Here is a 72,089-nt window from a genome sequence, read left to right as displayed (position 1 = left end):
TCGACACAATTTGAGCGGTCCATCGTCATTAGGAGGCCCTGAACGTTACTATTAACCATCAGTTTTGCGTCGGATTCGAAAATGTAGACTCACAGGAGAACGACCATAAGGTGCTCGAGGCAGCAATAGAAACTTGGAGACAAATCGGCTGGAGGACGATGTATTGAATCTCGACGCAATTTGAGAGTTCCATGGTCATTAGGAGGCCCTGAACGTTACAATTAACTATCAGGTTTGCGTCCGATTCGATAATCTAGACTCACAGGAGAACGACCATACAGTGCCCGTGGCAGCAATTTCCTCTTGGAGACAAGTCGTCTGGTGGACGATGTATTGAATCTTGACGCAAATTGAGTGTTCGTTCGACATTAGGAGGCCCTGAACGTTACAATTACCTATCAGTTTTGCGTCCGATTCGATAATCTAGGCTCACAGAAGACGTATCATAAGGTGCCCGAGGCAGCAATACACCATTGGAGACAAGTCGGCTGGAGGAGGATGTATTGAATCTCGACGCAATATAAGTGTTCACTCTTCATTAGGAGGCCCTGAACGATACAATTAACTATCAGTTTTGCATCCGATTCGATAATCTACACTCACAGGAGTACGCCCATTAGGTGCCCGAGGCAGCTATAGACCCTTGGAGACAAGTCGGCTGGAGGACGATGTAATGAATCTCGACGCAATTTGAGTGTTCCATCGTCATTAATAGGCCCTGAACGCCACAATTAACTATCTGATTTGCGTCGGATTCGATAATGTAAACCCACAGGAGAACGACCACAAGGTGACCGAGGCAGCAATAGACCCGTGGAGACAAGTCGGCTGGAGGACGATGTATTGAATCTCGATGCAACTTGAGTGTTCCATCGCCATTAGGAGGCCCTGAACGTTACAATTAACTATTAGTCTTGCGTCGGATTCGATAATCTCGACTCACAGGAGAACGACCATAAGGTGCCCAAGACAGCAATAGAACCATGGAGACAAGTCTGCTGGAGGACGATGTATTGAATCTCGACACAATCTGAGTGTTCCGTCGTCATTAGGTGGCCCTGAACATTATAATTAACTATCGGTCTTGCGTCCCATTCGATAACCTAGACTCACACGATACGGACCACAATGTGCACGAGGCTGCAATTTCCTCTTGGAGACAAGTCGGCAGGAGGACGATGTAATGTATCTCGACACAATTTGAACGGTCCATCGTCATTTGGAGGCCCTCAACGTTACAATTAACTATCAGTTTCGCGTCCGATTCGATAATCTAGACTCACAGGAGAACGACCATATGGTGCCCGAGGCTGGAATAGGCCCTTCTTGGAGACAAGTCGACTGGAGGACGATGTATTGAATCGCGACGAGATTTGTGTGTTCCGTCGTCATTAGCAGCGTCGGAAAATTGGAATTAAATGTCAGTTTTGCGTCGCATTCGAAAATCTAGTCTCACAGGAGAACGGCCATTATGTGCTCAAAAAGCAATAGACCCTTGGCGACAAGTCGGCTGGAGGACGATGTATTGAATCTCGACGCAATTTGAATGTCCATCGTCATTAGGACGCCCTGAACGATACAATTGACTATCAGTTTTGCGTCCGATTCGATAAACTAGACTCACAGGAGAACGACCATAAGGTGCCGGAGGCAGCAGTAGACCCTTGGAGACAAGTCGTTTGGAGGACGATGTAATGAATCTCGACTCCATTGGAGTGTTCCATCGTCATTAGGAGGCCCTGAACGTTACAATTAACTATCAGTTTTGCGTCGGATTCGATAATCTAGACTCACAGGAGAACGACCATAAGGTGCCCGAGGCAACAATAGACCATTCTAGGAGACAAGTCGACTGGAGGACGATGTATTGAATCGCGACGCAATTTTTGTGTTTCATCGTCATTAGCGGGTCGGAAAATTGGAACTAAATGTCAGTTTTGCGTCGCATTCGAAAATCTAGTCTCACAGGAGAACGAACATAAGGTGCCTGAGGCAGCAATAGACCATTGGAGTCAAGTCGGCTGGAGGACGATGTAATGAATCTCGACGCAATTTGAGTGCTCCATCGTCATTAGGAGGCCCGGAATATTGCAATTAACAATAAGTTTTGCGTCCGATTCGACAATCTAGACTCACAGGAGAACGACCATAACGTGCCGGAGGCAGCAATAGACCATTGGAGGCAAGTCGGCTGGAGGACGATGAATTGAATCTCGACGCAATTTGAGTGTTTCATTGTCATTAGGAGGCCCTGAACGTTGCAATTAACTATCAGTTTTGCGTCCGATTCGATAATCTAGACTCACAGGAGAACGACCATACGGTGCCCGAGGCAGCAATAGACCCTAGGTTACAAGTCGACTGGAGGACGATGTATCGAATCTCGACGCAATTTGAGTGTTCTATCGTCATTAGGAGGCCCTGAACGTTACAATAACTATCAGTTTTGCGTTGGATTCGATAATCTAGTCTCACAGCAGAACGACCTTAAGGTGCCCGAGGCAGCAATAGACACTTGCAGACAAGTCGACTAAAGGACGATGTATCGAATCGCGAAGCAATTTCTGTGTTCCTTCGTCATTAGGAGGCACTGAACGTTACAATTAACTACCAGTTTTGCGTCGGATTCGAAAATCTAGACTCACAAGAGAACGACCATACGGTGCCCGAGGAAGCAATAGATCCTTGGAGACAAGTCGGCTGGAGGACGATGTATTGAATCTCGACGCAATTTGAGTGTTCCAATGTCATTAGGATGCCCTGAACGTTACAATTAACTATCATTTCGCGGCCGATTCGATAATCTAGACTCACAGTTGAACGACCATATGGTGCCCGAGGCAGGAATAGGCCCTTGGAGACAAGTCGACTAAAGGACGATGTATTGAATCGCGACGCAATTTGTGTGTTCCATCGCCATTGGGAGGCCCTGAACGTAACAATTAATTATCAGTTTTGCGTCGGATTCGAAAATCTAGACACACAGGAGAACCACAAAATGTGCCCGAGGCTGCAATAGACCCTTGGAGACAAGTCGGCTGGAGGATGTATTGAATCTCGACGCATTTAGAGTGTTCCATCGTCATTAGGAGTCCTTGAACGTTAGAATTAACTGCCAGTTTTGCGTCGGATTCGATAATCTAGACTCACAGGAGAACGAGCATAAGGTGCCCGAGGCACAATAGACACTTGGTGACAAGTCGACAAAAGGACGATGTATTGAATCGCGACGCAATTTGTGTGTTCCATCGTCATTAGGGGGCCTTGAACGTAACAATTAACTATCACTTTTGCGTTCGATTCGATAATTTAAACTCACAGGAGACGGTCCATATTGTGCCTGAGGCAGCAGTTTCCTCTTCAAGACAAGTCGGCCGGAGGACGATGTATTGAATCTCGACGCAATTTGAGTGTTCCATCGTCATTAGGAGGCCCTGAACGTTACAATTAACTATCAGTTTTGGGTCAGATTCGAAAATCTAGACTCACAGGAAAACGACCATAGGCTGCCCGAGGCAGCAATAGACCCTTGGAGTCAAGTCGGCTGGAGGACGATGTATTGAATCGGGACGTAATTTGGGTGATTCACCGTCATTAGGAGGCTCTGAAAGTTACAATTAACAGTCAGTTTTTCGTCGGATTCGAAAATCTAGACTCACAGGAGGACGACCAAAGGGTGCCCGAGGCAGCAATTTCCTCTTGGAGACAAGTCGGCCGGATGACGATGTATTGAATCTCGACGCAATTTTAGTGTCCCATCGTCATGAGGAGGCCCTGAACGTTACAATTAACTATCAGTTTTGCGTCCGATTCGATAATCCAGACTCACAGGAGAAGGACCATAATGTGCCCGTGGCAGCAATAGACCCTTGGAGACAAGTCGGCTGGAGGACGATGTATTGAATCTTGACGCAATTTTAGTGGTCTACCATCATTAGGAGGCTCTGAGCGTTACAATTAACTATCAGTTAGGCGTCGGATTCGAAAATCTAGACTCACACGAGAACGACCATAGGGTGCCCGAGGCATCAATAGACCCTTGGAGACAAGTCGGCTGAAGGACGATGTATTGAATCGGGACTTAATTTGAGTGTTCCACCGACATTAGAAGGCTCTGAACGTTGGAACTGACAGTCAGTTTGCGTCGGATTCGAAAATCTGGAATCACAGGAGAACGAACATAAGGTGACCGACGCTGCAATAGACCCACGGAGACAAGTCGGCTGGAGGACGATATATTGTGACGGGACGCTATTTGTGTGTTCCATCGTCGTTAGCAGGGTCGGAACGTTAGAATTAAATGTCAGTTTTGCGTCGGATTCGAAAATCTAGACTCACAGGAGGACGACCAAAAGGTGCCCGAGGCAGCAATAGACCCTTGAAGACAAGTCGACTAAAGGACGATATATTGAATCGCGACGCAATTTGTGTGTTCCATCGCCTATAGGAGGCCCTGAACGTTACAATTAACTATCAGTTTTGCGTCGGATTCGAAAATCTAGACTCACAGGAGGACGACCAAAAGGTGCCCGAGGCAGCAATAGACCATTGGAAACAAGTCGGCTGGAGGACGATGAATTGAATCTCGACGCAATTTGAGTGTTCCATCGTCATTAGGAGGCCTAGAACGTTAGAATTAACTATCAGTTTTGCGTCCGATTCGATAATCTAGACTCACAGGAGACGGACCATAATGAGCCCGAGGCAGCAATTTCCGCTTGGAGACAAGTCGGCTGGAGGACGATGTATTGAATCTCGACGCAAATTGAGTGTTCCATCGTCATTAGGAGGCCCTGAACGTTACAATTAATTATGAACTTTGCGTCGGATTCGAAAATCTAGACTCACAGGAGAACGACCATAAGGTGCTCAAGGAGCAATAGACCCTTGGCGACAAGTCGGCTGGAGGACGATGTATTGAATTTCGACGCAATTCGAGTGTTCCATCGTCATTAGGAGGCCCTGAACAATACAATTGACTATCAGTTTTGCGTCCGATTCGATAATCTAGACTCACAGGAGACGGACCATAATGTGCCCGAGGCAGCAATTTCCGCTTGGAGACAAGTCGGCTGGAGGACGATGTATTGAATCTCGACGCAAATTGAGTGTTCCATTGTCATTAGGAGGCCCTGAACGTTACAATTAATTATGAACTTTGCGTCGGATTCGAAAAACTAGACTCACAGGAGAACGACCATAAGATGCCCGAGTGTGCTATAGACCATTGGAGACAAGTCGGCTGGAGAACAATGTATTGAATCTCGACGCAATTTGAGTGTTCCATCGTCATTAGGAGGAACTGAACGATACAATTAACTATTAGTTTTGCGTCCAATTCAATAAACTAGACTCATAGGAGAGCGACCATAAGGTGCTCGAGGCAGCATCAGACACTTGGAGACAAGTCGGCTGGAGGACGATGTAATGAATCTCGACTCCATTTGAGTGTTCCATCGTCATTAGGAGGCCTTGAACGTTACAATTAACTATCATTTTTGCGTCCGATTCGATAATCTAGACTCACAGGAGAACGACCATAAGGTGCCCGAGGCAGCAATAGACACTTCTTGGAGACAAGTCGACTGGAGGACGATGTATGATGCAATTTGTTTGTTCCATCGTCATTAGCAGGGTCGGAAAATTGGAATTAAATGTCAGTTTTGCGTCGCATTCGAAAATCTTGACTCACAGGACAACGAACATAAGATGCCTGAGGCAGCAATAGGCCATTGGAGACCAGTCGGCTGGAGGACGATGTATTGAATCTCGACGCCATTTGAACGTTCCATCATCATTATGATGCCCTGAACGTTTTAATTAACTATCAGTTTTGCGTCCGATTCGAAAATCTAGACTCACACGAGAACGACCATAGGGTGCCTGAGGCAGCAATAGACCCTTGGAGACAAGTTGGCTGAAGGACGATTTATTGAATCGGGACGCAATTTGAGTGTTCCACCGTCATTAGAAGGCGCTGAACGTTACAATTAACAGTCAGTTTTGCGTCGGATTCGAAAATCAGGACTCACAGGAGAACCAACATAAGGTGACCGAGGCAGCAATAGACCCATGGAGACAATTCGGCTGGAGGAAGATATATTGAATCGGGACGCAATTTGTGTGTTCCATCGCCATTAGGAGGCCCTGAACGTTACAATTAACTATCAGTTTTGCGTCAGATACGAAAATCTAGACTCACAGGAGACGGATCATAACGTGCCCGAGGCAGCAATTTCCTCTTGGAGACAACTCGGTCGGAGGACGATGTAATGAATCTCGACGGAATTTGAGTGTTCCATCATCATTAGGAGGCCCTGAACGTTACAATTAACTATCAGTTTTGCGTCGGATTCGAAAATTATACTCACAGGAGAACGCACATAAGGTGACCGAGGTAGCACTAGACCCATGGAGACAAGTCGGCTGGAGGACGATGTATTGAATCAGGACGCAATTTCTGTGTTCCATCGCCGTTAGCAGGGTCGGATCGTTAGAATTAAATGTCAGTTTTGCGTCGCATTCGAAAATCTAGTCTCACAGGAGAACGAACATAGGGTGCCTCAGGCTGCAATAGACCATTGGAGACAAGTCGGCTGGAGGACGATGTATTGAATCTCGACGCAATTTGAGTGTTCCATCGTCATTAGGAGGACCTGATCGTTACAATTAACTATCAGTTTTCCGTCGGGTCGGAAAATTAGAATTAAACGTCAGTTTTGCGTCGGATTCGAAAATCTAGACTCACAGGAGAACGACCATAAGGTGACGGATGCAGCAATAGACACTTGGAGACAAGTCGGCTGGAGGGCGATGTATTGAATCTCAACGCAAATTGAGTGTTCCATCATCATTAGGAGGCCCTGAACGTTACAATTAACTATCCGTTTTCCATCGGATTCGATAATCTAGACTCACATTAGTAAAGCCATAAGGTGCCCGAAGCAGAAATAGACCATTGGAGACAAGTCGGCTGGAGTACGATTTATTGAATCTCGACGCAGTTTGTGTGTTCCATCGTCGTTAGCAGCGTTGGAAAATTAGAATTAAATGTCAGTTTTGCGTCGGATTCGAAAATCTAGACTCACAGGACAACGACCGTAAGGTGCCCGAGGCAGCAATATACCTTTTGAGACATGTCGGCTGGAGGACGATGTATTGACTCTCGACGCAATTTTAGTGTTCCACCGTCATTAGGAGGCTCTGAACGTTACAGTTAACAGTCAGTTTTGCGTTGGATTCGAAAATCTGGACTCACAGGAAAACTAACATAAGGTGACCGAGGCAGCAATAGCCCCATAGAGACAAGTCGGCTGCAAGACGATGTATTGAATCGGGACGCAATTTGAGTGTTCCATCGTCATTAGGAGGCCCTGAACGTTACAATTAAATATCAGATTTGCGTCCGATTCGATAATCCAGACTCACAGGAGAACGACCATAAGGTGCTCGAGGTAGCAATAGAACCTTGGAGACAAGTCGGCTGGAGGACGATGTATTGAATCTCGACGCAATTTTAGTGTTCCATCGTCATTAGCAGGGTCGGAAAATTGGAATTAAATGTCAGTTTTGCGTCGCATTCGAAAATCTAGTCTCACAGGAGAACGAACATAAGGTGCCTGAGGCAGCAATAGACCATTGGAGACAAGGCCCTGAACGTTACAATTAACTATCAGTTTTGCGTCGGATTCGAAAATTTAGACTCACAGGAAAACTACCATGAGGTGCTCGAGGCAGCAGTACATGCTTGGAGAGAAGTCGGCTGGAGGACGAAGAATTGAATCTCGACGCAATTTGAGTGTTCCATCGTCATTAGGAAGCCCTGAACGTTACAATTAACTATCAGTTTTGCGTCCGATTCGATAATCCAGACTCACAGGAGAACGACCTTAAGGTGCTCGAGGCAGCAATAGACCCTTGGAGACAAGTCGGCCGGAGCACGATGTAATGAATCTTGACGCTATTTGAGTGTCCCTTCGTCATTAGGAGGCCCTGAACGTTACAATTAACTATCCGTTTTGCGTCGGATTCGATAAACTTGACTCACATTAGAAAAGCCATAAGGTGCCCGAAGCAGAAATAGACCATTGGAGACAAGCCTTCTGGAGGACGATGTATTGAATCCCGACGAAATTTCTGTGTTCCACCGTCATTAGGAGGCTCTGAACGTTACAATTAACAGTCAGTTTTGCGTCGGATTCGAAAATCTGGACTCACAGGAGAACGAACATAAGGTGACCGAGGCAGCAATAGACACATGTAGACAAGTCGGCTGGAGGATGATGTATTGAATCGGGACGCAATTTGTGTGTTCCATCGTCGTTAGCAGGGTCGCAAAGTTAGAATTAAATGTCAGGTTTGCGTCGCATTCGAAAATCTAGTCTCACAGGAGAACGAACATAAGGTGACTGAGGCAGCAATAGACCCTTGGAGACAAGTCGGCTGGACGACGATGTATTGAATCAGGACGCAATTTCTGTGTTCCATCGCCGTTAGCAGGGTCGGATCGTTAGAATTAAATGTCAGTTTTGCGTCGCATTCGAAAATCTAGTCTCACAGGAGAACGAACATAGGGTGCCTGAGGCTGCAATAGACCATTGGAGACAAGTCGGCTGGAGGACGATGTATTGAATCTCGACGCAATTTGAGTGTTCCATCGTCATTAGGAGGACCTGATCGTTACAATTAACTATCAGTTTTCCGTCGGGTCGGAAAATTAGAATTAAACGTCAGTTTTGCGTCGGATTCGAAAATCTAGACTCACAGGAGAACGACCATAAGGTGCCGGATGCAGCAATAGACACTTGGAGACAAGTCGGCTGGAGTGCGATGTATTGAATCTCAACGCAAATTGAGTGTTCCATCATCATTAGGAGGCCCTGAACGTTACAATTAACTATCCGTTTTCCGTCGGATTCGAAAATCTAGTCTCACAGGAGAACGACCACATGTTGCTCGATGCAGCAATAGACCATTGGAGACATGTCGGCTCGAGGACGATGTATTGAATCTCGACACAATTTGAGTGATCCATCGTCTTTAGCAGAGTCGGAACGTTAGAATTAATTGTCAGATATGCGTCACATATGAAAATCTAGTCTCACAGGAGAACGAACATAAGGTGCCCGAGGCAGCAATAGACCCTTGGAGACAAGTCGGCTGGAGGACGAAGTATGAATCTCGACGCAATTTGAGTGTTCCATCGTCATTAGGAGGCCCTGAACGTTATAATTAACTATCAGTTTTGCGTCGGATTCGGTAATCTAGACTCACAGGAGAACGACCATAAGTTGCCCGAGGCTGCAATAGACCCTTGGAGACAAGTCGGCTGGAGTACGATTTATTGAATCTCGACGCAATTTGTGTGTTCCTTCGTCAATAGGAAGCCCTGAACGTTACAATTAACTATCAGTTTTGCGTCCGATTCGAGAATCTAGACTCACGGGAGAACGACCATAAGGTGCCCGAGGCAGCAATAGACCCTTGTGGACAAGTCGACTGGAGGACGTTGTATTGAATCGCGACGCAGTTTGTGTGTTCCATCGTCGTTAGCAGCGTTGGAAAATTAGAATTAAATGTCAGTTTTGCGTCGGATTCGAAAATCTAGACTCACAGGACAACGACCGTAAGGTGCCCGAGGCAGCAATATACCTTTTGAGACAAGTCGGCTGGAGGACGATGTATTGACTCTCGAAGCAATTTTAGTGTTCCACCGTCATTAGGAGACTCTGAACGTTACAGTTAACAGTCAGTTTTGCGTTGGATTCGAAAATCTGGACTCACAGGAGAACTAACATAAGGTGACCGAGGCCGCAATAGCCCCATAGAGACAAGTCGGCTGCAAGACGATGTATTGAATCGGGACGCAATTTGAGTGTTCCATCGTCATTAGGAGGCCCTGAACGTTACAATTAACTATCAGTTTTGCGTCCGATTCGATAATCCAGACTCACAGGAGAACGACCATAAGGTGCTCGAGGCAGCAATAGACCCTTGGAGACATGTCGGCCGGAGCACGATGTAATGAATCTTGACGCTATTTGAGTGTCCCTTCGTCATTAGGAGGCCCTGAACGTTACAATTAACTATCCGTTTTGCGTCGGATTCGATAAACTAGACTCACATTAGAAAAGCCATAAGGTGCCCGAAGCAGAAATAGACCATTGGAGACAAGCCTTCTGGAGGACGATGTATTGAATCGCGACGAAATTTCTGTGTTCCACCGTCATTAGGAGGCTCTGCACGTTACAATTAACAGTCAGTTTTGCGTCGGATTCGAAAATCTGGACTCACAGGAGAACGAACATAAGGTGACCGAGGCAGCAATACACACATGTAGACATGTCGGCTGGAGGATGATGTATTGAATCGGGACGCAATTTGTGTGTTCCATCGTCTTTAGCAGGGTCGCAAAGTTAGAATTGATTGTCAGGTTTGCGTCGCATTCGAAAATCTAGTCTCACAGGAGAACGAACATAAGGTGACTGAGGCAGCAATAGACCCTTGGAGACAAGTCGGCTGGAGGACGATGTATTGAATCAGGACGCAATTTCTGTGTTCCATCGCCGTTAGCAGGGTCGGATCGTTAGAATTAAATGTCAATTTTGCGTCGCATTCGAAAATCTAGCCTCACAGGAGAACGAACATAGGGTGCCTGAGGCTGCAATAGACCATTGGAGACAAGTCGGCCGGAGGACGATGTAATGAATCTCGACGCAATTTGAATGTTCCACCGTCATTAGGAGGCTCTGAACGTTACTATTAACTGTCAGTTTTGCGACGGATTCGATAATCTAGACTCACAAGAGAACGACCATAAGGTGCCTGAGGCAGCAATAGACCTTTGGAAACAAGTCGGCTGGAGGACGATGTATTGAATCTCGACACAAGCTGAGTGTTCCATCGTCATTAGGAGGCCCTGAACATTACAATTAACTATCACTTTTTCGTCTGATTCGAAAAGCTAGATCACAGGGGAAAGACCATAAGGTGCTCGAGGCAGCAATAGACCCTTGGAGACAAGTCGGCTGGAGGACGATGTATTGAGTCTCGACGCAATTTAAGTGTTCCATCGTCATTAGGAGGCCCTTAACGTTACAATTAACTATCAGTTTTGCGTCGGATTCGAAAATCTAGACTCACAGGAGAACGACCATAAGGTGCCGGATGCAGCAATAGACACTTGGAGACAAGTCGGCTGGAGGGCGATGTATTGAATCTCAACGCAAATTGAGTGTTCCATCATCATTAGGAGGCCCTGAACGTTACAATTAACTATCCGTTTTCCGTCGGATTCGAAAATCTAGTCTCACAGGAGAACGACCACATGTTGCTCGAGGCAGCAATAGACCATTGGAGACATGTCGGCTGGAGGACGATGTATTGAATCTCGACGCAATTTGAGTGATCCATCGTCTTTAGCAGAGTCGGAAAGTTAGAATTAATTGTCAGATATGCGTCACATATGAAAATCTAGTCTCACAGGAGAACGAACATAAGGTGCCCGAGGCAGCAATAGACCCTTGGAGACAAGTCGGCTGGAGGACGAAGTATGAATCTCGACGCAATTTGAATGTTCCATCGTCATTAGGAGGCCCTGAACGTTATAATTAACTATCAGTTTTGCGTCGGATTCGATAATCTAGACTCACAGGAGAACGACCATAAGTTGCCCGAGGCTGCAATAGACCCTTGGAGACAAGTCGGCTGGAGTACGATTTATTGAATCTCGACGCAATTTGTGTGTTCCTTCGTCATTAGGAAGCCCTGAACCTTACAATTAACTATCAGTTTTGCGTCCGATTCGAGAATCTAGACTCACGGGAGAACGACCATAAGGTGCCCGAGGCAGCAATAGACCCTTGGGGACAAGTCGACTGGAGGACGTTGTATTGAATCGCGACGCAGTTTGTGTGTTCCATCGTCGTTAGTAGCGTTGGAAAATTAGAATTAAATGTCAGTTTTGCGTCGGATTCGAAAATCTAGACTCACAGGACAACGACCGTAAGGTGCCCGAGGCAGCAATATACCTTTTGAGACAAGTCGGCTGGAGGACGATGTATTGACTCTCGACGCAATTTTAGTGTTCCACCGTCATTAGGAGGCTCTGAACGTTACAGTTAACAGTCAGTTTCGCGTTGGATTCGAAAATCTGGACTCACAGGAGAACTAACATAAGGTGACCGAGGCAGCAATAGCCCCATAGTGACAAGTCGGCCGCAAGACGATGTATTGAATCGGGACGCAATTTGAGTGTTCCATCGTCATTAGGAGGCCCTGAACGTTACAATTAACTATCAGTTTTGCGTCCGATTCGATAATCCAGACTCACAGGAGAACGACCATAAGGTGCTCGAGGTAGCAATAGAACCTTGGAGACAAGTCGGCTGGAGGACGATGTATTGAATCTCGACGCAATTTTAGTGTTCCATCGTCATTAGCAGGGTCGGAAAATTGGATTAAATGTCAGTTTTGCGTCGTATTCGAAAATCTAGTCTCACAGGAGAACGAACATAAGGTGCCTGAGGCAGCAATAGACCATTGAAGACAAGGCCCTGAACGTTACAATTAACTATCAGTTTTGCGTCGGATTCGAAAATCTAGACTCACAGGAAAACTACCATGAGGTGCTCGAGGCAGCAGTACATCCTTGGAGAGAAGTCGGCTGGAGGACGAAGAATTGAATCTCGACGCAATTTGAGTGTTCCATCGTCATTAGGAAGCCCTGAACGTTACAATTAACTATCAGTTTTGCGTCCGATTCGATAATCCAGACTCACAGGAGAACGACCATAAGGTGCTCGAGGCAGCAATAGACCCTTGGAGACAAGTCGGCCGGAGCACGATGTAATGAATCTTGACGCTATTTGAGTGTCCCTTCGTCATTAGGAGGCCCTGAACGTTACAATTAACTATCCGTTTTGCGTCGGATTCGATAAACTTGACTCACATTAGAAAAGCCATAAGGTGCCCGAAGCAGAAATAGACCATTGGAGACAAGCCTTCTGGAGGACGATGTATTGAATCCCGACGAAATTTCTGTGTTCCACCGTCATTAGGAGGCTCTGAACGTTACAATTAACAGTCAGTTTTGCGTCGGATTCGAAAATCTGGACTCACAGGAGAACGAACATAAGGTGACCGAGGCAGCAATAGACACATGTAGACAAGTCGGCTGGAGGATGATGTATTGAATCGGGACGCAATTTGTGTGTTCCATCGTCGTTAGCAGGGTCGCAAAGTTAGAATTAAATGTCAGGTTTGCGTCGCAATCGAAAATCTAGTCTCACAGGAGAACGAACATAAGGTGACTGAGGCAGCAATAGACCCTTGGAGACAAGTCAACTGGAGGACGATGTATTGAAGCTCGACACTATTTGAGTGTTCCATTGTCATTAGGAGGCCCTGAACGTTACAATTAGGTATCGGTTTTTCGTCGGATTCGATAATCTAGACTCACAGGAGAACGACCATAAGGTGCCCGAGGCAGCATTAGACCCTTGGAGTCAAGTCGGCAGGTGGACGATGTAATGAATCTCGACGCAAATTGATTGTTCCATTGTCATTAGGACTCCCTGAACGTCACAATTAACTATCCGTTTTGCGTCGGATTCGAAAATGTAGACTCACACGAGAACGAGCATAAGGTGCCCGAGGCAGCAATAGACCATAGGAGGCAAGTCGGCTGGAGGACGATGTATTGAATCGGGACGCAATTTGTGAGTTCCATCGTCGTTAGCAGGGTCGAAAAGTTAGAATTAAATGTCAGGTTTGCGTCGCATTCGAAAATCTAGTCTCAGAGGAGAACGAACATACGGTGCCTGAGGCAGCAATAGACACTTGGAGACAAGTCGGCTGGAGGACGATGTATTGAATCTGGACGCAATTAGAGTGTTACATCGTCATCAGGAGTCCCTGAACGATACAATTAACTATCCGTTTTGCGTCGTATTCGATAATCTAGACTCACAGGAGAACGACCATAAGGTGCCCGAGGCAGCAATAGACCATTGGAGACAAACCGGCTGGAGGACGATGTATTGAATCTCGACGCAAATTGAGTGTTCCATCATTAGGAGGCCCTGAACGTTACAATTAACTATCAGTTTTGCGTCAGATTCGAAAATCTAGACTTACATGAGAACGACCATAAGGTGCTCGAGGCAGCAATAGACCCTTGGCGACAAGTCATCTGGAGGACGGTGTATTGAATGTCGACGCAATTTGAGTGTTCCATCCTGATTATGAGGCCCTGAACGTTACAATTAACTTTCAGTTTTGCGTCGGATTCGAATATCTAGACTCACAGGAGACGGACAATAATGTGCCCGAGGCAGCAATTTCCTCTTTGAGGCAAGTCGGCCGGAGGACGATGTAATGAATCTCGACGCAATTTGAATGTTCCACCGTCATTAGGAGGCTCTGAACGTTACAATTAACAGTCAATTTTGCGGCGGATTCGAAAATCTGGACTCACAGGAGTACGAACATAAGGTGACCGAGGCAGCAATAGACCCATGGAGACAAGTCGGCTGGAGGACGATGTATTGAATCGGGACGCAATTTGTGTGTTCCCTCGTCGTTAGCAGGGTCGGAACGTTACAATTAAATATCAGTTTTGCGTCGCATTCGAAAATCTGGTCTCACAGGAGAACGATCATAAGGTGCCTGAGGCAGCAATAGACCCTTGGAGACAAGTCGGCTGGAGGACGATGTATTGAATGTCGACGCAATTTTATGTTCCATCGTCATTAGGACGCCCTGAACGTTACAATTAACTGTCAGTTTTGCGACGGATTCGATAATCTAGACTCACAAGAGAACGACCATAAGGTGCCTGAGGCAGCAATAGACCTTTGGAAACAAGTCGGCTGGAGGACGATGTATTGAATCTCGACACAAGCTGAGTGTTCCATCGTCATTAGGAGGCCCTGAACATTACAATTAACTATCAGTTTTTCGTCAGATTCGAAAAGCTAGATCACAGGGGAACGACCATAAGGTGCTCGAGGCAGCAATAGACCCTTGGAGACAAGTCGGCTGGAGGACGATGTATTGAGTCTCGACGCAATTTAAGTGTTCCATCGTCATTAGGAGGCCCTTAACGTTACAATTAACTATCAGTTTTGCGTCGGATTCGAAAATCTAGACTCACAGGAGAACGACCATAAGGTGCCGGATGCAGCAATAGACACTTGGAGACAAGTCGGCTGGAGGGCGATGTATTGAATCTCAACGCAAATTGAGTGTTCCATCATCATTAGGAGGCCCTGAACGTTACAATTAACTATCCGTTTTCCGTCGGATTCGAAAATCTAGTCTCACAGGAGAACGACCACATGTTGCTCGAGGCAGCAATAGACTATTGGAGACATGTCGGCTGGAGGACGATGTATTGAATCTCGACGCAATTTGAGTGATCCATCGTCTTTAGCAGAGTCGGAAAGTTAGAATTAATTGTCAGATATGCGTCACATATGAAAATCTAGTCTCACAGGAGAACGAACATAAGGTGCCCGAGGCAGCAATAGACCCTTGGAGACAAGTCGGCTGGAGGACGAAGTATGAATCTCGACGCAATTTGAATGTTCCATCGTCATTAGGAGGCCCTGAACGTTATAATTAACTATCAGTTTTGCGTCGGATTCGATAATCTAGACTCACAGGAGAACGACCATAAGTTGCCCGAGGCTGCAATAGACCCTTGGAGACAAGTCGGCTGGAGTACGATTTATTGAATCTCGACACAATTTGTGTGTTCCTTCGTCATTAGGAAGCCCTGAACCTTACAATTAACTATCAGTTTTGCGTCCGATTCGAGAATCTAGACTCACGGGAGAACGACCATAAGGTGCCCGAGGCAGCAATAGACCCTTGGGGACAAGTCGACTGGAGGACGTTGTATTGAATCGCGACGCAGTTTGTGTGTTCCATCGTCGTTAGCAGCGTTGGAAAATTAGACTTAAATGTCAGTTTTGCGTCGGATTCGAAAATCTAGACTCACAGGACAACGACCGTAAGGTGCCCGAGGCAGCAATATACCTTTTGAGACAAGTCGGCTGGAGGACAATGTATTGACTCTCGACGCAATTTTAGTGTTCCACCGTCATTAGGAGGCTCTGAACGTTACAGTTAACAGTCAGTTTTGCGTTGGATTCGAAAATCTGGACTCACAGGAGAACTAACATAAGGTGACCGAGGCAGCAATAGCCCCATAGAGACAAGTCGGCCGCAAGACGATGTATTGAATCGGGACGCAATTTGAGTGTTCCATCGTCATTAGGAGGCCCTGAACGTTACAATTAACTATCAGTTTTGCGTCCGATTCGATAATCCAGACTCACAGGAGAACGACCATAAGGTGCTCGGGGTAGCAATAGAACCTTGGAGACAAGTCGGCTGGAGGACGATGTATTGAATCTCGACGCAATTTTAGTGTTCCATCGTCATTAGCAGGGTCGGAAAATTGGAATTAAATGTCAGTTTTGCGTCGCATTCGAAAATCTAGTCTCACAGGAGAACGAACATAAGGTGCCTGAGGCAGCAATAGACCATTGAAGACAAGGCCCTGAACGTTACAATTAACTATCAGTTTTGCGTCGGATTCGAAAATCTAGACTCACAGGAAAACTACCATGAGGTGCTCGAGGCAGCAGTACATCCTTGGAGAGAAGTCGGCTGGAGGACGAAGAATTGAATCTCGACGCAATTTGAGAGTTCCATCGTCATTAGGAAGCCCTGAACGTTACAATTAACTATCAGTTTTGCGTCCGATTCGATAATCCAGACTCACAGGAGAACGACCATAAGGTGCTCGAGGCAGCAATAGACCCTTGGAGACAAGTCGGCCGGAGCACGATGTAATGAATCTTGACGCTATTTGAGTGTCCCTTCGTCATTAGGAGGCCCTGAACGTTACAATTAACTATCCGTTTTGCGTCGGATTCGATAAACTAGACTCACATTAGAAAAGCCATAAGGTGCCCGAAGCAGAAATAGACCATTGGAGACAAGCCTTCTGGAGGACGATGTATTGAATCCCGACGAAATTTCTGTGTTCCACCGTCATTAGGAGGCTCTGAACGTTACAATTAACAGTCAGTTTTGCGTCGGATTCGAAAATCTGGACTCACAGGAGAACGAACATAAGGTGACCGAGGCAGCAATAGACACATGTAGACCAGTCGGCTGGAGGATGATGTATTGAATCGGGACGCAATTTGTGTGTTCCATCGTCGTTAGCAGGGTCGCAAAGTTAGAATTAAATGTCAGGTTTGCGTCGCATTCGAAAATCTAGTCTCACAGGAGAACGAACATAAGGTGACTGAGGCAGCAATAGACCCTTGGAGACAAGTCAACTGGAGGACGATGTATTGAAGCTCGACACTATTTGAGTGTTCCATTGTCATTAGGAGGCCCTGAACGTTACAATTAGGTATCAGTTTTTCGTCGGATTCGATAATCTAGACTCACAGGAGAACGACCATAAGGTGCCCGAGGCAGCATTAGACCCTTGGAGTCAAGTCGGCAGGTGGACGATGTAATGAATCTCGACGCAAATTGATTGTTCCATTGTCATTAGGACTCCCTGAACGTCACAATTAACTATCCGTTTTGCGTCGGATTCGAAAATCTAGACTCACACGAGAACGAGCATAAGGTGCCCGAGGCAGCAATAGACCATAGGAGGCAAGTCGGCTGGAGGACGATGTATTGAATCGGGACGCAATTTGTGAGTTCCATCGTCGTTAGCAGGGTCGGAAAGTTAGAATTAAATGTCAGTTATGCGTCGCATTCGAAAATCTAGTCTCAGAGGAGAACGAACATACGGTGCCTGAGGCAGCAATAGACACTTGGAGACAAGTCGGCTGGAGGACGATGTATTGAATCTGGACGCAATTAGAGTGTTACATCGTCATCAGGAGTCCCTGAACGATACAATTAACTATCCGTTTTGCGTCGTATTCGATAATCTAGACTCACAGGAGAACGACCATAAGGTGCCCGAGGCAGCAATAGACCATTGGAGACAAACCGGCTGGAGGACGATGTATTGAATCTCGACGCAAATTGAGTGTTCCATCATTAGGGGGCCCTGAACGTTACAATTAACTATCAGTTTTGCGTCAGATTCGAAAATCTAGACTTACATGAGAACGACCATAAGGTGCTCGAGGCAGCAATAGACCCTTGGCGACAAGTCATCTGGAGGACGGTGTATTGAATGTCGACGCAATTTGAGTGTTCCATCCTGATTATGAGGCCCTGAACGTTACAATTAACTTTCAGTTTTGCGTCGGATTCGAAAATCTAGACTCACAGGAGACGGACAATAATGTGCCCGAGGCAGCAATTTCCTCTTTGAGGCAAGTCGGCCGGAGGACGATGTAATGAATCTCGACGCAATTTGAATGTTCCACCGTCATTAGGAGGCTCTGAACGTTACAATTAACAGTCAATTTTGCGGCGGATTCGAAAATCTGGACTCACAGGAGTACGAACATAAGGTGACCGAGGCAGCAATAGACCCATGGGGACAAGTCGGCTGGAGGACGATGTATTGAATCGGGACGCAATTTGTGTGTTCCCTCGTCGTTAGCAGGGTCGGAACGTTACAATTAAATATCAGTTTTGCGTCGCATTCGAAAATCTGGTCTCACAGGAGAACGATCATAAGGTGCCTGAGGCAGCAATAGACACTTGGAGACAAGTCGGCTGGAGGACGATGTATTGCATGTCGACGCAATTTTATGTTCCATCGTCATTAGGACGCCCTGAACGTTACAATTAACTGTCAGTTTTGCGACGGATTCGATAATCTAGACTCACAAGAGAACGACCATAATGTGCCTGAGGCAGCAATAGACCTTTGGAAACAAGTCGGCTGGAGGACGATGTATTGAATCTCGACACAAGCTGAGTGTTCCATCGTCATTAGGAGGCCCTGAACATTACAATTAACTATCAGTTTTTCGTCAGATTCGAAAATCTAGATCACAGGAGAACGACCATAAGGTGCTCGAGGCAGCAATAGACCCTTGGAGACAAGTCGGCTGGAGGACGATGTATTGAATCTCGACGCAATTTAAGTGTTCCATCGTCATTAGGAGGGCCTTAACGTTACAATTAACTATCAGTTTTGCGTCGGATTCGAAAATCTGAACCACAGGAGAACGAACATAAGGTGCTCGAGACAGCAATAGACCCATAGAGACAAGTCGGCTGGAGGAGGACGTATTGAATCTAGACGCAATTTGAGTGTTCCATCGTCATTAGGAGGACCTGAACGTTACATCAGTTTTGCGTCGGATTCGATAATCTAGACTCACAGGAGAACGACCATAAGGTGCCCGAGGCAGCAATAGACCCTTGGAGACAAGTCGAATAAAGGACGATGTATTGAAACGCGGCGCAATTTGTGTGTTCCATCGTCTTTAGCAGGGTCGGAAAATTAGAATTAAATGTCAGTTTTGCGTCGGATTCGATAATCTAGACTCACAGGAGAACGACCATTAGGTGCCCGAGGCAGCAATAGACCCATGGAGACAAGTCGGCTGGAGGACGATGTATTGAATCTCGACGCAATTTTAGTGTTCCCTCGTCATTAGGAGGACCTGAACGTTACGATTAACTATGAGTTTTGCGTCGGATTCGATAATCTAGACTCACAGGAGAACAACCATAAGGTGCCCGAAGCAGCAATAGACCCTTGGAGACAAGTCGACTGAAGACCGATGTATTGAATCGCGACGCAATTTGTGTGTTCCTTCGTCTTTAGCAGGGTCGGAAAATTAGAATTAAATGTCAGTTTTGCGTCCGATTTGAAAATCTAGACTCACAGGAGACGGACCATAATTTGCCCGAGGCAGCAATTTCCTCTTGGAGTCAAGTCGGCCGTAGGACGATGTAACGAATCTCGTCGCAATTAGAGTGTTCCATCGTCATTAGGAGGCCCTGCACGTTACATTTAACTATCCGTTTTGCGTCGGATTCGATAATCTAGACTCACAGGAGAACGACCATAAGGTGCCCGAGGCAGCAATAGACCCTAGGAGACAAGTCGACTGAAGGACGATGTATTGAATCGCGACGCAATTTGTGTGTTCTATTGTCGTTAGCAGGGTCGGAAAATTAGAATTAAATGTCAGTTTTGCGTCGGATTCGAAAATCTAGACTCACAGGAGAACGACCATCAGGTGCCCGAGACAGCAATAGACCCTTGGTGACAAATCGGCTGGAGGACGATGTATTGAATCTCGACGCAAATTGAGTGTTCCATCATTAGGAGGCCCTGAACGTTACAATTAACTATCAGTTTTGCGTCGGATTCGAAAATCTAGACTCATAGGAGACGGACAATAATGTGCCCGAGGCAGCAATTTCCTCTTGGAGACAAGTCGGCCGGAGGACGATGTAATGAATCTCGACGCAATTTGAGGGTTCTATCACCACTAGGAGGCCCTGAACGTTACAATTAACTATCAGTTTTGCTTCGGAGTCGAAAATCAAGACTCACAGGATAACTACTATAAGGTGCCCGAGGCAGCAATAGATCCTTGGAGACAAATCGGCTGGAGGACGATACGATGTATTGAACCTCGACGCAATTTGAGTGTTCCAACGTCATTAGGCGCCCTGAACGTTACAATTAACTATCAGTTTTGCGTCGGATTCGAAAATCTAGACGCACAGGAGAACGACCATAAGGTGCCCGAGGCAGCAATAGACACTTCTTGGAGACAAGTCGACTGGAGGTCGATGTATGATGCAATTTGTTTGTTCCATCATCATTAGCTGGGTCGGAAAATTGGAATTAAATGTCAGTTTTGCGTCGCATTCGAAAATTTAGTCTCACAGGACAACGAACATAAGGTGCCTGAGGCAGCAATAGGCCATTGGAGACAAGTCGGCTGGAGGACGATGTATTGAATCTCGACGCAATTTGAGTGATCCATCGTCTTTAGCAGAGTCGGAAAGTTAGAATTAATTGTCAGATATGCGTCACATATGAAAATCTAGTCTCACAGGAGAACGAACATAAGGTGCCCGAGGCAGCAATAGACCCTTGGAGACAAGTCGGCTGGAGGACGAAGTATGAATCTCGACGCAATTTGAATGTTCCATCGTCATTAGGAGGCCCTGAACGTTATAATTAACTATCAGTTTTGCGTCGGATTCGATAATCTAGACTCACAGGAGAACGACCATAAGTTGCCCGAGGCTGCAATAGACCCTTGGAGACAAGTCGGCTGGAGTACGATTTATTGAATCTCGACGCAATTTGTGTGTTCCTTCGTCATTAGGAAGCCCTGAACCTTACAATTAACTATCAGTTTTGCGTCCGATTCGAGAATCTAGACTCACGGGAGAACGACCATAAGGTGCCCGAGGCAGCAATAGACCCTTGGGGACAAGTCGACTGGAGGACGTTGTATTGAATCGCGACGCAGTTTGTGTGTTCCATCGTCGTTAGTAGCGTTGGAAAATTAGAATTAAATGTCAGTTTTGCGTCGGATTCGAAAATCTAGACTCACAGGACAACGACCGTAAGGTGCCCGAGGCAGCAATATACCTTTTGAGACAAGTCGGCTGGAGGACGATGTATTGACTCTCGACGCAATTTTAGTGTTCCACCGTCATTAGGAGGCTCTGAACGTTACAGTTAACAGTCAGTTTCGCGTTGGATTCGAAAATCTGGACTCACAGGAGAACTAACATAAGGTGACCGAGGCAGCAATAGCCCCATAGTGACAAGTCGGCCGCAAGACGATGTATTGAATCGGGACGCAATTTGAGTGTTCCATCGTCATTAGGAGGCCCTGAACGTTACAATTAACTATCAGTTTTGCGTCCGATTCGATAATCCAGACTCACAGGAGAACGACCATAAGGTGCTCGAGGTAGCAATAGAACCTTGGAGACAAGTCGGCTGGAGGACGATGTATTGAATCTCGACGCAATTTTAGTGTTCCATCGTCATTAGCAGGGTCGGAAAATTGGATTAAATGTCAGTTTTGCGTCGTATTCGAAAATCTAGTCTCACAGGAGAACGAACATAAGGTGCCTGAGGCAGCAATAGACCATTGAAGACAAGGCCCTGAACGTTACAATTAACTATCAGTTTTGCGTCGGATTCGAAAATCTAGACTCACAGGAAAACTACCATGAGGTGCTCGAGGCAGCAGTACATCCTTGGAGAGAAGTCGGCTGGAGGACGAAGAATTGAATCTCGACGCAATTTGAGTGTTCCATCGTCATTAGGAAGCCCTGAACGTTACAATTAACTATCAGTTTTGCGTCCGATTCGATAATCCAGACTCACAGGAGAACGACCATAAGGTGCTCGAGGCAGCAATAGACCCTTGGAGACAAGTCGGCCGGAGCACGATGTAATGAATCTTGACGCTATTTGAGTGTCCCTTCGTCATTAGGAGGCCCTGAACGTTACAATTAACTATCCGTTTTGCGTCGGATTCGATAAACTTGACTCACATTAGAAAAGCCATAAGGTGCCCGAAGCAGAAATAGACCATTGGAGACAAGCCTTCTGGAGGACGATGTATTGAATCCCGACGAAATTTCTGTGTTCCACCGTCATTAGGAGGCTCTGAACGTTACAATTAACAGTCAGTTTTGCGTCGGATTCGAAAATCTGGACTCACAGGAGAACGAACATAAGGTGACCGAGGCAGCAATAGACACATGTAGACAAGTCGGCTGGAGGATGATGTATTGAATCGGGACGCAATTTGTGTGTTCCATCGTCGTTAGCAGGGTCGCAAAGTTAGAATTAAATGTCAGGTTTGCGTCGCAATCGAAAATCTAGTCTCACAGGAGAACGAACATAAGGTGACTGAGGCAGCAATAGACCCTTGGAGACAAGTCAACTGGAGGACGATGTATTGAAGCTCGACACTATTTGAGTGTTCCATTGTCATTAGGAGGCCCTGAACGTTACAATTAGGTATCGGTTTTTCGTCGGATTCGATAATCTAGACTCACAGGAGAACGACCATAAGGTGCCCGAGGCAGCATTAGACCCTTGGAGTCAAGTCGGCAGGTGGACGATGTAATGAATCTCGACGCAAATTGATTGTTCCATTGTCATTAGGACTCCCTGAACGTCACAATTAACTATCCGTTTTGCGTCGGATTCGAAAATGTAGACTCACACGAGAACGAGCATAAGGTGCCCGAGGCAGCAATAGACCATAGGAGGCAAGTCGGCTGGAGGACGATGTATTGAATCGGGACGCAATTTGTGAGTTCCATCGTCGTTAGCAGGGTCGAAAAGTTAGAATTAAATGTCAGGTTTGCGTCGCATTCGAAAATCTAGTCTCAGAGGAGAACGAACATACGGTGCCTGAGGCAGCAATAGACACTTGGAGACAAGTCGGCTGGAGGACGATGTATTGAATCTGGACGCAATTAGAGTGTTACATCGTCATCAGGAGTCCCTGAACGATACAATTAACTATCCGTTTTGCGTCGTATTCGATAATCTAGACTCACAGGAGAACGACCATAAGGTGCCCGAGGCAGCAATAGACCATTGGAGACAAACCGGCTGGAGGACGATGTATTGAATCTCGACGCAAATTGAGTGTTCCATCATTAGGAGGCCCTGAACGTTACAATTAACTATCAGTTTTGCGTCAGATTCGAAAATCTAGACTTACATGAGAACGACCATAAGGTGCTCGAGGCAGCAATAGACCCTTGGCGACAAGTCATCTGGAGGACGGTGTATTGAATGTCGACGCAATTTGAGTGTTCCATCCTGATTATGAGGCCCTGAACGTTACAATTAACTTTCAGTTTTGCGTCGGATTCGAATATCTAGACTCACAGGAGACGGACAATAATGTGCCCGAGGCAGCAATTTCCTCTTTGAGGCAAGTCGGCCGGAGGACGATGTAATGAATCTCGACGCAATTTGAATGTTCCACCGTCATTAGGAGGCTCTGAACGTTACAATTAACAGTCAATTTTGCGGCGGATTCGAAAATCTGGACTCACAGGAGTACGAACATAAGGTGACCGAGGCAGCAATAGACCCATGGAGACAAGTCGGCTGGAGGACGATGTATTGAATCGGGACGCAATTTGTGTGTTCCCTCGTCGTTAGCAGGGTCGGAACGTTACAATTAAATATCAGTTTTGCGTCGCATTCGAAAATCTGGTCTCACAGGAGAACGATCATAAGGTGCCTGAGGCAGCAATAGACCCTTGGAGACAAGTCGGCTGGAGGACGATGTATTGAATGTCGACGCAATTTTATGTTCCATCGTCATTAGGACGCCCTGAACGTTACAATTAACTGTCAGTTTTGCGACGGATTCGATAATCTAGACTCACAAGAGAACGACCATAAGGTGCCTGAGGCAGCAATAGACCTTTGGAAACAAGTCGGCTGGAGGACGATGTATTGAATCTCGACACAAGCTGAGTGTTCCATCGTCATTAGGAGGCCCTGAACATTACAATTAACTATCAGTTTTTCGTCAGATTCGAAAAGCTAGATCACAGGGGAACGACCATAAGGTGCTCGAGGCAGCAATAGACCCTTGGAGACAAGTCGGCTGGAGGACGATGTATTGAGTCTCGACGCAATTTAAGTGTTCCATCGTCATTAGGAGGCCCTTAACGTTACAATTAACTATCAGTTTTGCGTCGGATTCGAAAATCTAGACTCACAGGAGAACGACCATAAGGTGCCGGATGCAGCAATAGACACTTGGAGACAAGTCGGCTGGAGGGCGATGTATTGAATCTCAACGCAAATTGAGTGTTCCATCATCATTAGGAGGCCCTGAACGTTACAATTAACTATCCGTTTTCCGTCGGATTCGAAAATCTAGTCTCACAGGAGAACGACCACATGTTGCTCGAGGCAGCAATAGACTATTGGAGACATGTCGGCTGGAGGACGATGTATTGAATCTCGACGCAATTTGAGTGATCCATCGTCTTTAGCAGAGTCGGAAAGTTAGAATTAATTGTCAGATATGCGTCACATATGAAAATCTAGTCTCACAGGAGAACGAACATAAGGTGCCCGAGGCAGCAATAGACCCTTGGAGACAAGTCGGCTGGAGGACGAAGTATGAATCTCGACGCAATTTGAATGTTCCATCGTCATTAGGAGGCCCTGAACGTTATAATTAACTATCAGTTTTGCGTCGGATTCGATAATCTAGACTCACAGGAGAACGACCATAAGTTGCCCGAGGCTGCAATAGACCCTTGGAGACAAGTCGGCTGGAGTACGATTTATTGAATCTCGACACAATTTGTGTGTTCCTTCGTCATTAGGAAGCCCTGAACCTTACAATTAACTATCAGTTTTGCGTCCGATTCGAGAATCTAGACTCACGGGAGAACGACCATAAGGTGCCCGAGGCAGCAATAGACCCTTGGGGACAAGTCGACTGGAGGACGTTGTATTGAATCGCGACGCAGTTTGTGTGTTCCATCGTCGTTAGCAGCGTTGGAAAATTAGACTTAAATGTCAGTTTTGCGTCGGATTCGAAAATCTAGACTCACAGGACAACGACCGTAAGGTGCCCGAGGCAGCAATATACCTTTTGAGACAAGTCGGCTGGAGGACAATGTATTGACTCTCGACGCAATTTTAGTGTTCCACCGTCATTAGGAGGCTCTGAACGTTACAGTTAACAGTCAGTTTTGCGTTGGATTCGAAAATCTGGACTCACAGGAGAACTAACATAAGGTGACCGAGGCAGCAATAGCCCCATAGAGACAAGTCGGCCGCAAGACGATGTATTGAATCGGGACGCAATTTGAGTGTTCCATCGTCATTAGGAGGCCCTGAACGTTACAATTAACTATCAGTTTTGCGTCCGATTCGATAATCCAGACTCACAGGAGAACGACCATAAGGTGCTCGGGGTAGCAATAGAACCTTGGAGACAAGTCGGCTGGAGGACGATGTATTGAATCTCGACGCAATTTTAGTGTTCCATCGTCATTAGCAGGGTCGGAAAATTGGAATTAAATGTCAGTTTTGCGTCGCATTCGAAAATCTAGTCTCACAGGAGAACGAACATAAGGTGCCTGAGGCAGCAATAGACCATTGAAGACAAGGCCCTGAACGTTACAATTAACTATCAGTTTTGCGTCGGATTCGAAAATCTAGACTCACAGGAAAACTACCATGAGGTGCTCGAGGCAGCAGTACATCCTTGGAGAGAAGTCGGCTGGAGGACGAAGAATTGAATCTCGACGCAATTTGAGAGTTCCATCGTCATTAGGAAGCCCTGAACGTTACAATTAACTATCAGTTTTGCGTCCGATTCGATAATCCAGACTCACAGGAGAACGACCATAAGGTGCTCGAGGCAGCAATAGACCCTTGGAGACAAGTCGGCCGGAGCACGATGTAATGAATCTTGACGCTATTTGAGTGTCCCTTCGTCATTAGGAGGCCCTGAACGTTACAATTAACTATCCGTTTTGCGTCGGATTCGATAAACTAGACTCACATTAGAAAAGCCATAAGGTGCCCGAAGCAGAAATAGACCATTGGAGACAAGCCTTCTGGAGGACGATGTATTGAATCCCGACGAAATTTCTGTGTTCCACCGTCATTAGGAGGCTCTGAACGTTACAATTAACAGTCAGTTTTGCGTCGGATTCGAAAATCTGGACTCACAGGAGAACGAACATAAGGTGACCGAGGCAGCAATAGACACATGTAGACCAGTCGGCTGGAGGATGATGTATTGAATCGGGACGCAATTTGTGTGTTCCATCGTCGTTAGCAGGGTCGCAAAGTTAGAATTAAATGTCAGGTTTGCGTCGCATTCGAAAATCTAGTCTCACAGGAGAACGAACATAAGGTGACTGAGGCAGCAATAGACCCTTGGAGACAAGTCAACTGGAGGACGATGTATTGAAGCTCGACACTATTTGAGTGTTCCATTGTCATTAGGAGGCCCTGAACGTTACAATTAGGTATCAGTTTTTCGTCGGATTCGATAATCTAGACTCACAGGAGAACGACCATAAGGTGCCCGAGGCAGCATTAGACCCTTGGAGTCAAGTCGGCAGGTGGACGATGTAATGAATCTCGACGCAAATTGATTGTTCCATTGTCATTAGGACTCCCTGAACGTCACAATTAACTATCCGTTTTGCGTCGGATTCGAAAATCTAGACTCACACGAGAACGAGCATAAGGTGCCCGAGGCAGCAATAGACCATAGGAGGCAAGTCGGCTGGAGGACGATGTATTGAATCGGGACGCAATTTGTGAGTTCCATCGTCGTTAGCAGGGTCGGAAAGTTAGAATTAAATGTCAGTTATGCGTCGCATTCGAAAATCTAGTCTCAGAGGAGAACGAACATACGGTGCCTGAGGCAGCAATAGACACTTGGAGACAAGTCGGCTGGAGGACGATGTATTGAATCTGGACGCAATTAGAGTGTTACATCGTCATCAGGAGTCCCTGAACGATACAATTAACTATCCGTTTTGCGTCGTATTCGATAATCTAGACTCACAGGAGAACGACCATAAGGTGCCCGAGGCAGCAATAGACCATTGGAGACAAACCGGCTGGAGGACGATGTATTGAATCTCGACGCAAATTGAGTGTTCCATCATTAGGGGGCCCTGAACGTTACAATTAACTATCAGTTTTGCGTCAGATTCGAAAATCTAGACTTACATGAGAACGACCATAAGGTGCTCGAGGCAGCAATAGACCCTTGGCGACAAGTCATCTGGAGGACGGTGTATTGAATGTCGACGCAATTTGAGTGTTCCATCCTGATTATGAGGCCCTGAACGTTACAATTAACTTTCAGTTTTGCGTCGGATTCGAAAATCTAGACTCACAGGAGACGGACAATAATGTGCCCGAGGCAGCAATTTCCTCTTTGAGGCAAGTCGGCCGGAGGACGATGTAATGAATCTCGACGCAATTTGAATGTTCCACCGTCATTAGGAGGCTCTGAACGTTACAATTAACAGTCAATTTTGCGGCGGATTCGAAAATCTGGACTCACAGGAGTACGAACATAAGGTGACCGAGGCAGCAATAGACCCATGGGGACAAGTCGGCTGGAGGACGATGTATTGAATCGGGACGCAATTTGTGTGTTCCCTCGTCGTTAGCAGGGTCGGAACGTTACAATTAAATATCAGTTTTGCGTCGCATTCGAAAATCTGGTCTCACAGGAGAACGATCATAAGGTGCCTGAGGCAGCAATAGACACTTGGAGACAAGTCGGCTGGAGGACGATGTATTGCATGTCGACGCAATTTTATGTTCCATCGTCATTAGGACGCCCTGAACGTTACAATTAACTGTCAGTTTTGCGACGGATTCGATAATCTAGACTCACAAGAGAACGACCATAATGTGCCTGAGGCAGCAATAGACCTTTGGAAACAAGTCGGCTGGAGGACGATGTATTGAATCTCGACACAAGCTGAGTGTTCCATCGTCATTAGGAGGCCCTGAACATTACAATTAACTATCAGTTTTTCGTCAGATTCGAAAATCTAGATCACAGGAGAACGACCATAAGGTGCTCGAGGCAGCAATAGACCCTTGGAGACAAGTCGGCTGGAGGACGATGTATTGAATCTCGACGCAATTTAAGTGTTCCATCGTCATTAGGAGGGCCTTAACGTTACAATTAACTATCAGTTTTGCGTCGGATTCGAAAATCTGAACCACAGGAGAACGAACATAAGGTGCTCGAGACAGCAATAGACCCATAGAGACAAGTCGGCTGGAGGAGGACGTATTGAATCTAGACGCAATTTGAGTGTTCCATCGTCATTAGGAGGACCTGAACGTTACATCAGTTTTGCGTCGGATTCGATAATCTAGACTCACAGGAGAACGACCATAAGGTGCCCGAGGCAGCAATAGACCCTTGGAGACAAGTCGAATAAAGGACGATGTATTGAAACGCGGCGCAATTTGTGTGTTCCATCGTCTTTAGCAGGGTCGGAAAATTAGAATTAAATGTCAGTTTTGCGTCGGATTCGATAATCTAGACTCACAGGAGAACGACCATTAGGTGCCCGAGGCAGCAATAGACCCATGGAGACAAGTCGGCTGGAGGACGATGTATTGAATCTCGACGCAATTTTAGTGTTCCCTCGTCATTAGGAGGACCTGAACGTTACGATTAACTATGAGTTTTGCGTCGGATTCGATAATCTAGACTCACAGGAGAACAACCATAAGGTGCCCGAAGCAGCAATAGACCCTTGGAGACAAGTCGACTGAAGACCGATGTATTGAATCGCGACGCAATTTGTGTGTTCCTTCGTCTTTAGCAGGGTCGGAAAATTAGAATTAAATGTCAGTTTTGCGTCCGATTTGAAAATCTAGACTCACAGGAGACGGACCATAATTTGCCCGAGGCAGCAATTTCCTCTTGGAGTCAAGTCGGCCGTAGGACGATGTAACGAATCTCGTCGCAATTAGAGTGTTCCATCGTCATTAGGAGGCCCTGCACGTTACATTTAACTATCCGTTTTGCGTCGGATTCGATAATCTAGACTCACAGGAGAACGACCATAAGGTGCCCGAGGCAGCAATAGACCCTAGGAGACAAGTCGACTGAAGGACGATGTATTGAATCGCGACGCAATTTGTGTGTTCTATTGTCGTTAGCAGGGTCGGAAAATTAGAATTAAATGTCAGTTTTGCGTCGGATTCGAAAATCTAGACTCACAGGAGAACGACCATCAGGTGCCCGAGACAGCAATAGACCCTTGGTGACAAATCGGCTGGAGGACGATGTATTGAATCTCGACGCAAATTGAGTGTTCCATCATTAGGAGGCCCTGAACGTTACAATTAACTATCAGTTTTGCGTCGGATTCGAAAATCTAGACTCATAGGAGACGGACAATAATGTGCCCGAGGCAGCAATTTCCTCTTGGAGACAAGTCGGCCGGAGGACGATGTAATGAATCTCGACGCAATTTGAGGGTTCTATCACCACTAGGAGGCCCTGAACGTTACAATTAACTATCAGTTTTGCGTCGGAGTCGAAAATCAAGACTCACAGGATAACTACTATAAGGTGCCCGAGGCAGCAATAGATCCTTGGAGACAAATCGGCTGGAGGACGATACGATGTATTGAACCTCGACGCAATTTGAGTGTTCCAACGTCATTAGGCGCCCTGAACGTTACAATTAACTATCAGTTTTGCGTCGGATTCGAAAATCTAGACGCACAGGAGAACGACCATAAGGTGCCCGAGGCAGCAATAGACACTTCTTGGAGACAAGTCGACTGGAGGTCGATGTATGATGCAATTTGTTTGTTCCATCATCATTAGCTGGGTCGGAAAATTGGAATTAAATGTCAGTTTTGCGTCGCATTCGAAAATTTAGTCTCACAGGACAACGAACATAAGGTGCCTGAGGCAGCAATAGGCCATTGGAGACAAGTCGGCTGGAGGACGATGTATTGAATCTCGACGCCATTTGAGTGTTCCATCATCATTATGAGGCCCTGAACGTTTTAATTAACTATCAGTTTTGCGTCCGATTCGAAAATCTAGCAGGGAGCAGTGTGCTCCCTGCCGTCGTTGGATAAGCAGCTGCAGCAGCAAGTCGTATACTTCTAGCTCACTCATTTGTTACATAGTTTAATTCTTAATTTCTTTGCGTGTTTTTGGTACTTGCATTGTTTAATTCATAAATTTCGGGCGTATAATAGTATTTGAGAGTTGTAGCATCGCGTTTTAGTACCTAAATAGTGTAAATTCGCGTAGTCGTCTGTCATCTGTTTTTGTTTTGAACGGCCAGTGTCGGTTGGTCACAGACAGTGTGCTCCCTGCCGCCGTGGGATAAGCAGCTGCAGCAGCAAGTCGTATACTCCTAGCTCACTCATTTGTTACATAGTTTAATTCTTAATTTCTTTGCGTGTTTTTTGGTACTTGCATTGTTTAATTCATAAATTTCGGGCGTATTATAGTATTTGAGAGTTGTAGCATCGCGTTTTAGTACCTAAATAGTGTAAATTCGCGTAGTCGTCTGTCATCTGTTTTTGTTTTGAACGGCCAGTGTCGGTTGGTCACAGTCAGTGTGCTCCCTGCCGCCGTGGGATAGGCAGCTGCAGCAGCAAGTCGTATACTCCTAGCTCACTCATTTGTTACATAGTTTAATTCTTAATTTCTTTGCGTGTTTTTTGGTACTTGCATTGTTTAATTCATAAATTTCGGGCGTATTATAGTATTTGAGAGTTGTAGCATCGCGTTTTAGTACTCGAATAGTGTTAAATCGCGTAGTCTCCTTCCGCCGCCGAGCAGTGTGTCAGCAGTGCACAAGTGGCAGCATTACTGCATTTACTAGGCAATCCCGTATTTTAATAACCGTTTCAATTTTGTGTCGTTTTGTTTGCGCTCTCTGTGGATTAGTTCAGACGTTCTTTGCACAACAGTTTTTAGCATGGATAGGGACTGCAACTGCTGTGTTCGGATGCAGGCTGAGTTGGCATCCCTTCGCTCGCAGCTTCAGGCAGTGTTGGCTTCGGTCACACAGCTTGAGGCTGTTGCCAATGGGCATCACTGTGGGGGTCCGGATGGGGGTTTGTCGGGGACGGCCAGCTCATCCCACGCATCCCCCGATCGGACTACGACTGTGGTTGCCCAGGATACTGCCCGCATTGAGGCTGATCCCTCACCTGTGGTAGAGTGGGAGGTCGTCTCAAGGTGTGGCAGGGGGCGAAAGACATTCCGGAGGGCTGAATGGAAGGCCTCTCCTGTTTGTCTGACGAACCGGTTTCAGGCTCTGTCTCAGGCCGATACTGATCTTCGGCCTGACATCGCTGCTTGTCCTGTTCCAGAGGTTGCCCCTCAGTCTGCAAGATCCGGGCAGTCGCAGAGGGTGGGCTTACTGGTAGTTGGGAGCTCCAACGTCAGGCGCGTAATGGGGCCCCTTAGGGAAATGGCAGCAAGGGAGGGGAAGAAAACCAAAGTGCACTCCGTGTGCATACCGGGGGGAGTCATTCCAGATGTGGAAAGGGTCCTTCCGGATGCCATGAAGGGTACAGGGTGCACCCATCTGCAGGTGGTTGCTCATGTCGGCACCAATGATGTGTGTCGCTATGGATCGGAGGAAATCCTCTCTGGCTTCCAGCGGCTATCTGAATTGGTGAAGACTGCCAGTCTCGCTAGCGGGATGAAAGCAGAGCTCACCATCTGCAGCATCGTCGACAGGACTGACTGCGGACCTTTGGTACAGAGCCGAGTGGAGGGTCTGAATCAGAGGCTGAGACGGTTCTGCGACCGTGTGGGCTGCAGATTCCTCGACTTGCGCCATAGGGTGGTGGGGTTTCGGGTTCCGCTGGATAGGTCAGGAGTCCACTACACGCAACAAGCGGCTACACGGGTAGCAGGGGTTGTGTGGCGTGGGCTGGGCGGTTTTTTAGGTTAGATGGCCTCGGGCAAGTGCAGAAAGGGCAACAGCCTCAACGGGTGCGGGGAAAAGTCAGGACATGCGGGGACCAAGCAGCAATCGGTATTGTAATTGTAAACTGTCGAAGCTGCGTTGGTAAAGTACCGGAACTTCAAGCGCTGATACAAAGCACCGAAGCTGAAATCGTTATAGGTACAGAAAGCTGGCTGAAGCCAGAGATAAATTCTGCCGAAATTTTTACAAAGGCACAGACGGTGTTTAGAAAGGATAGATTGCATGCAACCGGTGGTGGAGTGTTTGTCGCTGTTAGTAGTAGTTTACCCTGTAGTGAAGTAGAAGTGGATAGTTCCTGTGAATTATTATGGGTGGAGGTTACACTCAACAACCGAGCTAGGTTAATAATTGGCTCCTTTTACCGACCCCCCGACTCAGCAGCATTAGTGGCAGAACAACTGAGAGAAAATTTGGAATACATTTCACATAAATTTTCTCAGCATGTTATGGTCTTAGGTGGAGATTTCAATTTACCAGATATAGACTGGGACACTCAGATGTTTAGGACGGGTGGTAGGGACAGAGCATCGAGTGACATTATACTGAGTGCACTATCCGAAAATTACCTCGAGCAATTAAACAGAGAACCGACTCGTGGAGATAACATCTTGGACCTACTGATAACAAACAGACCCGAACTTTTCGACTCTGTAAGTGCAGAACAGGGAATCAGTGATCATAAGGCCGTTGCAGCATCCCTGAATATGGAAGTTAATAGAAATATAAAAAAAGGGAGGAAGGTTTATCTGTTTAGCAAGAGTAATAGAAGGCAGATTTCAAACTACCTAACAGATCAAAACGAAAATTTCTGTTCAGACACTGACAATGTTGAGTGTTTATGGAAAAAGTTCAAGGCAATCGTAAAATGCGTTTTAGACAGGTACGTGCCGAGTAAAACTGTGAGGGACGGGAAAAACCCACCGTGGTACAACAACAAAGTTAGGAAACTACTGCGAAAGCAAAGAGAGCTTCACTCCAAGTTTAAACGCAGCCAAAACCTCTCAGACAAACAGAAGCTACACGAAGTCAAAGTTAGCGTAAGGAGGGCTATGCGTGAAGCGTTCAGTGAATTCGAAAGTAAAATACTAGGTACCGACTCGACAGAAAATCCTAGGAAGTTCTGGTCTTACGTTAAATCAGTAAGTGGCTCGAAACATCATGTCCAGACACTCCGGGATGATGATGGCATTGAAACAGAGGATGACAAGCGTAAAGCTGAAATACTAAACACCTTTTTCCAAAGCTGTTTCACAGAGGAAGACCGCACTGCAGTTCCTTCTCTAAATCCTCGCACCAACGAAAAAATGGCTGACATCGAAATAAGTGTCCAAAGAATAGAAAAGCAACTGGAATCACTCAACAGAGGAAAGTCCACTGGACCTGACGGGATACCAATTTCGATTCTACACAGAGTACGCGAAAGAACTTGCCCCCCTTCTAACAGCCGTGTACCGCAAGTCTCTAGAGGAACGGAAGGTTCCAAATGATTGGAAAAGAGCACAGGTAGTCCCAGTCTTCAAGAAGGGTCGTCGAGCAGATGCGCAAAACTATAGACCTATATCTCTGACGTCGATCTGTTGTAGAATTTTAGAACATGTTTTTTGCTCGAGTATCATGTCGTTTTTGGAAACTCAGAATCTACTATGTAGGAATCAACATGGATTCCGGAAACAGCGATCGTGTGAGACCCAACTCGCTCTATTTGTTCATGAGACCCAGAAAATATTAGATACAGGCTCCCAGGTAGATGCTATTTTTCTTGACTTCCGGAAGGCGTTCGATACAGTTCCACACTGTCGCCTGATAAACAAAGTAAGAGCCTACGGAATATCAGACCAGCTGTGTGGCTGGATTGAAGAGTTTTTAGCAAACAGAACACAGCATGTTGTTATCAACGGAGAGACGTCTACAGACGTTAAAGTAACCTCTGGCGTGCCACAGGGGAGTGTTATGGGACCATTGCTTTTCACAATATATATAAATGACCTAGTAGATAGTGTCGGAAGTTCCATGCGGCTTTTCGCGGATGATGCTGTAGTATACAGAGAAGTTGCAGCATTAGAAAATTGTAGCGAAATGCAGGAAGATCTGCAGCGGATAGGCACTTGGTGCAGGGAGTGGCAACTGACCCTTAACATAGACAAATGTAATGTATTGCGAATACATAGAAAGAAGGATCCTTTATTGTATGATTATATGATAGCGGAACAAACACTGGTAGCAGTTACTTCTGTAAAATATCTGGGAGTATGCGTGCGGAACGATTTGAAGTGGAATGATCATATAAAATTAATTGTTGGTAAGGCGGGTACCAGGTTGAGATTCATTGCGAGAGTCCTTAGAAAATGTAGTCCATCAACAAAGGAGGTGGCTTACAAAACACTCGTTCGACCTATACTTGAGTATTGCTCATCAGTGTGGGATCCGTACCAGATCGGGTTGACGGAGGAGATAGAGAAGATCCAAAGGAGAGCGGCGCGTTTCGTCACAGGGTTATTTGGTAACCGTGATAGCGTTACGGAGATGTTTAACAAACTCAAGTGGGAGACTCTGCAAGAGAGGCGCTCTGCATCGCGGTGTAGCTTGCTCGCCAGGTTTCGAGAGGGTGCGTTTCTAGATGAGGTATCTAATATATTGCTTCCCCCTACTTATACCTCCCGAGGAGATCACGAATGTAAAATTAGAGAGATTAGAGCGCGCACAGAGGCTTTCAGACAGTCGTTCTTCCCGCGAACCATACGCGACTGGAACAGGAAAGGGAGATAATGACAGTGGCACGTAAAGTGCCCTCCGCCACACACCGTTGGGTGGCTTGCGGAGTATAAATCTAGATGTAGATGTAGATGTAGATGTAGACTCACACGAGAACGACCATAGGGTGCCCGATGCAGCAATAGACCCTTGGAGACAAGTCGGCTGGAGGACGATGTATTGAATCGGGACTCAATTTGTGTGTTCCATCGTCGTTAGCAGGGTCGGAACGTTAGAATTAAATGTCAGTTTTGCGTCGCATTCGAAAATCTAGTCTCACAGGAGAAAGAACATAAGGTGCCTGAAGCAGCAATTGACCATTGGAGACAAGTCGGCTGGAGGACGATGTATTGAACCTCGACGCTATTTGAGTGTTCCATCGACATTAGGAGGCCCTGAACGTTACAATTAACCATCAGTTTTCCGTCGGGTCGGAAAATTACAATTAAACGTCAGTTTTGCGTCGGATTCGAAAATGTAGTCTCACAGGAGAACGAACATAAGATGCCCGAGGCAGCAATAGACCCTCGGAGACAAGTCGGCTGGAGGACGATGTATTGAATCTCGACGCAATTTGAGTGTTTCATCATCATTAGGAGGCCCTGAACGTTGCAATTAACTATCAGTTTTGCGTCCGATTCGAAAATCTAGACTCACAGGAGACGGACCATAACGTGCCCGAGGCAGCAATTTCCTCTTGGAGACAACTCGGCCGGAGGACGATGTAATGAATCTCGACGGAATTTGAGTGTTCCATCGTCATTAGGAGGCCCTGAACGTTACAATTAACTATCAGTTTTGCGTCGGATTCGAAAATCTAGACTCACAGGAGAACGAACATAAGGTGCCCGAGGCAGGAATAGACCCATGGACACAAGTCGGCTGGAGGACGATGTATTGAATCGGGACTCAAATTGTGTGTTCCATCGTCGTTAGCAGGGTCGGAACGTTAGAATTAAATGTCAGTTTTGCGTCGCATTCGAAAATCTAGTCTCACAGGAGAAAGAACATAAGGTGCCTGAAGCAGCAATTGACCATTGGAGACAAGTCGGCTGGAGGACGATGTATTGAACCTCGACGCTATGTGAGTGTTCCATCGACATTAGGAGGCCCTGAACGTTACAATTAACTATCAGTTTTGCGTCCGATTAGGAAATCTAGACTCACACGAAAACGACCATAGGGTGCCGGAGGCAGCAATAGACCCTAGGAGACAAGTCGGCTGGAGGACGATGTACTGAATCTCGACGCAATTTGAGTGTTCCATCGTCATTTGGAGGCCCTGAACGTTACAATTAACTATCAGTTTTGCGTCGGATTCGAAAATCTAGACTCACAGGAAAACTACCATGAGGTGCTCGAGGCAGCAGTAGATCCTTGGAGACAAGTCGGCTGGAGGACGATGAATTGCATCTCGACGCAATTTGAATGTTCCATCGTCATTAGGAGGCCCTGAACGTTACAATTAACTATCCGTTTTGCGTCGGATTCGATAAACTAGACTCACATTAGAAAAGCCATAAGGTGCCCGAAGCAGAAATAGACCATTGGAGACAAGTCGGCTGGAGGACGATGTATTGAACCTCGACGCTATTTGAGTGTTCCATCGACATTAGGAGGCCCTGAACGTTACAATTAACTATCAGTTTTGCGTCGGATTCGAAAATCTAGACTCACAGGAGAACGAACATAAGGTGCCCGAGGCAGGAATAGACCCATGGACACAAGTCGGCTGGAGGACGATGTATTGAATCGGGACTCAAATTGTGTGTTCCATCGTCGTTAGCAGAGTCGGAACGTTAGAATTAAATGTCAGTTTTGCGTCGCATTCGAAAATCTAGTCTCACAGGAGAAAGAACATAAGGTGCCTGAAGCAGCAATTGACCATTGGAGACAAGTCGGCTGGAGGACGATGTATTGAACCTCGACGCTATTTGAGTGTTCCATCGACATTAGGAGGCCCTGAACGTTACAATTAACTATCAGTTTTGCGTCCGATTAGGAAATCTAGACTCACACGAAAACGACCATAGGGTGCCGGAGGCAGCAATAGACCCTAGGAGACAAGTCGGCTGGAGGACGATGTACTGAATCTCGACGCAATTTGAGTGTTCCATCGTCATTTGGAGGCCCTGAACGTTACAATTAACTATCAGTTTTGCGTCGGATTCGAAAATCTAGACTCACAGGAAAACTACCATGAGGTGCTCGAGGCAGCAGTAGATCCTTGGAGACAAGTCGGCTGGAGGACGATGAATAGCATCTCGACGCAATTTGAATGTTCCATCGTCATTAGGAGGCCCTGAACGTTACAATTAACTATCCGTTTTGCGTCGGATTCGATAAACTAGACTCACATTAGAAAAGCCATAAGGTGCCCGAAGCAGAAATAGACCATTGGAGACAAGTCGGCTGGAGGACGATGTATTGAACCTCGACGCTATTTGAGTGTTCCATCGACATTAGGAGGCCCTGAACGTTACAATTAACTATCAGTTTTGCGTCCGATTAGGAAATCTAGACTCACACGTAAACGAACATAGGGTGCCGGAGGCAGCAATAGACCCTAGGAGACAAGTCGGCTGGAGGACGATGTACTGAATCTCGACGCAATTTGAGTGTTCCATCGTCATTTGGAGGCCCTGAACGTTACAATTAACTATCAGTTTTGCGTCGGATTCGAAAATCTAGACTCACAGGAAAACTACCATGAGGTGCTCGAGGCAGCAGTAGATCCTTGGAGACAAGTCGGCTGGAGGACGATGTATTGAATCTCGACGCAATTTGAGTGATCCATCGACATTAGGAGGCCCTGAACGTTACAATTAACTATCAATTTTGTGTCCGATTCAATAATCTAGACTCACAGGAGAACGACCATAACGTGCCCGAGGCAGCAATAGACCATTGGAGACAAGTCGGCTGGAGGACGATGTATCGAATCTCGACGCAATTTGAGTGTTCCATCGTCTTTAGCAGAGTCGGAACGTTACAATTAATTGTCAGATTTGCGTCACATATGAAAATCTAGTCTCACAGGAGAACGAACATAAGGTGCACGAGGCAGCAATAGACCATTGGAGACAAGTCGGCTCGGGGACGAAGTATGAATCTCGACGCAATCTGAGTGTTCCGTCGTCATTAGGAGGCCCTGGACTTTACAATTAACTATCAGTTTTGCGTCCGATTCGATAATCTAGACTCACAGGAGAACGACCATAAATAAGGTGCCCGAGGCAACAATTAACAGTCGGTTTTGTGTCGGATTCGAAAATCTGGACTCACAGGAGAACGAACATAAGGTGACCGAGGCAGCAATAGACCCTTGGAGACAAGTCGGCTGGAGGACGATGTATTGAATCGGGACTCAATTTGTGTGTTCCATCGTCGTTAGCAGGGTCGGAACGTTAGAATTAAATGTCAGTTTTGCGTCGCATTCGAAAATCTAGTCTCACAGGAGAAAGAACATAAGGTGCCTGAAGCAGCAATTGACTATTGGAGACAAGTCGGCTGGAGGACGATGTATTGAACCTCGACGCTATTTGATTGTTCCATCGACATTAGGAGGCCCTGAACGTTACAATTAACCATCAGTTTTCCGTCGGGTCGGAAAATTACAATTAAACGTCAGTTTTGCGTCGGATTCGAAAATCTAGACTCACAGGAGAACGACCATAAGGTGCCGGATGCAGCAATAGACACTTGGAGACAAGTCAGCTGGAGGACGATGTATCGAATCTCGACGCAATTTGAGTGTTCCATCGTCTTTAGCAGAGTCGGAACGTTAGAATTAATTGTCAGATTTGCGTCACATATGAAAATCTAGTCTCACAGGAGAACGAACATAAGGTGCCCGAGGCAGCAATAGACCATTGGAGACAAGTCGGCTCGGGGACGAAGTATGAATCTCGACGCAATTTGAGTGTTCCGTCGTCATTAGGAGGCCCTGGACGTTACAATTAACTATCAGTTTTGCGTCCGATTCGATAATCTAGACTCACAGGAGAACGACCATAAATAAGGTGCCCGAGGCAACAATTAACAGTCAGTTTTGTGTCGGATTCGAAAATCTGGACTCACAGGAGAACGAACATAAGGTGACCGAAGCAGGAATAGACTTATGGAGACAAGTCGGCTGGAGGACGATGTATTGAATCGGGACTCAATTTGTGTGTTACTTTGTCGTTTGCAGGGTCGGAACGTTAGAATTAAATGTCAGTTTTGCGTCGCATTCGAAAATGTAGTCTCACAGGAGAACGAACATAAGATGCCCGAGGCAGCAATAGACCCTAGGAGACAAGTCGGCTGGAGGACGATGTATTGAATCTCGACGCAATTTGAGTGTTTCATCATCATTAGGAGGCCCTGAACGTTGCAATTAACTATCAGTTTTGCGTCCGATTCGAAAATCTAGACTCACAGGAGACGGACCATAACGTGCCCGAGGCAGCAATTTCCTCTTGGAGACAACTCGGCCGGAGGACGATGTAATGAATCTCGACGGAATTTGAGTGTTCCATCGTCATTAGGAGGCCCTGAACGTTACAATTAACTATCAGTTTTGCGTCGGATTCGAAAATCTAGACTCACAGGAGAACGAACATAAGGTGCCCGAGGCAGGAATAGACCCATGGACACAAGTCGGCTGGAGGACGATGTATTGAATCGGGACTCAATTTGTGTGTTCCATCGTCGTTAGCAGGGTCGGAACGTTAGAATTAAATGTCAGTTTTGCGTCGCATTCGAAAATCTAGTCTCACAGGAGAAAGAACATAAGGTGCCTGAAGCAGCAATTGACCATTGGAGACAAGTCGGCTGGAGGACGATGTATTGAACCTCGACGCTATTTGAGTGTTCCATCGACATTAGGAGGCCCTGAACGTTACAATTAACTATCAGTTTTGCGTCCGATTAGGAAATCTAGACTCACACGAAAACGACCATAGGGTGCCGGAGGCAGCAATAGACCCTAGGAGACAAGTCGGCTGGAGGACGATGTACTGAATCTCGACGCAATTTGAGTGTTCCACCGTCATTAGGAGGCTCTGAACGTTACAATTAACAGTCAGTTTTGCGTCGGATTCGAAAATCTGGACTCACAGGAGAACGAACATAAGGTGACCGAGGCAGCAATAGACACATGGAGACAAGTCGGCTGGAGGATGATGTATTGAATCGGGACGCAATTTGTGTGTTCCATCGTCGTTAGCAGGGTCGCAAAGTTAGAATTAAATGTCAGGTTTGCGTCGCATTCAAAAATCTAGTCTCACAGGAGAACGAACATAAGGTGACTGAGGCAGCAATAGACCATTGGAGACAAGTCGGCTGGAGGATGATGTATTGAAGCTCGACACTATTTGAGTGTTCCATTGTCATTAGGAGGCCCTGAACGTTACAATTAGGCATCATTTTTGCGCCGGATTCGATAATCTAGACTCACAGGAGAACGGACATAAGGTGCCCGAGGCAGCATTAGACCCTTGGAGACAAGTCGGCAGGTGGACGATGTAATGAATCTCGACGCAAATTGAGTGTTCCATTGTCATTAGGACTCCCTGAATGTCACAATTAACTATCCGTTTTGCGTCGGATTCGAAAATCTAGACTCACACGAGAACGAGCATAAGGTGCCCGAGGCAGCAATAGACCATAGGAGGCAAGTCGGCTGGAGGATGATGTATTGAATCTCAACGCAATTTGAGTGTTCCACCATCATTAGCAGACTCTGAACGTTACAATTAACAGTCAGTTTTGCGTCGGGTTCGAAAATCTGGACTCACAGGAGAAAGAAGAAAGACCGAGGCAGCAATAGTCCCATGGAGACAAGTCGGCTGGAGGACGATGAATTGAATCTCGACGCAATTTGAGTGTCCCATCGTCATTAGGAGGCCCTGAACGTTACAATTAACTATCAGTTTTGCGTCCGATTTGAAAATCTAGACTCACAGGAGACGGACCATAATTTGCTCGAGGCAGCAATTTCCTCCCGGAGTCAAGTCGGCCGTAGGACGATGTAATGAATCTGGACGCAATTAGAGTGTTACATCGTCATCAGGAGGCCCTGAACTATACAATTAACTATCCGTTTTGCGTCGTATTCGATAATCTAGACTCACAGGAGAACGACCATAAGGTGCCCGAGGCAGCAATAGACCATTGTAGACAAACCGGCTGGAGGACGATGTATTGAATCTCGACGCAAATTGAGTGTTCCATCATTAGGAGGCCCTAAACGTTACAATTAACTATCAGTTTTACGTCGGATTCGAAAATCTAGACTTACACGAGCACGACCATAAGGTGCTCGAGGCAGCAATTGACAATTGGCGACAACTCATCTGGAGGACGGTGTATTGAATCTCGACGCAATTTGAGTGTTCGATCGTGATTAGGAGGCCCTGAACGTTACAATTAACTTTCAGTTTTGCGTCAGATTCGAAAATCTGGACTCACAGGAGTACGAACATAAGGTGACCGAGGCAGCAATAGACCCATGGGGACAAGTCGGCTGCAGGACGATGTATTGAATCGGGACGCAATTTGTGTGTTCCCTCGTCGTTAGCAGGGTCGGAACGTTACAATTAAATGTCAGTTTTGCGTCGCATTCTAAAATCTAGTCTCACAGGAGAACGATCATAGGGTGCCTGAGGCAGCAATAGACCGTTGGAGACAAGTCGGCCTTTAGGACGATGTATTGAATGTCGACGCAATTTGAATGTTCCATCGTCATTAGGAAGCCATGAACAATCGCTAAACGAATAGTTAAATGTAACGTGCAGGGCCTCCAAATGACGATGGAACACTCAAATTGCGTCGAGATTCAATACATCGTCCTCCAGCCGACTTGTCTCCAAGGGTCTATTGCTGCCTCGGGCACCTTATGGTCGTTCTCCTGTGAGACTAGATTTTCATATGTGACGCAAATCTGACAATTAATTCTAACGTTCCGACCCTGCAAACGACAATGTAACACACAAATTGAGTCCCGATTCAATAAATCGTCCTCCAGCCAACTTGTCTCCAATGGTCTATTGCTGCCTCGGGCACGTTATGGTCGTTCACCTGTGAGTCTAAATTATTGAATCGAACACAAAATTGACAGTTAATTGTAACGTTCAGGGCCTTCTAATGACGATGGAACACTAAAATTGCGTCGAGATTCAATACATCGTCCTCCAGCCGACTTGTCTCCATGGGTCTATTGCAGCCTCGGGCACCTTATGGTCGTTCTCCTGTGAGTCTAGATTATCGAATCCGACGCAAACTGACTTTTAATTATAATTTTCCGACCCTGCTAAAGACGAAGGAACACACAAATTGCGCCGCGTTTCATTACATCCTCCTCCAGCCGACTTGTCTCTATGGGTCTATTGCTGCCTCGGTCACCTTATGTTCGTTCTCCTGTGAGTTGAGATTTTCGAATCCGACGCAAAACTGACTGTTAATTGTATCGTTCAGAGTCTCCTAATGACGATGGAACACTCAAATTGAGTCGAGATTCATTACATCGTCCTCCGGTCGACTTGTCTCCAAGAGGAAATTGATGCCTCTGTCACATTATTGTCCGTCTCCTGTGAGTCTAGATTTTCGAATCCGACGCAAAACTGATAATTAATTGTAACGTTCAGGGCCTCCTAATGACGATGGAACACTCAGCTTGCGTCGAGATTCAATACATCGTCCTCCAGCCGACAAGTCTCCAATGGTCTATTGCTGCCTCGAGCAACATGTGGCCGTTCTCCTGTGAGACTAGATTTTCGAATCCGACGGAAAACGGATAGTTAACTGTAACGTTCAGGGCCTCCTAATGATGATGGAACATTCAATTTGCGTCGAGATTCAATACAACGTCCTCCAGCCGACTTGTCTCCAAGGGTCATTTGCTGCCTCGGGCACCTTATGGTCGTTCTCCTGTGAGTCTAGATTATCGAATCTGACGCAAAACTGATAGTTAATTGTAACGTTCTGGGCCTCCTAATGACGCTGGAACATCTAAATTGCGTCGAGATTCAATACATCGTCCTCCAGCCGGCTTGTCTCCAATGGTTTAATCCTGCCTCGGGCACCTAATGGTCGTTCTTCATTGAGTCTAGATTTTCGAATCCGACGCAAAACTGAATGTTAATTGTAACGTTCAGGGCCTCCTAATGGTGATGGAACACTTAAATTGCGTCGAGATTCAATTCATTATCGTCCAGCCGACTTGTCTCCAAGGGTCTATTGCTGCCTCGAGCACCTTATGGTCGTTCTCTTGTGAGTCTAGATTATCTAATCCGTCGCAAAACTGACAGCTAGTTGTAACGTTCAGGGCTTCCTAATGACGATGGAACATTCAAATTGCGTCGACATTCAATACATCGTCCTCCAGCCGACATGTCTCCAAGGGTCTATTGCTGCCTCAGGCACCCTATGATCGTTCTCCTGTGAGACTAGATTTTCGAATGCGACGCAAAACTGACATTTAATTGTAAAGTTCTGACCCTGCTAACGACGAGGGAACACACAAATTGCGTCCCGATTCAATACATTGTCCTGCAGCCGACTTGTCCCCATGGGTCTAATGCTGCCTCGGTCACCTTATGTTCGTACTCCTGTGAGTCCAGATTTTCGAATCCGCCGCAAAATTGACTGTTAATTGTAACGTTCAGAGTCTCCTAATGACGGTGGAACATTCAAATTGCGTCGAGATTCATTACATCTTCCTCCGGCCGACTTGTCTCAAAAATGAAATTGCTGCCTCGGGCACATTATTGTCCGTCTCCTGTGAGTCTAGATATTCGAATCCGACGCAAACCTGAAAGTTAATTGTAACGTTCAGGGCCTCCTAATCACGAAGGAACACTCAAATTGCGTCGAGATTCAATACACCGTCCTCCAGATGAGTTGTCGCGAAGAAGAAATTGCTGCCTCGGGCACACTATGGTCCGTCTCCTGTGAGTCTAGATTATCAAATCGGACGCAAAACTGATAGTTAATTGTAACGTTCAGGGCCTCCTAGTGGCGATAGAACCCTCAAATTGGGTCGAGATTCATTACATCGTCCTCCGGCCGACTTGTCTCCAAGAGGAAATTGCTGTTTTGGGCACATTATTGTCCGTCTCCTGTGAGTCTAGATTTTCGAATCCGACGCAAAACTGATAGTTAATTGTAACGTTCAGGGTCTCCTAATGATGGAACACTGAATTTGCGTCGAGATTCAATACATCGTCCTCCAGCCGATTTGTCACCAAGGGTCTATTGCTGTCTCGGGCACCTGATGGTCGTTCTCCTGTGAGTTTAGATTTTCGAATCCGACGCAAAACTGACATTTAATTCTAATTTTCCGTCCCTGCAAACGACAATAGAACACACAAATTGCGTCGCGATTCAATACATCGGTCATCAGTCGATTTGTCTCCAAAGGTCTATTGCTGCCTCGGGCATCTTATGGTCGTTCTCCTGTGAGTCTAGATTATCGAATCCGACGCAAAACTGATAGTTAATCGTAACGTTCAGGTCCTCCTAATGACGATGGAACACTAAAATTGCGTCGAGATTCAATTCATCGTCCTCCAGCCGACTTGTCTCCATGGGTCTATTGCTGCCTCGGGCACCTTATGGTCGTTCTCCTGTGAGTCTAGGTTATCGAATCCGACGCAAACTGACTTTTAATTATAATTTTCCGACCCTGCTAAAGACGAAGGAACACACAAATTGCGCCGCGTTTCATTACATCCTCCTCCAGCCGACTTGTCTCTATGGGTCTATTGCTGCCACGGTCACCTTATGTTCGTTCTCCTGTGAGTTGAGATTTTCGAATCCGACGCAAAACTGACTGTTAATTGTATCGTTCAGAGTCTCCTAATGACGATGGAACACTCAAATTGCGTCGAGATTCATTACATCGTCCTCCGGTCGACTTGTCTCCAAGAGGAAATTGATGCCTCTGTCACATTATTGTCCGTCTCCTGTGAGTCTAGATTTTCGAATCCGACGCTAAACTGATAATTAATTGTAACGTTCAGGGCCTCCTAATGACGATGGAACACTCAGCTTGCGTCGAGATTCAATACATCGTCCTCCAGCCGACTTGTCTCCAAAGGTCTATTGCTGCCTCAGGCATCTTATGGTCGTTCTCTTGTGAGTCTAGATTATCGAATCCGTCGCAAAACTGACATTTAATTGTAACGTTCCGATCCTGCTAACGACGAGGGAACACACAAATTGCGTCCCGATTCAATACATTGTCCTGCAGCCGACTTGTCCCCATGGGTCTATTGCTGCCTCGGTCACCTTATGTTCGTACTCCTGTGAGTCCAGATTTTCGAATCCGCCGCAAAATTGACTGTTGATTGTAACGTTCAGAGTCTCCTAATGACGGTGGAACATTCAAATTGTGTCGAGATTCATTACATCGTCCTCCGGCCGACTTGTCTCAAAAAGGAAATTGCTGCCTCGGGCACATTATTGTCCGTTCCTGTGAGTCTAGATTTTCGAATCCGACGCAAAACTGAAAGTTAATTGTAACGTTCAGGGCCTCCTAATCACGATGGAACACTCAAATTGCGTCGAGATTCAATACACCGTCCTCCAGATGAGTTGTCGCCAAGGGTCAATTGCTGCCTCGAGCACGATTAACTATCAGTTATGCGTCGGATTCGATAATCTAGACTCACAGGAGAACGACCATAAGGTGCCCGAGGCAGCAATAGACCCTTGGAGACAAGTCGACTGAAGACCGATGTATTGAATCGCGACGAAATTTGTGTGTTCCATCGTCTTTGGCAGGGTCGGAAAAATAGATTTAAATGTCAGTTTTGCGTCCGATTTGAAAATCTAGACTCACAGGAGATGGACCATAATTTGCCCGAGGCAGCAATTTCCTCTTGGAGTCAAGTCGGCCGTAGGACGATGTAACGAATCTCGTCGCAATTAGAGTGTTCCATCGTCATTAGGGGGCCCTGCACGTTACATTTAACTATTCGTTTTGCGTCGGATTCGATAATCTAGACTCAAAGGAGAACGACCATAAGGTGCCCGAGGCAGCAATAGACCCATGTAGACAAGTCGGCTGGAGGACGATGTATTGAATCTCGACGCAATTTTAGTGTTCCATCGTCATTAGGAGGATCTGAACGTTACGATTAACTATCAGTTTTGCGTCGGATTCGATAATCTAGACTCACAGGAGAACGACCATAGGGTGCCGGAGGCAGCAATAGACCTTTGGAGACAAATCGACTGAAGAACGATGTATTGAATCGCGACGCAATTTCTGTATTCTATTGTCGTTAGCAGGGTCGGAAAATTAGCATTAAATGTCAGTTTTGCGTCGGATTCGAAAACCTAGACTCACAGGAGAACGACCATCAGGTGCCCGAGACAGCAATAGACCCTTGGTGACAAATCGGCTGGAGGAAGATGTATTGAATCTCGACGCAAATTGAGTGTTCCATCATTAGGAGGCCCTGAACGTTACAATTACCTATCAGTTTTGCGTCGGAGTCGGAAATCTAGACTCACAGGAAAACTACTACAAGGTGCCCGAGGCAACAATAGATCCTTGGAGACAAGTCGGCTGGAGGACGATGTTTTGAACCTCGACGCAATTTGAGTGTTCCAACGTCATTAGGCGGCCCTGAACGTTACAATTAACTATCAGTTATGCGTCGGATTCGAAAATCTAGACCCACAGGAGAACGACCATAAAGTGCTCGAGGCAGCAATAGACACTTGGAGACAAGTCGGCTGGAGGACGACGTATTCAATCTCGACGCAATTTGAGTGTTCCACCGTCATTACGAGGCTCTGAACGTTACAATTAACAGTCAGTTTTGAGTCGGATTCAAAAATCTAGACTCAATGAAGAACGACCATAAGGTGCCCGAGGCAGGATTAAACCATTGGAGACAAGCCGGCTGGAGGACGATGTATTGAATCTCGACGCAATTTGAGTGTTCCACCGTCGTTAGGAGGCTCTGAACTATACAATTAACTGTCAGTTTTGCGTCGGATTCGAAAATCTGGACTCACAGGACAACGCACATAAGGTGACCAAGGCATCAATAGACCCACCGAGACAAGTCAGCTGGAGGAAGATGTATTGAATCGGGACGCAATTTGTGTGTTCCATCGTCGTTTGCAGGGTCGGAACGATAGAATTAAATGTCAGTTTTGCGTCGCATTCGAAAATCTACTCTCAGAGGAGAACGAACATAAGGTGCCTGAGGCAGCAATAGACCCTTGGAAACAAGTCGGCTGGAGGACGATGTATTGAATCTCGACGCAATTTGAGTGTTCCATCGTCATTAGGAGGCGCAGAACGTTACAATTAACTATCAGTTTTGCGTCGGATTCGATAATCTAGACTCACAGGAGATCGACCATAAGGTGCCCGAGGCAGCAAATGACCCTTGGAGACAAGTCGGCTGGAGGACGATGTATTGAATCTCGACGCAATTTGAGTGTTCCAGCGTCATTAGGAGGCCCAGAACGTTACAATTAACTATCAGTTTTGCGTCAGATTCGATAATCTAGACTCACAGGAGAACAACCATAAGGTGCCCGAGGCAGCAAATAACCCTTGGAGACAAGTCGGCTGGAGGACGATGTATTGAATGTCGACGGAATTTGAGTGTTCCATCGTCATTAGGAGGCCCTGAACGTTACAATTAACCATCAGTTTTGCGTCGGATTCGATAATGTAGACTCACTGGAGAACGACCATACGGTGCCTGAGGCAGCAATAGACCCTTGGAGACAAGTCGGCTGGAGGACGATGTATTGAATGTCGACGCAATTTGAGTGTCCCATCGTCATTAGGAGGCCCTGCACGTTACATTTAACTATTCGTTTTGCGTCGGATTCAATAATCTAGACTCAAAGGAGAACGATCATAAGGTGCCCGAGGCAGCAATAGACCCATGGAGACAAGTCGGCTGGAGGACGATGTATTGAATCTCGACGCAATTTTAGTCTTCCATCGTCATTAGGAGGACCAGAACGTTACGATTAACTATCAGTTTTGCGTCGGATTCGATAATCTAGACTCACAGGAGAACGACCATAAGGTGCCCGAGGCAGCAATAGACCTTTGGAGACAAATCGACTGAAGACCGATGTATTGAATCGCGACGCAATTTGTGTGTTCTATTGTCGTTAGCAGGGTTGGAAAATTAGAATTAAATGTCAGTTTTGCGTCGGATTCGATAATCTAGACTCACAGGAGATCGCCCATCAGGTGCCCGAGACAGCAATAGACCCTTGGAGACAAGTCGGCTGGAGGACGATGTATTGAATCTCGACGCAATTTGAGTGTCCCAGCGTCATTAGGAGGCCCAGAACGTTACAATTAACTATCAGTTTTGCGTTGGATTCGATAATGTAGACTCACTGGAGAACGACCATAAGGTGCCTGAGGCAGCAATAGACCCTTGGAGACAAGTCGGCTAGAGGACGATGTATTGAATGTCGACGCAATTTGAGTGTTCCATCGTCATTAGGAGGCCCTGAACGTTACAATTAACTATCAGTTTTGCGTCGGATTCGATAGCCTAGACTCACAGGAGAACGACCATAAGGTGCCTTAGGCAGCAATAGACCCTTGGAGACAAGTCGGCTGGAGGACGATGTATTGAATCTCGAGAAATTTGAGTGTTCCATCGTCATTAGGAGGCCCTGAACGTTACAATTAACCATCAGTTTTGCGTAGGATTCGATAATGTAGACTCACAGAAGAACGACCATAAGGTGCCCGAGGCAGCAATAGACCCATCAAGACAAGTCAGCTGGAGGAAGATGCATTGAATCGGGACGCAATTTGTGTGGTCCATCGTCGTTAACATTGTCGGAACGTTAGAATTAAATGTCAGTTTTGCGTCACATTCGAAAATCTAGTCTCACAGGAGAACGAACATAAGGTGACCGAGGCAGCAATAGACCCATGGAGACAAGACGGCTGGAGGACGATATATTGAATCGGGACGCAATTTGTGTGTTCCATCGTCGTTAGCTGCGTCGGAACGTTAGAATTACTTGTCAGTTTTGCGTCGCATTCAAAAATCTAGACTCACATGAGAACGACCATAAGGTGCCCGAGGCAGCAATAGACCCTTGGAGACAAGTCGGCTGGAGGAAGATGTATTAAATCTCGACGCAAATTGAGTGTTCAGTCATCAGGAGGCCCTGAACGATACAATTAACTATCAGTTTTGCGTCGGATTCGAAAATCTAGACTTACAAGAGAACGACTATAAGGTGCTCGAGGCAGCAATAGACGCTTGGCGACAAGTAGGCTGGAGGACGATGTATGGAATCTCGACGCAATATGAGTGTTCCATCGTGATTAAGAGGCCCTGAACGTAGCAATTAACTAACAGTTTTGCTTCGGATTCGAAAATCTAGACTCACAGGAGACGGACAATAATGTGCCCGAGACAGCAATTTTCTCTTGGAGACAAGGCGCCCGGAGGACGATGTAATGAATCTAGACACAATTTGAGTGTTCTATCGCCATTAGGAGGCCCTGAACGTTACAATTAACTATCAGTTTTGCGTCGGAGTCGAAAATCTAGACTCACAGGAGAACCAACATAAGGTGACCGTGGCAGTAATAGACCCATGGAGACAAGTCGGCTGGAGGACGATGTATTGAATCTCGACGCAAACTGAATGTTCCATCGTCGTTAGCAGGGTCGTAATGTTAGAGTCAATTGTCAGTTTTGCGTCGCATTCGAAAAAGTAGTCTCACAGGAGAACGATCATTAGGTGCCTGAGGCAGCAATAGACCCATGGAGACAAGTCGGATGGAGGACGGTGTATTGAATGTCGACGCAATTTCAGTGTTCCATCGTCATTAGGAGGCCCTGAACGTTACAATTAACTATCAGTTTTGCGTCGGATTCGATAATCTAGACTCTCAGGAGACAGACAATTATGTGCCGAGGCAGCAATTTCCTCTTGGAGACAAGTCGGCCGGAGGACGATGTAATGAATCTCGACGTAATTTGAGTGTTCCACCGTCATTAGGAGGCCCTGGACGTTACAATTAACTATCAGCTTTGCGTCGGATTCGAAAATCTAGACTCACAGGAGAACGACCATGGGGTGCTCGAGGCAGCAATAGACCCTTGGAGACAAGTCGGTTGGAGGACGATGAATTGAATCTCGACGCAATTTGAGTGTTCCATCGTCATTAGGAGGCCCTGAACGTTACAATTAACTATCAGTTTTGCGTCGGATTCGATAATCTAGACTCACAGGAGAACGACCATAAGTTGCCTGAGACAGCAATAGACCGTTGGAGACTAGTCGGCTGGAGGACGATGTATTGAATCTCGACGCAAATTGAGTGTTCCATCGTCATTAGGGGGCCCTGAACGTTACAATTAACAGTCAGTTTTGCGTCGGATTCGAATCTCTGAAATCACAGGAGAACGAACATAAGGTGACCGAGGCAGCAATAGACCCATGGAAACAAGTCGGCTGGAGGACGATGTATTGAATCGGGACGCAATTTGTGTGTTCCATCGTCGTTAGCAAGGTCGGATCATTAGAATTATAGGTCTGTTTTGCGTCGCCTTCGAAAATCTAGTCTCACAGGAGAACGAACATGAGGTGGCTGAGGCAGCAATATACCCTTGGAGACAGGTCGGCTGGATGACGATGTATTGAATCTCGACGCAAATTGAGTGTTCCATCGTCATTAGGGGGCCCTGAACGTTACAATTAACAGTCAGTTTTGCGTCGGATTCGAAGCTCTGAACTCACAGGAGAAAGAACATAAGGTGACCAAGGCAGCAATAGACCCATGGAAACAAGTCGACTGAAGGACGATGTATTGAATCGCGACGCAATTTGTGTGTTCCCTCGTCGTTAGCAGGGTCGGAAAATTAGAATTAAATGTCAGTTTTGCGTCGGATTCGATAATCTACACTCACAGGAGAACGACCATAAGGTGCCCGAGGCACCAATATACCCTTGGAGACAAGTCGCCATGAGGATGATGTATTGAATCTCGACGCAAATTGAGTGTTCCATCGTCATAGGAGGCCCTGGACGTTACAATTAACTATCAGTTTTGGGTCGGTTTCGAAAATCTAGACTCACAGGCGAACGACCATGGGGTGCTCGAGGCAGCAATAGACCCTTGGAGACAAGTCGGCTGAAGGACGATGAATTGAATCTCGACGCAATTTGAGTGTTCCATCGTCATTAGGAGGCCCTGAACGTTACAATTAACTATCCGTTTTGCGTCGGATTCGATAATCTAGACTCACAGGAGATCAAACATAAGGTGTCCGAGGCAGCAAATGACCCTTGAAGACAAGTCGGCTGGAGGACGATGTATTGAATCTCGAAGCAATTTGAGTGTTCCGTCGTCATTAGGAAGCCCAAAACGTTACAATTAATTATCCGTTTTGCGTCAGATTCGATAATCTAGACTCACAGGAAAACGACAATAAGGTGCTTAACGAAGCAAATGACCCTTGGAGACAAGTCGGCTGGAGGACGATGTATTGAATCTCGACGCAATTTGAGTGTTCCATCGTCATTAGGATGCCCAGAACGTTACAATTAACTATCAGTTTTCCGTCAGATTCGATAATCTAGACTCACAGGAGAACGACAATAAGGTGCCCGAGGCTGCAATAGACCCTAGGAGACAAGTCGACTGGAGGACGACGTATTGAATCGCGACGCAATTTGTGTGTTCTATTGTCGTCAGCAGGGTCGGAAAATTAGAATTAAATGTCAGTTTTGCGTCGGATTCGAAAATCTAGACTCACAGGAGAACGACCATAAAGTGCCCGAGGCAGCAATAGACCCTTGGAGACAAGTCGGCTGGAGGACGATGTATTGAATCTCGCCGCAAATTGAGTGTTCCTTCATTAGGAGGCCCTGAACGGTACAATTAACTATCAGTTTTGCGTCAGATTCGAAAACCTAGTATTACAGGAGAACGACCATAAGGTGCTCGAGGCAGCAATAGACCCTTGGCGACAAATCGACTGGTGGATGATATATTGAATCTCGACGCAATTTGAGTGTTCCACCGTCATTAGGAGGCCCTGTACGTTACAATTAACTATCAGTTTTGCGTCAGATTCGAAAATCTAGACTCACAGGAGAACGACCATAAGGTGCTCGAGGCAGCAATAGACCCTTGGAGACAAATCGGCTGGAGGACTATGTATAGAATCTCGACGCAATTTGAGTGTTCCATCGTCGTTAGTAGGGTCGGAAAATTAGAATTTAATGTGTGTTTTGTGTCGGATTCGAAAATCTAGACTCACAGGAGAACGACCATAAGGTGCCCGAGGCAGCAATAGACCCATGGGGACAAGTCGGCTGGAGGACGATGTATTGAATCGGGACGCAATTTGTGTGTTCCCTCGTCGTTAGCAGGGTCGGAACGTTACAATTAAATATCAGTTTTGCGTCGCATTCGAAAATCTGGTCTCACAGGAGAACGATCATAAGGTGCCTGAGGCAGCAATAGACCTTTGGAGACAAGTCGGCTGGAGGACGATGTATTGAATGTCGACGCAATTTTATGTTCCATCGTCATTAGGACGCCCTGAACGTTACAATTAACTGTCAGTTTTGCGACGGATTCGATAATCTAGACTCACAAGAGAACGACCATAAGGTGCCTGAGGCAGCAATAGACCTTTGGAAACAAGTCGGCTGGAGGACGATGTATTGAATCTCGACACAAGCTGAGTGTTCCATCGTCATTAGGAGGCCCTGAACATTACAATTAACTATCAGTTTTTCGTCAGATTCGAAAAGCTAGATCACAGGGGAACGACCATAAGGTGCTCGAGGCAGCAATAGACCCTTGGAGACAAGTCGGCTGGAGGACGATGTATTGAGTCTCGACGCAATTTAAGTGTTCCATCGTCATTAGGAGGCCCTTAACATTACAATTAACTATCAGTTTTGCGTCGGATTCGAAAATCTAGACTCACAGGAGAACGACCATAAGGTGCCGGATGCAGCAATAGACACTTGGAGACAAGTCGGCTGGAGGGCGATGTATTGAATCTCAACGCAAATTGAGTGTTCCATCATCATTAGGAGGCCCTGAACGTTACAATTAACTATCCGTTTTCCGTCGGATTCGAAAATCTAGTCTCACAGGAGAACGACCACATGTTGCTCGAGGCAGCAATAGACTATTGGAGACATGTCGGCTGGAGGACGATGTATTGAATCTCGACGCAATTTGAGTGATCCATCGTCTTTAGCCGAGTCGGAAAGTTAGAATTAATTGTCAGATATGCGTCACATATGAAAATCTAGTCTCACAGGAGAACGAACATAAGGTGCCCGAGGCAGCAATAGACCCTTGGAGACAAGTCGGCTGGAGGACGAAGTATGAATCTCGACGCAATTTGAATGTTCCATCGTCATTAGGAGGCCCTGAACGTTATAATTAACTATCAGTTTTGCGTCGGATTCGATAATCTAGACTCACAGGAGAACGACCATAAGTTGCCCGAGGCTGCAATAGACCCTTGGAGACAAGTCGGCTGGAGTACGATTTATTGAATCTCGACACAATTTGTGTGTTCCTTCGTCATTAGGAAGCCCTGAACCTTACAATTAACTATCAGTTTTGCGTCCGATTCGAGAATCTAGACTCACGGGAGAACGACCATAAGGTGCCCGAGGCAGCAATAGACCCTTGGGGACAAGTCGACTGGAGGACGTTGTATTGAATCGCGACGCAGTTTGTGTGTTCCATCGTCGTTAGCAGCGTTGGAAAATTAGAATTAAATGTCAGTTTTGCGTCGGATTCGAAAATCTAGACTCACAGGACAACGACCGTAAGGTGCCCGAGGCAGCAATATACCTTTTGAGACAAGTCGGCTGGAGGACAATGTATTGACTCTCGACGCAATTTTAGTGTTCCACCGTCATTAGGAGGCTCTGAACGTTACAGTTAACAGTCAGTTTTGCGTTGGATTCGAAAATCTGGACTCACAGGAGAACTAACATAAGGTGACCGAGGCAGCAATAGCCCCATAGAGACAAGTCGGCCGCAAGACGATGTATTGAATCGGGACGCAATTTGAGTGTTCCATCGTCATTAGGAGGCCCTGAACGTTACAATTAACTATCAGTTTTGCGTCCGATTCGATAATCCAGACTCACAGGAGAACGACCATAAGGTGCTCGGGGTAGCAATAGAACCTTGGAGACAAGTCGGCTGGAGGACGATGTATTGAATCTCGACGCAATTTTAGTGTTCCATCGTCATTAGCAGGGTCGGAAAATTGGAATTAAATGTCAGTTTTGCGTCGCATTCGAAAATCTAGTCTCACAGGAGAACGAACATAAGGTGCCTGAGGCAGCAATAGACCATTGAAGACAAGGCCCTGAACGTTACAATTAACTATCAGTTTTGCGTCGGATTCGAAAATCTAGACTCACAGGAAAACTACCATGAGGTGCTCGAGGCAGCAGTACATCCTTGGAGAGAAGTCGGCTGGAGGACGAAGAATTGAATCTCGACGCAATTTGAGAGTTCCATCGTCATTAGGAAGCCCTGAACGTTACAATTAACTATCAGTTTTGCGTCCGATTCGATAATCCAGACTCACAGGAGAACGACCATAAGGTGCTCGAGGCAGCAATAGACCCTTGGAGACAAGTCGGCCGGAGCACGATGTAATGAATCTTGACGCTATTTGAGTGTCCCTTCGTCATTAGGAGGCCCTGAACGTTACAATTAACTATCCGTTTTGCGTCGGATTCGATAAACTAGACTCACATTAGAAAAGCCATAAGGTGCCCGAAGCAGAAATAGACCATTGGAGACAAGCCTTCTGGAGGACGATGTATTGAATCCCGACGAAATTTCTGTGTTCCACCGTCATTAGGAGGCTCTGAACGTTACAATTAACAGTCAGTTTTGCGTCGGATTCGAAAATCTGGACTCACAGGAGAACGAACATAAGGTGACCGAGGCAGCAATAGACACATGTAGACCAGTCGGCTGGAGGATGATGTATTGAATCGGGACGCAATTTGTGTGTTCCATCGTCGTTAGCAGGGTCGCAAAGTTAGAATTAAATGTCAGGTTTGCGTCGCATTCGAAAATCTAGTCTCACAGGAGAACGAACATAAGGTGACTGAGGCAGCAATAGACCCTTGGAGACAAGTCAACTGGAGGACGATGTATTGAAGCTCGACACTATTTGAGTGTTCCATTGTCATTAGGAGGCCCTGAACGTTACAATTAGGTATCAGTTTTTCGTCGGATTCGATAATCTAGACTCACAGGAGAACGACCATAAGGTGCCCGAGGCAGCAATAGACCATTGGAGACAAACCGGCTGGAGGACGATGTATTGAATCTCGACGCAAATTGAGTGTTCCATCATTAGGGGGCCCTGAACGTTACAATTAACTATCAGTTTTGCGTCAGATTCGAAAATCTAGACTTACATGAGAACGACCATAAGGTGCTCGAGGCAGCAATAGACCCTTGGCGACAAGTCATCTGGAGGACGGTGTATTGAATGTCGACGCAATTTGAGTGTTCCATCCTGATTATGAGGCCCTGAACGTTACAATTAACTTTAAGTTTTGCGTCGGATTCGAAAATCTAGACTCACAGGAGACGGACAATAATGTGCCCGAGGCAGCAATTTCCTCTTTGAGGCAAGTCGGCCGGAGGACGATGTAATGAATCTCGACGCAATTTGAATGTTCCACCGTCATTAGGAGGCTCTGAACGTTACAATTAACAGTCAATTTTGCGGCGGATTCGAAAATCTGGACTCACAGGAGTACGAACATAAGGTGACCGAGGCAGCAATAGACCCATGGGGACAAGTCGGCTGGAGGACGATGTATTGAATCGGGACGCAATTTGTGTGTTCCCTCGTCGTTAGCAGGGTCGGAACGTTACAATTAAATATCAGTTTTGCGTCGCATTCGAAAATCTGGTCTCACAGGAGAACGATCATAAGGTGCCTGAGGCAGCAATAGACCCTTGGAGACAAGTCGGCTGGAGGACGATGTATTGAATGTCGACGCAATTTTATGTTCCATCGTCATTAGGACGCCCTGAACGTTACAATTAACTGTCAGTTTTGCGACGGATTCGATAATCTAGACTCACAAGAGAACGACCATAATGTGCCTGAGGCAGCAATAGACCTTTGGAAACAAGTCGGCTGGAGGACGATGTATTGAATCTCGACACAAGCTGAGTGTTCCATCGTCATTAGGAGGCCCTGAACATTACAATTAACTATCAGTTTTTCGTCAGATTCGAAAATCTAGATCACAGGAGAACGACCATAAGGTGCTCGAGGCAGCAATAGACCCTTGGAGACAAGTCGGCTGGAGGACGATGTATTGAATCTCGACGCAATTTAAGTGTTCCATCGTCATTAGGAGGGCCTTAACGTTACAATTAACTATCAGTTTTGCGTCGGATTCGAAAATCTGAACCACAGGAGAACGAACATAAGGTGACCGAGACAGCAATAGACCCATAGAGACAAGTCGGCTGGAGGAGGACGTATTGAATCTAGACGCAATTTGAGTGTTCCATCGTCATTAGGAGGACCTGAACGTTACATCAGTTTTGCGTCGGATTCGATAATCTAGACTCACAGGAGAACGACCATAAGGTGCCCGAGGCAGCAATAGACCCTTGGAGACAAGTCGAATAAAGGACGATGTATTGAAACGCGGCGCAATTTGTGTGTTCCATCGTCTTTAGCAGGGTCGGAAAATTAGAATTAAATGTCAGTTTTGCGTCGGATTCGATAATCTAGACTCACAGGAGAACGACCATTAGGTGCCCGAGGCAGCAATAGACCCATGGAGATAAGTCGGCTGGAGGACGATGTATTGAATCTCGACGCAATTTTAGTGTTCCCTCGTCATTAGGAGGACCTGAACGTTACGATTAACTATGAGTTTTGCGTCGGATTCGATAATCTAGACTCACAGGAGAACAACCATAAGGTGCCCGAAGCAGCAATAGACCCTTGGAGACAAGTCGACTGAAGACCGATGTATTGAATCGCGACGCAATTTGTGTGTTCCTTCGTCTTTAGCAGGGTCGGAAAATTAGAATTAAATGTCAGTTTTGCGTCCGATTTGAAAATCTAGACTCACAGGAGACGGACCATAATTTGCCCGAGGCAGCAATTTCCTCTTGGAGTCAAGTCGGCCGTAGGACGATGTAACGAATCTCGTCGCAATTAGAGTGTTCCATCGTCATTAGGAGGCCCTGCACGTTACATTTAACTATCCGTTTTGCGTCGGATTCGATAATCTAGACTCACAGGAGAACGACCATAAGGTGCCCGAGGCAGCAATAGACCCTAGGAGACAAGTCGACTGAAGGACGATGTATTGAATCGCGACGCAATTTGTGTGTTCTATTGTCGTTAGCAGGGTCGGAAAATTAGAATTAAATGTCAGTTTTGCGTCGGATTCGAAAATCTAGACTCACAGGAGAACGACCATCAGGTGCCCGAGACAGCAATAGACCCTTGGTGACAAATCGGCTGGAGGACGATGTATTGAATCTCGACGCAAATTGAGTGTTCCATCATTAGGAGGCCCTGAACGTTACAATTAACTATCAGTTTTGCGTCGGATTCGAAAATCTAGACTCATAGGAGACGGACAATAATGTGCCCGAGGCAGCAATTTCCTCTTGGAGACAAGTCGGCCGGAGGACGATGTAATGAATCTCGACGCAATTTGAGGGTTCTATCACCACTAGGAGGCCCTGAACGTTACAATTAACTATCAGTTTTGCGTCGGAGTCGAAAATCAAGACTCACAGGATAACTACTATAAGGTGCCCGAGGCAGCAATAGATCCTTGGAGACAAATCGGCTGGAGGACGATACGATGTATTGAACCTCGACGCAATTTGAGTGTTCCAACGTCATTAGGCGCCCTGAACGTTACAATTAACTATCAGTTTTGCGTCGGATTCGAAAATCTAGACGCACAGGAGAACGACCATAAGGTGCCCGAGGCAGCAATAGACACTTCTTGGAGACAAGTCGACTGGAGGTCGATGTATGATGCAATTTGTTTGTTCCATCATCATTAGCTGGGTCGGAAAATTGGAATTAAATGTCAGTTTTGCGTCGCATTCGAAAATTTAGTCTCACAGGACAACGAACATAAGGTGCCTGAGGCAGCAATAGGCCATTGGAGACAAGTCGGCTGGAGGACGATGTATTGAATCTCGACGCCATTTGAGTGTTCCATCATCATTATGAGGCCCTGAACGTTTTAATTAACTATCAGTTTTGCGTCCGATTCGAAAATCTAGCAGGGAGCAGTGTGCTCCCTGCCGTCGTTGGATAAGCAGCTGCAGCAGCAAGTCGTATACTTCTAGCTCACTCATTTGTTACATAGTTTAATTCTTAATTTCTTTGCGTGTTTTTGGTACTTGCATTGTTTAATTCATAAATTTCGGGCGTATAATAGTATTTGAGAGTTGTAGCATCGCGTTTTAGTACCTAAATAGTGTAAATTCGCGTAGTCGTCTGTCATCTGTTTTTGTTTTGAACGGCCAGTGTCGGTTGGTCACAGACAGTGTGCTCCCTGCCGCCGTGGGATAAGCAGCTGCAGCAGCAAGTCGTATACTCCTAGCTCACTCATTTGTTACATAGTTTAATTCTTAATTTCTTTGCGTGTTTTTTGGTACTTGCATTGTTTAATTCATAAATTTCGGGCGTATTATAGTATTTGAGAGTTGTAGCATCGCGTTTTAGTACCTAAATAGTGTAAATTCGCGTAGTCGTCTGTCATCTGTTTTTGTTTTGAACGGCCAGTGTCGGTTGGTCACAGTCAGTGTGCTCCCTGCCGCCGTGGGATAGGCAGCTGCAGCAGCAAGTCGTATACTCCTAGCTCACTCATTTGTTACATAGTTTAATTCTTAATTTCTTTGCGTGTTTTTTGGTACTTGCATTGTTTAATTCATAAATTTCGGGCGTATTATAGTATTTGAGAGTTGTAGCATCGCGTTTTAGTACTCGAATAGTGTTAAATCGCGTAGTCTCCTTCCGCCGCCGAGCAGTGTGTCAGCAGTGCACAAGTGGCAGCATTACTGCATTTACTAGGCAATCCCGTATTTTAATAACCGTTTCAATTTTGTGTCGTTTTGTTTGCGCTCTCTGTGGATTAGTTCAGACGTTCTTTGCACAACAGTTTTTAGCATGGATAGGGACTGCAACTGCTGTGTTCGGATGCAGGCTGAGTTGGCATCCCTTCGCTCGCAGCTTCAGGCAGTGTTGGCTTCGGTCACACAGCTTGAGGCTGTTGCCAATGGGCATCACTGTGGGGGTCCGGATGGGGGTTTGTCGGGGACGGCCAGCTCATCCCACGCATCCCCCGATCGGACTACGACTGTGGTTGCCCAGGATACTGCCCGCATTGAGGCTGATCCCTCACCTGTGGTAGAGTGGGAGGTCGTCTCAAGGTGTGGCAGGGGGCGAAAGACATTCCGGAGGGCTGAATGGAAGGCCTCTCCTGTTTGTCTGACGAACCGGTTTCAGGCTCTGTCTCAGGCCGATACTGATCTTCGGCCTGACATGGCTGCTTGTCCTGTTCCAGAGGTTGCCCCTCAGTCTGCAAGATCCGGGCAGTCGCAGAGGGTGGGCTTACTGGTAGTTGGGAGCTCCAACGTCAGGCGCGTAATGGGGCCCCTTAGGGAAATGGCAGCAAGGGAGGGGAAGAAAACCAAAGTGCACTCCGTGTGCATACCGGGGGGAGTCATTCCAGATGTGGAAAGGGTCCTTCCGGATGCCATGAAGGGTACAGGGTGCACCCATCTGCAGGTGGTTGCTCATGTCGGCACCAATGATGTGTGTCGCTATGGATCGGAGGAAATCCTCTCTGGCTTCCAGCGGCTATCTGAATTGGTGAAGACTGCCAGTCTCGCTAGCGGGATGAAAGCAGAGCTCACCATCTGCAGCATCGTCGACAGGACTGACTGCGGACCTTTGGTACAGAGCCGAGTGGAGGGTCTGAATCAGAGGCTGAGACGGTTCTGCGACCGTGTGGGCTGCAGATTCCTCGACTTGCGCCATAGGGTGGTGGGGTTTCGGGTTCCGCTGGATAGGTCAGGAGTCCACTACACGCAACAAGCGGCTACACGGGTAGCAGGGGTTGTGTGGCGTGGGCTGGGCGGTTTTTTAGGTTAGATGGCCTCGGGCAAGTGCAGAAAGGGCAACAGCCTCAACGGGTGCGGGGAAAAGTCAGGACATGCGGGGACCAAGCAGCAATCGGTATTGTAATTGTAAACTGTCGAAGCTGCGTTGGTAAAGTACCGGAACTTCAAGCGCTGATACAAAGCACCGAAGCTGAAATCGTTATAGGTACAGAAAGCTGGCTGAAGCCAGAGATAAATTCTGCCGAAATTTTTACAAAGGCACAGACGGTGTTTAGAAAGGATAGATTGCATGCAACCGGTGGTGGAGTGTTTGTCGCTGTTAGTAGTAGTTTACCCTGTAGTGAAGTAGAAGTGGATAGTTCCTGTGAATTATTATGGGTGGAGGTTACACTCAACAACCGAGCTAGGTTAATAATTGGCTCCTTTTACCGACCCCCCGACTCAGCAGCATTAGTGGCAGAACAACTGAGAGAAAATTTGGAATACATTTCACATAAATTTTCTCAGCATGTTATGGTCTTAGGTGGAGATTTCAATTTACCAGATATAGACTGGGACACTCAGATGTTTAGGACGGGTGGTAGGGACAGAGCATCGAGTGACATTATACTGAGTGCACTATCCGAAAATTACCTCGAGCAATTAAACAGAGAACCGACTCGTGGAGATAACATCTTGGACCTACTGATAACAAACAGACCCGAACTTTTCGACTCTGTAAGTGCAGAACAGGGAATCAGTGATCATAAGGCCGTTGCAGCATCCCTGAATATGGAAGTTAATAGAAATATAAAAAAAGGGAGGAAGGTTTATCTGTTTAGCAAGAGTAATAGAAGGCAGATTTCAAACTACCTAACAGATCAAAACGAAAATTTCTGTTCAGACACTGACAATGTTGAGTGTTTATGGAAAAAGTTCAAGGCAATCGTAAAATGCGTTTTAGACAGGTACGTGCCGAGTAAAACTGTGAGGGACGGGAAAAACCCACCGTGGTACAACAACAAAGTTAGGAAACTACTGCGAAAGCAAAGAGAGCTTCACTCCAAGTTTAAACGCAGCCAAAACCTCTCAGACAAACAGAAGCTACACGAAGTCAAAGTTAGCGTAAGGAGGGCTATGCGTGAAGCGTTCAGTGAATTCGAAAGTAAAATACTAGGTACCGACTCGACAGAAAATCCTAGGAAGTTCTGGTCTTACGTTAAATCAGTAAGTGGCTCGAAACATCATGTCCAGACACTCCGGGATGATGATGGCATTGAAACAGAGGATGACAAGCGTAAAGCTGAAATACTAAACACCTTTTTCCAAAGCTGTTTCACAGAGGAAGACCGCACTGCAGTTCCTTCTCTAAATCCTCGCACCAACGAAAAAATGGCTGACATCGAAATAAGTGTCCAAAGAATAGAAAAGCAACTGGAATCACTCAACAGAGGAAAGTCCACTGGACCTGACGGGATACCAATTTCGATTCTACACAGAGTACGCGAAAGAACTTGCCCCCCTTCTAACAGCCGTGTACCGCAAGTCTCTAGAGGAACGGAAGGTTCCAAATGATTGGAAAAGAGCACAGGTAGTCCCAGTCTTCAAGAAGGGTCGTCGAGCAGATGCGCAAAACTATAGACCTATATCTCTGACGTCGATCTGTTGTAGAATTTTAGAACATGTTTTTTGCTCGAGTATCATGTCGTTTTTGGAAACTCAGAATCTACTATGTAGGAATCAACATGGATTCCGGAAACAGCGATCGTGTGAGACCCAACTCGCTCTATTTGTTCATGAGACCCAGAAAATATTAGATACAGGCTCCCAGGTAGATGCTATTTTTCTTGACTTCCGGAAGGCGTTCGATACAGTTCCACACTGTCGCCTGATAAACAAAGTAAGAGCCTACGGAATATCAGACCAGCTGTGTGGCTGGATTGAAGAGTTTTTAGCAAACAGAACACAGCATGTTGTTATCAACGGAGAGACGTCTACAGACGTTAAAGTAACCTCTGGCGTGCCACAGGGGAGTGTTATGGGACCATTGCTTTTCACAATATATATAAATGACCTAGTAGATAGTGTCGGAAGTTCCATGCGGCTTTTCGCGGATGATGCTGTAGTATACAGAGAAGTTGCAGCATTAGAAAATTGTAGCGAAATGCAGGAAGATCTGCAGCGGATAGGCACTTGGTGCAGGGAGTGGCAACTGACCCTTAACATAGACAAATGTAATGTATTGCGAATACATAGAAAGAAGGATCCTTTATTGTATGATTATATGATAGCGGAACAAACACTGGTAGCAGTTACTTCTGTAAAATATCTGGGAGTATGCGTGCGGAACGATTTGAAGTGGAATGATCATATAAAATTAATTGTTGGTAAGGCGGGTACCAGGTTGAGATTCATTGCGAGAGTCCTTAGAAAATGTAGTCCATCAACAAAGGAGGTGGCTTACAAAACACTCGTTCGACCTATACTTGAGTATTGCTCATCAGTGTGGGATCCGTACCAGATCGGGTTGACGGAGGAGATAGAGAAGATCCAAAGGAGAGCGGCGCGTTTCGTCACAGGGTTATTTGGTAACCGTGATAGCGTTACGGAGATGTTTAACAAACTCAAGTGGGAGACTCTGCAAGAGAGGCGCTCTGCATCGCGGTGTAGCTTGCTCGCCAGGTTTCGAGAGGGTGCGTTTCTAGATGAGGTATCTAATATATTGCTTCCCCCTACTTATACCTCCCGAGGAGATCACGAATGTAAAATTAGAGAGATTAGAGCGCGCACAGAGGCTTTCAGACAGTCGTTCTTCCCGCGAACCATACGCGACTGGAACAGGAAAGGGAGATAATGACAGTGGCACGTAAAGTGCCCTCCGCCACACACCGTTGGGTGGCTTGCGGAGTATAAATCTAGATGTAGATGTAGATGTAGATGTAGACTCACACGAGAACGACCATAGGGTGCCCGATGCAGCAATAGACCCTTGGAGACAAGTCGGCTGGAGGACGATGTATTGAATCGGGACTCAATTTGTGTGTTCCATCGTCGTTAGCAGGGTCGGAACGTTAGAATTAAATGTCAGTTTTGCGTCGCATTCGAAAATCTAGTCTCACAGGAGAAAGAACATAAGGTGCCTGAAGCAGCAATTGACCATTGGAGACAAGTCGGCTGGAGGACGATGTATTGAACCTCGACGCTATTTGAGTGTTCCATCGACATTAGGAGGCCCTGAACGTTACAATTAACCATCAGTTTTCCGTCGGGTCGGAAAATTACAATTAAACGTCAGTTTTGCGTCGGATTCGAAAATGTAGTCTCACAGGAGAACGAACATAAGATGCCCGAGGCAGCAATAGACCCTCGGAGACAAGTCGGCTGGAGGACGATGTATTGAATCTCGACGCAATTTGAGTGTTTCATCATCATTAGGAGGCCCTGAACGTTGCAATTAACTATCAGTTTTGCGTCCGATTCGAAAATCTAGACTCACAGGAGACGGACCATAACGTGCCTGAGGCAGCAATTTCCTCTTGGAGACAACTCGGCCGGAGGACGATGTAATGAATCTCGACGGAATTTGAGTGTTCCATCGTCATTAGGAGGCCCTGAACGTTACAATTAACTATCAGTTTTGCGTCGGATTCGAAAATCTAGACTCACAGGAGAACGAACATAAGGTGCCCGAGGCAGGAATAGACCCATGGACACAAGTCGGCTGGAGGACGATGTATTGAATCGGGACTCAAATTGTGTGTTCCATCGTCGTTAGCAGGGTCGGAACGTTAGAATTAAATGTCAGTTTTGCGTCGCATTCGAAAATCTAGTCTCACAGGAGAAAGAACATAAGGTGCCTGAAGCAGCAATTGACCATTGGAGACAAGTCGGCTGGAGGACGATGTATTGAACCTCGACGCTATTTGAGTGTTCCATCGACATTAGGAGGCCCTGAACGTTACAATTAACTATCAGTTTTGCGTCCGATTAGGAAATCTAGACTCACACGAAAACGACCATAGGGTGCCGGAGGCAGCAATAGACCCTAGGAGACAAGTCGGCTGGAGGACGATGTACTGAATCTCGACGCAATTTGAGTGTTCCATCGTCATTTGGAGGCCCTGAACGTTACAATTAACTATCAGTTTTGCGTCGGATTCGAAAATCTAGACTCACAGGAAAACTACCATGAGGTGCTCGAGGCAGCAGTAGATCCTTGGAGACAAGTCGGCTGGAGGACGATGAATTGCATCTCGACGCAATTTGAATGTTCCATCGTCATTAGGAGGCCCTGAACGTTACAATTAACTATCCGTTTTGCGTCGGATTCGATAAACTAGACTCACATTAGAAAAGCCATAAGGTGCCCGAAGCAGAAATAGACCATTGGAGACAAGTCGGCTGGAGGACGATGTATTGAACCTCGACGCTATTTGAGTGTTCCATCGACATTAGGAGGCCCTGAACGTTACAATTAACTATCAGTTTTGCGTCGGATTCGAAAATCTAGACTCACAGGAGAACGAACATAAGGTGCCCGAGGCAGGAATAGACCCATGGACACAAGTCGGCTGGAGGACGATGTATTGAATCGGGACTCAAATTGTGTGTTCCATCGTCGTTAGCAGGGTCGGAACGTTAGAATTAAATGTCAGTTTTGCGTCGCATTCGAAAATCTAGTCTCACAGGAGAAAGAACATAAGGTGCCTGAAGCAGCAATTGACCATTGGAGACAAGTCGGCTGGAGGACGATGTATTGAACCTCGACGCTATTTGAGTGTTCCATCGACATTAGGAGGCCCTGAACGTTACAATTAACTATCAGTTTTGCGTCCGATTAGGAAATCTAGACTCACACGAAAACGACCATAGGGTGCCGGAGGCAGCAATAGACCCTAGGAGACAAGTCGGCTGGAGGACGATGTACTGAATCTCGACGCAATTTGAGTGTTCCATCGTCATTTGGAGGCCCTGAACGTTACAATTAACTATCAGTTTTGCGTCGGATTCGAAAATCTAGACTCACAGGAAAACTACCATGAGGTGCTCGAGGCAGCAGGAGATCCTTGGAGACAAGTCGGCTGGAGGACGATGAATTGCATCTCGACGCAATTTGAATGTTCCATCGTCATTAGGAGGCCCTGAACGTTACAATTAACTATCCGTTTTGCGTCGGATTCGATAAACTAGACTCACATTAGAAAAGCCATAAGGTGCCCGAAGCAGAAATAGACCATTGGAGACAAGTCGGCTGGAGGACGATGTATTGAACCTCGACGCTATTTGAGTGTTCCATCGACATTAGGAGGCCCTGAACGTTACAATTAACTATCAGTTTTGCGTCCGATTAGGAAATCTAGACTCACACGTAAACGAACATAGGGTGCCGGAGGCAGCAATAGACCCTAGGAGACAAGTCGGCTGGAGGACGATGTACTGAATCTCGACGCAATTTGAGTGTTCCATCGTCATTTGGAGGCCCTGAACGTTACAATTAACTATCAGTTTTGCGTCGGATTCGAAAATCTAGACTCACAGGAAAACTACCATGAGGTGCTCGAGGCAGCAGTAGATCCTTGGAGACAAGTCGGCTGGAGGACGATGTATTGAATCTCGACGCAATTTGAGTGATCCATCGACATTAGGAGGCCCTGAACGTTACAATTAACTATCAATTTTGTGTCCGATTCAATAATCTAGACTCACAGGAGAACGACCATAACGTGCCCGAGGCAGCAATAGACCATTGGAGACAAGTCGGCTGGAGGACGATGTATCGAATCTCGACGCAATTTGAGTGTTCCATCGTCTTTAGCAGAGTCGGAACGTTACAATTAATTGTCAGATTTGCGTCACATATGAAAATCTAGTCTCACAGGAGAACGAACATAAGGTGCACGAGGCAGCAATAGACCATTGGAGACAAGTCGGCTCGGGGACGAAGTATGAATCTCGACGCAATCTGAGTGTTCCGTCGTCATTAGGAGGCCCTGGACTTTACAATTAACTATCAGTTTTGCGTCCGATTCGATAATCTAGACTCACAGGAGAACGACCATAAATAAGGTGCCCGAGGCAACAATTAACAGTCGGTTTTGTGTCGGATTCGAAAATCTGGACTCACAGGAGAACGAACATAAGGTGACCGAGGCAGCAATAGACCCTTGGAGACAAGTCGGCTGGAGGACGATGTATTGAATCGGGACTCAATTTGTGTGTTCCATCGTCGTTAGCAGGGTCGGAACGTTAGAATTAAATGTCAGTTTTGCGTCGCATTCGAAAATCTAGTCTCACAGGAGAAAGAACATAAGGTGCCTGAAGCAGCAATTGACCATTGGAGACAAGTCGGCTGGAGGACGATGTATTGAACCTCGACGCTATTTGAGTGTTCCATCGACATTAGGAGGCCCTGAACGTTACAATTAACCATCAGTTTTCCGTCGGGTCGGAAAATTACAATTAAACGTCAGTTTTGCGTCGGATTCGAAAATCTAGACTCACAGGAGAACGACCATAAGGTGCCGGATGCAGCAATAGACACTTGGAGACAAGTCAGCTGGAGGACGATGTATCGAATCTCGACGCAATTTGAGTGTTCCATCGTCTTTAGCAGAGTCGGAACGTTAGAATTAATTGTCAGATTTGCGTCACATATGAAAATCTAGTCTCACAGGAGAACGAACATAAGGTGCCCGAGGCAGCAATAGACCATTGGAGACAAGTCGGCTCGGGGACGAAGTATGAATCTCGACGCAATTTGAGTGTTCCGTCGTCATTAGGAGGCCCTGGACGTTACAATTAACTATCAGTTTTGCGTCCGATTCGATAATCTAGACTCACAGGAGAACGACCATAAATAAGGTGCCCGAGGCAACAATTAACAGTCAGTTTTGTGTCGGATTCGAAAATCTGGACTCACAGGAGAACGAACATAAGGTGACCGAAGCAGGAATAGACTTATGGAGACAAGTCGGCTGGAGGACGATGTATTGAATCGGGACTCAATTTGTGTGTTACATTGTCGTTTGCAGGGTCGGAACGTTAGAATTAAATGTCAGTTTTGCGTCGCATTCGAAAATGTAGTCTCACAGGAGAACGAACATAAGATGCCCGAGGCAGCAATAGACCCTAGGAGACAAGTCGGCTGGAGGACGATGTATTGAATCTCGACGCAATTTGAGTGTTTCATCATCATTAGGAGGCCCTGAACGTTGCAATTAACTATCAGTTTTGCGTCCGATTCGAAAATCTAGACTCACAGGAGACGGACCATAACGTGCCCGAGGCAGCAATTTCCTCTTGGAGACAACTCGGCCGGAGGACGATGTAATGAATCTCGACGGAATTTGAGTGTTCCATCGTCATTAGGAGGCCCTGAACGTTACAATTAACTATCAGTTTTGCGTCGGATTCGAAAATCTAGACTCACAGGAGAACGAACATAAGGTGCCCGAGGCAGGAATAGACCCATGGACACAAGTCGGCTGGAGGACGATGTATTGAATCGGGACTCAATTTGTGTGTTCCATCGTCGTTAGCAGGGTCGGAACGTTAGAATTAAATGTCAGTTTTGCGTCGCATTCGAAAATCTAGTCTCACAGGAGAAAGAACATAAGGTGCCTGAAGCAGCAATTGACCATTGGAGACAAGTCGGCTGGAGGACGATGTATTGAACCTCGACGCTATTTGAGTGTTCCATCGACATTAGGAGGCCCTGAACGTTACAATTAACTATCAGTTTTGCGTCCGATTAGGAAATCTAGACTCACACGAAAACGACCATAGGGTGCCGGAGGCAGCAATAGACCCTAGGAGACAAGTCGGCTGGAGGACGATGTACTGAATCTCGACGCAATTTGAGTGTTCCATCGTCATTTGGAGGCCCTGAACGTTACAATTAACTATCCGTTTTGCGTCGGATTCGATAAACTAGACTCACATTAGAAAAGCCATAAGGTGCCCGAAGCAGAAATAGACCATTGGAGACAAGCCGGCTGGAGGACGATGTATTGAATCCCGACGCAATTTGTGTGTTCCACCGTCATTAGGAGGCTCTGAACGTTACAATTAACAGTCAGTTTTGCGTCGGATTCGAAAATCTGGACTCACAGGAGAACGAACATAAGGTGACCGAGGCAGCAATAGACACATGGAGACAAGTCGGCTGGAGGATGATGTATTGAATCGGGACGCAATTTGTGTGTTCCATCGTCGTTAGCAGGGTCGCAAAGTTAGAATTAAATGTCAGGTTTGCGTCGCATTCAAAAATCTAGTCTCACAGGAGAACGAACATAAGGTGACTGAGGCAGCAATAGACCATTGGAGACAAGTCGGCTGGAGGATGATGTATTGAAGCTCGACACTATTTGAGTGTTCCATTGTCATTAGGAGGCCCTGAACGTTACAATTAACTATCAGTTTTGCGTCCGATTTGAAAATCTAGACTCACAGGAGACGGACCATAATTTGCTCGAGGCAGCAATTTCCTCCCGGAGTCAAGTCGGCCGTAGGACGATGTAATGAATCTGGACGCAATTAGAGTGTTACATCGTCATCAGGAGGCCCTGAACTATACAATTAACTATCCGTTTTGCGTCGTATTCGATAATCTAGACTCACAGGAGAACGACCATAAGGTGCCCGAGGCAGCAATAGACCATTGTAGACAAACCGGCTGGAGGACGATGTATTGAATCTCGACGCAAATTGAGTGTTCCATCATTAGGAGGCCCTAAACGTTACAATTAACTATCAGTTTTACGTCGGATTCGAAAATCTAGACTTACACGAGCACGACCATAAGGTGCTCGAGGCAGCAATTGACAATTGGCGACAACTCATCTGGAGGACGGTGTATTGAATCTCGACGCAATTTGAGTGTTCCATCGTGATTAGGAGGCCCTGAACGTTACAATTAACTTTCAGTTTTGCGTCAGATTCGAAAATCTGGACTCACAGGAGTACGAACATAAGGTGACCGAGGCAGCAATAGACCCATGGGGACAAGTCGGCTGCAGGACGATGTATTGAATCGGGACGCAATTTGTGTGTTCCCTCGTCGTTAGCAGGGTCGGAACGTTACAATTAAATGTCAGTTTTGCGTCGCATTCGAAAATCTAGTCTCACAGGAGAACGATCATAGGGTGCCTGAGGCAGCAATAGACCTTTGGAGACAAGTCGGCCTTTAGGACGATGTATTGAATGTCGACGCAATTTGAATGTTCCATCGTCATTAGGAAGCCATGAACAATCGCTAAACGAATAGTTAAATGTAACGTGCAGGGCCTCCAAATGACGATGGAACACTCAAATTGCGTCGAGATTCAATACATCGTCCTCCAGCCGACTTGTCTCCAAGGGTCTATTGCTGCCTCGGGCACCTTATGGTCGTTCTCCTGTGAGACTAGATTTTCATATGTGACGCAAATCTGACAATTAATTCTAACGTTCCGACCCTGCAAACGACAATGTAACACACAAATTGAGTCCCGATTCAATAAATCGTCCTCCAGCCAACTTGTCTCCAATGGTCTATTGCTGCCTCGGGCACGTTATGGTCGTTCACCTGTGAGTCTAAATTATTGAATCGAACACAAAATTGACAGTTAATTGTAACGTTCAGGGCCTTCTAATGACGATGGAACACTAAAATTGCGTCGAGATTCAATACATCGTCCTCCAGCCGACTTGTCTCCATGGGTCTATTGCTGCCTCGGGCACCTTATGGTCGTTCTCCTGTGAGTCTAGATTATCGAATCCGACGCAAACTGACTTTTAATTATAATTTTCCGACCCTGCTAAAGACGAAGGAACACACAAATTGCGCCGCGTTTCATTACATCCTCCTCCAGCCGACTTGTCTCTATGGGTCTATTGCTCCCTCGGTCACCTTATGTTCGTTCTCCTGTGAGTTGAGATTTTCGAATCCGACGCAAAACTGACTGTTAATTGTATCGTTCAGAGTCTCCTAATGACGATGGAACACTCAAATTGCGTCGAGATTCATTACATCGTCCACCGGTCGACTTGTCTCCAAGAGGAAATTGATGCCTCTGTCACATTATTGTCCGTCTCCTGTGAGTCTAGATTTTCGAATCCGACGCAAAACTGATAATTAATTGTAACGTTCAGGGCCTCCTAATGACGATGGAACACTCAGCTTGCGTCGAGATTCAATGCATCGTCCTCCAGCCGACAAGTCTCCAATGGTCTATTGCTGCCTCGAGCAACATGTGGCCGTTCTCCTGTGAGACTAGATTTTCGAATCCGACGGAAAACGGATAGTTAACTGTAACGTTCAGGGCCTCCTAATGATGATGGAACATTCAATTTGCGTCGAGATTCAATACAACGTCCTCCAGCCGACTTGTCTCCAAGGGTCATTTGCTGCCTCGGGCACCTTATGGTCGTTCTCCTGTGAGTCTAGATTATCGAATCTGACGCAAAACTGATAGTTAATTGTAACGTTCTGGGCCTCCTAATGACGCTGGAACACTCAAATTGCGTCGAGATTCAATACATCGTCCTCCAGCCGGCTTGTCTCCAATGGTTTAATCCTGCCTCGGGCACCTAATGGTCGTTCTTCATTGAGTTTAGATTTTCGAATCCGACGCAAAACTGAATGTTAATTGTAACGTTCAGGGCCTCCTAATGGTGATGGAACACTTAAATTGCGTCGAGATTCAATTCATCATCGTCCAGCCGACTTGTCTCCAAGGGTCTATTGCTGCCTCGAGCACCTTATGGTCGTTCTCTTGTGAGTCTAGATTATCTAATCCGTCGCAAAACTGACAGCTAGTTGTAACGTTCAGGGCTTCCTAATGACGATGGAACATTCAAATTGCGTCGACATTCAATACATCGTCCTCCAGCCGACTTGTCTCCAAGGGTCTATTGCTGCCTCAGGCACCCTATGATCGTTCTCCTGTGAGACTAGATTTTCGAATGCGACGCAAAACTGACATTTAATTGTAAAGTTCTGACCCTGCTAACGACGAGGGAACACACAAATTGCGTCCCGATTCAATGCATTGTCCTGCAGCCGACTTGTCCCCATGGGTCTAATGCTGCCTCGGTCACCTTATGTTCGTACTCCTGTGAGTCCAGATTTTCGAATCCGCCGCAAAATTGACTGTTAATTGTAACGTTCAGAGTCTCCTAATGACGGTGGAACATTCAAATTGCGTCGAGATTCATTACATCTTCCTCCGGCCGACTTGTCTCAAAAATGAAATTGCTGCCTCGGGCACATTATTGTCCGTCTCCTGTGAGTCTAGATATTCGAATCCGACGCAAACCTGAAAGTTAATTGTAACGTTCAGGGCCTCCTAATCACGAAGGAACACTCAAATTGCGTCGAGATTCAATACACCGTCCTCCAGATGAGTTGTCGCGAAGAAGAAATTGCTGCCTCGGGCACACTATGGTCCGTCTCCTGTGAGTCTAGATTATCAAATCGGACGCAAAACTGATAGTTAATTGTAACGTTCAGGGCCTCCTAGTGGCGATAGAACCCTCAAATTGGGTCGAGATTCATTACATCGTCCTCCGGCCGACTTGTCTCCAAGAGGAAATTGCTGTTTTGGGCACATTATTGTCCGTCTCCTGTGAGTCTAGATTTTCGAATCCGACGCAAAACTGATAGTTAATTGTAACGTTCAGGGTCTCCTAATGATGGAACACTGAATTTGCGTCGAGATTCAATACATCGTCCTTCAGCCGATTTGTCACCAAGGGT

This window comes from Schistocerca cancellata, unplaced genomic scaffold (assembly GCF_023864275.1).
Source record: "Schistocerca cancellata isolate TAMUIC-IGC-003103 unplaced genomic scaffold, iqSchCanc2.1 HiC_scaffold_426, whole genome shotgun sequence".
NCBI classification, from domain to species: domain Eukaryota; kingdom Metazoa; phylum Arthropoda; class Insecta; order Orthoptera; family Acrididae; genus Schistocerca; species Schistocerca cancellata.
This window is presented reverse-complemented; position numbering follows the sequence as displayed.